The sequence below is a fragment of the Python bivittatus genome, unplaced genomic scaffold, assembly GCF_059951505.1.
Source record: "Python bivittatus isolate LINGU-HERP-01145 unplaced genomic scaffold, Pbiv_v1 ctg000320_np1212, whole genome shotgun sequence".
In the NCBI taxonomy this organism is placed as follows: Eukaryota; Metazoa; Chordata; class Lepidosauria; order Squamata; family Pythonidae; genus Python; species Python bivittatus.
Genome location: NW_028277052.1, coordinates 8234588 through 8306676, shown reverse-complemented (window position 1 = coordinate 8306676; position 72089 = coordinate 8234588). Strand labels below are relative to the sequence as shown.

The window sequence follows — 72089 nt, the reverse complement described above, 5'->3', positions numbered from 1 at the left end:
TTTAATCTTCTTTCCACCATCTTCTAGCAGAGTGTTGCTGCAATTGTCTACCTAGATTCTTAGTGTTATTTGACTGGGTTTAATCCACCAGTTCAGGTTTGGTATCTGTATCCCGTTGAATCTTTTTGAGGACACCAGCCAATGGGAAAGATCAACTAGAATTATAGCTTGAGTGAAGAGGAGACCCAAGCAGACCTGCAAAGATTTTGAGAGACACTTTCAGAGTGACACACCTTTCTGCTGAGTACTGCAAAGGCACCCAACATATTCTTGACTCTGTGCCAGGAAGGCAATTTCCTTTTGGCAAGTGCAAATTAGACTTTTTCTCACACTGTGGAGGTGAGGAGTTATAGCTAGAAAAACAAACAAGAAAGCAAATACTTTCATAGAGATTTAGGAATTAGGGTACATAAAAGGGATTTGTTGTTAGAGATAAACATAACCACCGCATCAGGCTGGATAGTTGCCTTCATATAAAATGTAAGACACTTTTGTGAGCAACCCAGTGCTAGAGGGATGCATTTTTGCTATCTGCCCCTGTATGTTAAGGTATGAGCTATTGGTTCTGCAGTACACATATGTAAACCCAGCAATGTCAACTTCACCTTTAGATTTTAATGGTGGAATAAGCAAGTCAAGGTTAAGGATGAGGATAGACAGGCAGATTCTACGTTTGAGGTATGAGTGTGGCTTTGTACGTTGTATTACACACAGATTTCAAAAATTGGATGCACAATTAATATTTGGGATAGCCCTCCCTCCCTTCCTCCCTCCCTCCCTCCCTCCCTCCCTCCCTCCCTTCCTTCCTTCCTTCCTTCCTTCCTTCCTTCCTTCCTTCCTTCCTTCCTTCCTTCCTTCCTTCCTTCCTTCCTCTTGAGTGGTGTAGATAGTGTTCTCACAAAATGTCCATCCTGGAACTGTCTTGAACCAGACATGCTTTGCCTCTATAAGGTTGCTGCTTCATATGCCTTCTTATCATAGACCAGGCTGAAATATGTTTATTTGTTGCACCAACAAGAACACAAATAAGCATAGCTCTTTTCAAAGAATTAAGCAGCTCCAAAAATCAGAAAGGGAGTGTGTTGGTGTGTTCTAGTCGATTTATGCCTTCTACAGCATGATCTTCCCTGGTTCTGGCTAATCAAGGAAAGTTGCATGACTGGTTTTTCAGAGCTTAGTTTTGAGAGAACCCATAGCACTGAAGGCAATGGAGCACTTTCACCATCCCTTGGAGATGTTATATCTGTCTTTGCTTTAAGATGTGACCAATCTGGATAGTTTGTATGCAGTTTACTGATACATTTTGAACCTGTCTATCTAAGTGCACAAGTGTTGCACATAAAAATGGGTGGAGATTCAATCTCACCGTCATGGCCGCCATCTTGATTCTTTTGACCATACTCTGTGGATATCCATGGCTTAAGGGTTGGCAACACTACAGCCTTTGACAATTTCCATGGATTCTTGATCCACCTGACTTTAATATTTTTTAAAGATGCTATTTTTAAAAAATGAAAAACCAGTATGCAGAATTCTGCTCACTAGCACCATTTTTATTTTAATTCAAGAGTATCTCTGACCCTGTCCTCCGTAGGACTGAAAGGTGTCCTTCAACAATTAAAAATGTTGGAGGGCTATAGCCCAGGACTTGTTTAGGAATATGTCCACCTGCCCATCAAAGACAATAGTAAGCTTGGGGTGATGGAGAACATGTTGAGACTGCTAGAAGGGTTGGTGGAAACAATCTTGCCAGTTTGTCTTCTGGAAAAAGACTGGCTGAGGTCAAATGTAGCTGCCAACCCAGAATGGTTGCTTATCCTTTGATGTGGTTTGCTCATTAGAATAGATTTCCATCCTGCCTTTCTTCCAGGAGTTCAAGGCACATAGCATTCCCTCTACCAATTTCTTCTACCTCAGCAATCTGGCACGTAGATGAGATGACTGACCCAAGGTCACCCAGGTAGTTTCCAGGGCTAAAGTGGTACTTGAACTTGGGTCTCCCCACTCCTCATGCAGCAAATTCTGGGGGACAATATAGTGCCTGTGAATTCTGCCTTTCTTTGGAAAACAAAGATGGATGTGCCACACACCTGAAGTAGCCTTACTTGTGGTAGGACTCCATCCCATGGTTATGAAGTAGGAGAAAATTTAGTGGTCTTATGCCATCTTATTCTTTGTCTCAGACAGCAGCTATCTGGAGTGGAGCCTGGGTTCACTGAAAGTTAAGCCCGTGTTTCACCTTCTTCCTTGCTAAGGACCTTCACTTCTTTGTTTTCCCCAGATTTTATGTTTCTGAATAAATGCAGGAATAGGGTTTTCTTTTTTTAACCAGACCCGGGGGGGTGGGCTTGGGTGATCCTGACAGCTGTAAGGGGGGTTGAGCCCACACAGCAGATGTTTGCTATTCAAGCCACTTCATTACTGTGTTAGAAACAAAACCCCTGATTCTTCCTGACCAAAGGGGGTGCCTTTGATTGACAGCTAGTGTGTGCTTCATGTGACAAAAACCATATCATGAAATGAGATTTCTCTCTCTCTTTTAAAGAATCCCACTCTTTAATGAAATGTTTCCTTGGAATTTTTTCATGGAATACTGAACATGCTTGTGTTCATGTGTGCAGCTGTGTATTTTATTCACCAATTTATCTCTCCCATTCTGGCATGCTAGAATAGACTTCAGACTATCTGTATGAAACACTAGGTTGAAAGGTTAACACTAGTCTTTGCTCCAAATCATTCTCTTTCTCTTGTTTAATTTCTAAAAAGTTCAGAATATCACACCCAATGGATGGATTAGATGCACACCCTATCCTTGATTCCAGATGTGCAAGGGTTCCTGACAGGAATGATAAGAAACACACTTCACAGTGCTTGAATTATGGAGGAAAAGAGTCAGGGAAGCTTTAATTAAATTTACAAGCCTTGTTCCTTGACAACTTTTGGTTTTGCTGACTGATTGATTGCCTCTTATACTGCCCAATAACTACAATTTTTGGTAGTGTACAAATCATTTAAATCACTTCACTTAAATATACAAGAATATAAGGGACAGATCATCATAGAGAAAACTGATCTATGTGATGGCTAAGAGTTGATAAAGACTTGATGGCACAGAATCAAACACTAATATTAAAGACAGCACAATAGGAAGACTTTTAAAGAGCAGCCACAGCAATAACAAAAACCATAAATATAACATAAAAATAGAAGTAGCTCTAGAACAGGGAGAGTCTAAAAACAAATTGTTTTTAAAGCACTTAGAAAACTAACCAGGTAGAGTAAGCCAACGGAGCATGGCTTCTGGAAATCTGTCCAGGCCCTTTACCAGCTGTGGCCATAGGAGGTGTCTGTATTTTCTTCTGGGTATGAAAATAACATGATGTATGTTTCTGTTCCTGTTTTCCCTTTGTGTTGTATCTGTGGGTGCTTATGTGTACGTTTGCACTCTGGAATTGCAGTGGAGGCCGCATAGGCTCCACCTGAGGTCGTGTGTCCAAGAAGGAGGAATGGGAGACTGGAGTAGAATGGAGTAGTTACTTGATTTGGCTGATATCAATACTCTTCCTTTCTTTTCATGGCTTCTCCCCCAACACCAGATTTGGTCCCGTTCTGTTGAGCTTTGGGAGACTTATTTGTACTGATGGACAGAGTCTCAAGCCCTTCACATAATTTCTTTCCAACCTCTGGGGTATGGGTGGAAAGCATAACACATCGAGAAGCCTCCAGAGCAGTGTTTCTCAACCTTGGCAGCTTGAAGATGTGTGGACTTCAACTCCCAGAATTCCCCAGCCAGCCATGCTGGCTGCGGAATTCTGGGAGTTGAAGTCCACACAGCTTCAAGCTGCCAAGATTGAGAAACACTGCTCCAGAGCATGGCTTCTGGAATTCTTTCCAACCACTTAATAGCAGATCTGCCCTGAGTCATGTCATCAGGAGGGAGGAAACAGGGGACTTAAGATGGAGCAGTCAGCAATATTCTGAGCTGTTGCCATATTGCCTCTCCCATCAGGATACCCTGAGGATTTTTTTTCCTGGGTTTTTGCCTCCACAGCCTGTGGCTGGAGCCAACTCATTTTCAGACTCAACGTTTATTATGCCTGTGCCTCCCCCCACACCAAATGTCATCCTGTTCGGTTTTGAAGAGTTATTGCAACGATTGGTAATCAGACTGGCTCCCAAGCTTCCTTCCAAAATTTTACTAGGTTGGAAAGCATGAAAAGATCCTCACCTGGTTCTTAAGGGATCCTAATGTAGAATCTTGGAAAGACATTTTGGGGAGGGAGCTGCACAGAGTCCAACTCTGAATTTCTCTTTTTTTTATGGCCAGTCATCTGCCCTCCTTTAGTGAGGGGGTCTGGAGAAGCTCTAAGTCTGGGAAGTCAAATACAGGAAGATATGCTTAGTTATTTGTTTGATTGATTGATATGGTCATGTATAAACTCCCTCCCCAAAATGTCTTTCCAAGATTCTACATTAGGATCCCTTAAGAACCAGGAGAGGATCTTTATATTTATACGTTGAATGTAACTGAAACAAAGTAGAATTCCATTTTTTGCCTGGGTCCTGTCCATTGCATTGTGGAGTGTGCCCCACCCAGCAACTGGAGGACTGGGTGTGGTTCTTGGCCTGGACAAGTTTGCCCCCCTCCCCTGGCTTCAGAGGTTAATGCCAGCAAATTAGGTCTGGAAACCACCTGGCAACCCCAGCAGATGACACAAAACTGACCGAATAGGTTTATACGTATATACGATCGAATGAGCAGGGTAAAAACTAGCTGACGTTTCCAGACCTTTTTGAAATGCTGCCCCTTGTCAAGCACAACACAACCGAGCGTGAATGGCTGTTTGCCAAGCTGGCGTGGCTCCTTATTTAAGGTTCTTAAGGGGGGGGGGGAGGGAGGGAGAAAACCTGAAGGGAGAAAATATCATCATAAAGTTTAGAAGTGCCACTTCATTGTTTCAAGCTCTTGGGCAATTCAGCCTTTCTCACATCTTTTAGACCTTTATAGGATAGGTGTATAATTCAGTTTAAAAGAAACCACAAAATTGTTAAACATACATATGATAAAGATAATACATCTTAAAATATGATTGCTCTCTTGATATTATTATTGGTTGCCCAGTCAGCCAGATATTTAGACTGGATTTGGCATTTTTATCCACCTATCGAGTCCTTCCCAAGGATGATATCATCATCATCATCATCATCATCATCATCATCATCATCATCATCATCATCATCATCATCTTTTAACAACACTATCAATGGAGTTGCATCTATTGCATATCTGTGACCGTAGAAATGGGCCATGCAGGATACTGGTGACTCCAATAATCCATCAATTCTCCGAAAAGAAGTTGAGTTAGATTGTCCAACCTAACTTTGTATAATATAAGAAAATGGCAAGTAGAATTTATGAATAGAAGAAGTAAAGGAGTCGGATTTATAACAGTTTTATACTGACTGCATGGTACAAAGTGTATTTTAGGTAGTGTAGAATGTTATGTTTGCTGTTAATTTTCATGAACTAAAAATTAAATTTAAAAATGCACACATGTCGTTGGATACTTTTTCTACCCTCAGGCTGAATTCCCAAGGGTTTTCCAGTAATAAAATATTTATGTTTGTTGTGCCAGTAAAATTGCACTGAGAACAGCTTCTTGGTTCACTTTTGATTGGGAAATACTCCATAATTAAAAAAAAAAATCTTAGCAGTTGCTGGGATACCTGCACACAAACACAAAAGTACACCAGAAGAAAAATAATCAACAAAGTCCTTACTCCAGTTGTTTTTATCGCACAGAAAGAAAATGTCATTGATAAATGGCTGTAATTTGGACTCCTTAAGCAGGCGATGGAATTCTGCAATGAACATTTTAACCTAGGAGAGGATTTTGGATAGAAAAAGAAATAAGCTTTATTAAAAACCTTCAAAAGGAAGGGGAGATTTATGCAGAAACCCTTCCAATTTCATTATCCTTCTGCCCGGTATTGCTGTTTTCCCCCCTCTCCTCTTTAGTTTGTTCAGCACTCAACGGCGTTATTGTATTTAGAGAAACGTAGTCAGAAAGAAGCATGTGCGCAGACAAGGAAAAAAAAGAAGATTGACGTGAAATAATCTCCAGCAAACTGTAGCCAAATTGAATGATGCCTTGGCGGTTTCTCCTGTAACTCCTTCCCAAGAAAACGGATTATATTCGTTGAACGTGCCTTCGGAGCGAACGCACATTCAGCCTTTTTCAAGTCCGAGAAAGCGTGGTTAAAGGGAGCTGGGAATCTGAGAAGTAGCACGCCCTATATTTGAGGAGCATGAAGTTGGGGAATGACCCCAATGAAAGCGAGAAGGGTTTGGCGCTGAGCTTTCCTCCTCCGGATCTTTGATCAATTGCCGCAGGGCGAAGACTTCCAGCACGACTCCAAGAAAAATTCGCTTGTTCAAACTTCCCGGAGCCTCGTTTCTCAGGTCTTCTTGCTCAGTTTCACGAAGGCTCGCTCCTTGGACCCCAGCTGTCCCTTGTGAAAATGCCAGCGCTTCTTTCATAACGACCTTTATATTCTTCTAAGTGTTATTCGTGAGGAAGTTCTAATGTTTGCAGATGTTTCCCGGCTCGATTATTTCAGTTAATGGGAGACCCTGTTGCGCTAAACTGACCTGAATCCCCGATTGGGCTCCTGAAGTCCACTCTCATTTTATTTCTCTTCTTCAGAAGAAGAAAGAAGGCCGTCGAGGTTTCACTGTCCTGGAGCGAGAACTGTATACTCTGCTCCGTTTCTTTTGAGATGGGGAGAGGAACAGAAGGAAAAACATTATTTTCTGGCGCGCTCTTTAATTGAAAAGTCCGTGATGGTTTATTTGAAAAGAAAGCATAAAGAGCTGGAAATAGGGGCTGAAAGGAAGAGAAGCTCATTATCGCTGGCCCCCGATCCTCAACCTACGTAGGATCTCATCCATTTCTCTCAAGCATCTACTTCGGTCGGCAGGAGAGCAAAACGGCTGTAAGGATCCTCTCTCCCCTCCATTTAATAGCGTTGATTTCAAAGAAGCTGCGGTTAAAAGAAGAACGGGAATTGTCTACACGCACAGTATAAATCCCGCTTTGCTACAGGTTTTTACGCAGATGTTCTTCTAAAAGCGAATCTGACTGTCTGAATCTCGGATTGACCAACCTGAAATAAAGAGGCCAACGGGGGGCGGAGCGGGGGAGGGGGATCCCCAGCGATGGCACTGAATCTAAAGCCAGGCTGCAGGGAACGCGCGCACTTCACTTTCCCAGGAGTAAATCCAGTTGGAGTCAATGGGACTTCCTCTCGAAGAAGGAGTTTTGTGATTCCCTTTCCCCTCCACGCTGGGCTTTTCTTGGTTGGGTTCGGTCTTTTGCGCCGGCTTTGCTGAATGAATGGCACACCCGCCCACACACAAACCCAGTGGCCACTGGGTCTCTGCTGGGTGGCTTTGGGTTGGTGCAGCCGGGTGGGTGTCTAGAAGGTTTGTGTCTTCGCCTCTCTTTCTGATATATAATGAGGAGGATCGTTTCGTTTGGTTCAAAACAGGCACCTGCCCCCCTCCCGCCACCCCCTTGGGAGTAACAGAATCCATCACTCTTTGGAGCTTCTTCCCAGTTTCTGAGTTGACTTCAGATGTCATTCCTCTCTGCCTTAAATTGCTATAATAGATTATCATTATTATGATTGGTCGCACAGCCAGCCAGATGTTTAGACTGGATTGGGCATTTTTATCCATCTATCGAGTCCTTCCCAAGGACATTATTATTATTATTATTATTATTATTATTATTATTATTATTATTATTATTTCATTTTTATATCTCTCGTCTTCTAGTTGAATAAACCACATCCTGTGACCTTAACGGTGAAATCATCCCCCCTCCTCCCCCTTGCTGGCTTTATTTCTTCACGCCAGGATTTCGAGCTAACTTGAGGGCAAGACTGGACTGGGAGGTGCAGTGGTACATAAGATTACTCCGCAGTACAATAAGATATGGACAGACAGATGTCCCTCTGGTTTTATTTATTTATTTAATTTATCATATTTATATAGCCACCCATCTCACACAAGGTTCAGCAGGAAGCTAAAAAGTCAGAGAGGTCCCAAGTGCAGAGTGAGGTCTATCGTAGTGACTCTATAGCAAATGATACGGAGTTGCTCCCTAAATGTGGGTTATTGGGGGAGAAGGAGTGTTTGGCTGCTTTATCCTGGGGAGATCAAATGAATTATATAGGTATAGGTATAGATGTCAATATAGAGGCATAGGTATAGGTACAGGTATATCTAGATATGTAGGTATATAGACATGCTGGAGATGCACATGCACATCTCCTATTTATGCTGGAGATAGAACAGCTTAATTTTTATCCAAACTTAATGACATACTATTCATCCAGCCAGCTATCCACGCTGAATGGAGGCATTTAAAAGAAACTTTTTCAGGCATTTGGGGATGACCTGGTGATAGTTTTGGAGGATCCGTTAGAGGGAGTAGAAACATTAATGGAAAAATTAAAGGGCTTTGGTGTGCTAGCAGGCTTTAAGATTAATAATCAGGTGACAAAGATGGTAACAAAAAATATGAAAACAGAAGATCAAATAGAACTGATGGAGAAAACAGGTTTTAGGATTGAGAAAAAAGTAAAATATTGGGGCATTATGATGATGAATATGAATCGTATGTTATTTCAAAATAATTATGTTAAGACATGGAACAAAATTAAGAAGGGCATGTTAAGATGCAAGAAATTAAAATCGTCACTGTTACATAGGATTTCTCTAATAAAAATGAATATTTTGCCTAGAATGATGCTTTTGTTTCAGACAATACCTGTTTTGACAACTGATGTCATCAACTATTTAAGCAATGGCAAAAAGATATATCTAAATGTGTATGGCCAGGGAGAGAACTATAAGTTAAATATAAAGTGTTAAAAGATGCAAAGGAAAGAGGAGGATTGAGTTTACCAGATTTGAAATGGCATTTTGCAGCTTGTTGTTTGGTCCGGATGAAAGAATGGGAGTTGCTGAGAAACAAAAGACTTTTAGAGCTAGAAGACCATGACCTGAGGTTTGGATGGCATGGATATTTATGGTACAATGAAGTAAACGTTAATGTGGATTTTAAAAACCATTTTATTAGACATGCCATATTGAGAATATGGAATAGATATAAACCCAGGCTATGCCCAAAAACACCTCTATGGATCTCAGCACTAGAAGCAATTTACAGAAGAGAAACAACAGGGAAAGACAAATGGTTAACGTACAAGGAATTATTGGAAAATCACCAAGGGGAATATAAAATTAAATCAAGAGAGCAACTAATGGCGGAAGGACATAGTTATCAATGGTTTTCCCATTTATAGTTATCAGAAAGATTTAAAATGGATAAAAAGACTTATGGTATGGAGCAAAGTAAGACAGAATTTGAAGTGCAATTGTGTACTGATGATGAATATGTAATTGCTAAAATGTATAAACTTTTGTTGAAATTTGAAATGGGGGAAGAACAGGTTAAAGAATGTATGATAAAGTGGGCTAAGAATTTTGGTTATAATATACAGATGGACCAATGGGAAAATACGTGGTTAAAAGGGTTGAGATTTACATTATGTTATGATCTTAAAGAGAATTTTTATAAAATGATGTATTGTTGGTACATGATGCCAGAGAAATTATCTAGAATGTATAAAGGTATTTCAAATGTATGTTGGAAATGTGAACAACATGAAGGGACATTCTATCGTGCTTGGTGGACATGTAAAAAAGCTAAAAAAAAATTAGATTCAGATACATACATTGAGGATTTTAAAGATGAATATTTAACTGAAGCCAGAACTTTTCCTTTTAGGACTGATGGATACACAGTTAGACAAGAGTCATGGAAGGTTATTTCAATATACGATTACTGCACCAAGACTATTATTTGCACAAAGATGGAAAGATTCTGCACTACCCACCATGGAAGAATGTCTGGTAAAATTGATAGAACTTGCAGTGATGGACAAACTGACTTCTTTGATTAGAATAAGGTCATTATCAACATTCATCTATGACTGGAAACCCCTTAGGGCCTTTTTGCATAAGAAACAAAATGATTTTGTTATGATTAGAAATAATAGGTTATAGAAAGAAGGGAATTATGATGACATCTTAGAGAGAGAGGTTTGATTAGAACTGTATGTATAACTGCTGAGAGAAAGATCAGGAGAAAGAGAGAATGTTTTCCGTTCTTTTTCTTTTTTCTATCTTCTTTTCTCTTTCTCTTTTTCACATTTACTTTATTATATATATTATGTATTTTCTTTCTTTGAATGTATTTCTTATTATCGATGTAAAATCTTTTAATAAAAACCATTTTTTAAAAAAGAACAAACTTTTTCGTTTGCTTTGTTTTTAGTCCTAGATAGCAGGTGGCTAGTTTTCTTGTTGCCAAGCGCTTGGGAAAGTTTTCGATGGAAAAATGGGACCGAAAGAAAGACCCGCCAAGCCTGGAGGCTGCTAAGCAGGAGAACAAGGAAGGACCGAGGAAGGAAGACCCTCTTCCTGAATGGGTGTGAAAGAGGGGGGGGGAGTTCATGAGGAGGAGGAGGATTGAAAAAGCCTCGTCCTCTTGTGCAGGATGTTTTTGGAAAATACTGTCACGAGTTACAGCAATGCATCAAATGGGGGCGTCGGGCGGTAGAGATCAGGGCGCGACAGATCTGGGTTTCAGGGTTTCTCTGCGGTGGTTTCTTCCGGCGGGTGCCCGGGAAGGTGGTGGGGTGCGAGTTGCGGGGAAGCTCGCCGGAATCCGCCCGGAGGAGGTGGCGGAGAGGCAGAGGAGGAAAAATTACGTGCTCTGTCCCTAAAAGTCGAGGGGGTTCTTGAAGAGGACGCGTGGGGAAATTGTGCCTGGCCCCATCTGGTGGGGGTCCCATCCAAAACGGAGTCGACGTACCCACTGGCGAGCCTTTTCATGCAAGCCAGTGCAATCTGACGGCTAAAGCAGCTCGGAATAACTTCAGGAGTAATTGGTTTTTCCTCCCAAGTTCGCAATTACCGGGCTAGGACCTTGCATATCCAAATAATATATGGAGGGGGGAGGGGACGGTTCCTGGTCCTGGGGCACTGCGAGAAGAAGCTGCGCTCCCAAAGAACATTCCGTCCGAGGCTTCGGGACGTTTGCAAAAGTCTCGGATCCGAAAGCCCCTGAAGGAGGGAGAGACGCTCCCCAAGACGCGCTTTCAAAACGCCATTCCGGCATCCAGCAGGAAGCCGAGGAAGAAAATGTCAACTAAAGCCTGTGGCGATCTAGCTTCACCTGCCTGTTGCCCCTGAAACAGCAGAGAAAGGTTTGATAGTGACTGATTTGGGTACAGGGGCTCTTTCCCCCAACGGACGGCGCTTTCTCGGCGCTGTGGGAGCGGTCTCCACGGAAGCGAGAGCGAGTGGGATTTATTCAGTTCTCACGCCGCTTTTGCACCTAGCAGCTCCCCCATGGAGTTTCGCAGATCCAGCAGAAGAGGACCGAAAATGTAGAAAAGCCGAAAACCAGTAAAGCCAGCGGACAGACAAATAGACAGATAGGTAGTTATGGAGAGGAAGGGAAGGGAAGGGAAGGGAAGGGAAGGGAAGGGAAGGGAAGGGAAGGGAAGGGAAGGGAAGGGAAGGGAAGGAAAGGAAAGGAAAGGAAAGGAAAGGAAAGGAAAGGAAAGGAAAGGAAAGGAAAGGAAAGGAAAGGAAAGGAAAGGAAAGGAAAGGAAAGGAAAGGAAAGGAAAGGAATTCAGGTTGAGATCCTCGCACTGGTAGCGGGAAGAACATCTTATGAAACCCAGTAGAATTCAGGCTGGGGTAGCAAATGTCCTGAATTTGACTCTCTCTCGATCGCGGCCGATCAGTTCATCCAAATTCCCTATCCTGAATCGGCGAAGACGTGGATGATTGGACAAGCAAGTGGATGGGAAAAGCTTTCTCTCCCTCCTTTAGACGTGCAAGTCCACGGAGCCAGCCCCACTGCGCTCAGAAAGACTTCGCAGACAGATGTGGGACTGCGCCGAGGCGCATCCCCGCCTCGCTGGGCGGCCTTGAGATTATTTCGCAGCGAAGCCTATTTCCCCGAGAGCCCACTGGGGCTAATGGGATTCCTTTAGAACCACAGGAGTGGGTGTACAATGCTCCCAAGTACTGTAAGGATTAGGTAGAATAATCTTAAGAGAAAGAATGGGATCTTTCCATTACAAACACAACTTTTATATGCTCAGAGACCATGTGATGCCCCGGCCAAGATGATCTTCCTTTTAGCCGTCTCAGCACGAAGTCCCCCGACAGAAGCCTTTCGCAGCTATTCCCGCAAGTCCTCCGTCCCTGGGTTTATAACGCTGCCCTGCGCACGTTAAGGTTAATGCACTGAAGTGGGGCCACGTATCATGCCCTGGGTTTACCTCGGGAAGGGCAGGACCCTGCGGTGGGCTTCACCTGAGGGCCGGGTCCCTCTGCGTTTTCGCTTGGTGGAGCGCCCTTGGTGGAGAAGGCAGGGCGGGATGTTATCAGCGCTATCAACTGCGGTCTATTTGCGGAGGTCCTGATAGCCCAGCGGCCTAGCATAATTCGGATTCCGCTCCCCTTTTGGAACCAACCACCGAAGTTCTCCAGGACTTCTTGAGGGAAAACTTTAGTCTCGAGCGGAGACTTAAAGGTTCGTTTCTGTTTCTTCCAACTTTTGCTGCAAAACGGGAGGGAGGATGCAAGAAGAGGCGGGGAAGTGAATTCTCTCTCTCACACACACGCACACACACACACGCCAGCCGAGCTAAGCCTAACCCCAACCCCTAGGCCTTCTTCCAGCTGGAGGAGGGAAGAGAAGCCAATCCGCACCTCGGGATTCTTAAAATAGAGAGATGACTCGCTCTCCCGCACAGCCCGCGGTCGAACAATGGGGTCGCTGCGGATGATAGGCGCGTTTGATTGACAGCTGGGGTGTTCTGAGCAGGGCTGGGTGCGCGGCTTTCTCCGCGGCTTATATAGAGGCTGGAGGTTGGGAAGGCAGAAGGAGAGCGCGGCGGCGGGCGGGCAGGCAGGCGAGCGAGCGAGCGAGCGAGCGAGCGAGCGAGCTCTACCAAAGAAGCGGGCAGGCGGGCAGAGTCGCCGGATCTCCACGGCCGCCTGTTGCTGCTCCCCGCGGCCAACCGCCCGGCCGCTCCGACTTTCCCTGGGGCTTTCTTCGCCCTCGCTCTCCTGCTAGGGCTCCGCGCTCGCCCCGGGCTCCCCCCCGCCATGCACTGCCAAGCCGGGCTCCGGCTGCCTTCTCCCGGGCAGCAGCTGAAAGCAGCCAGGCGGCGCTACAAGACTTTCATGATCGACGAGATCCTCTCCAAGGAGACGTGCGATTACTTCGAGAAGCTCTCGCTCTACTCCGTCTGCCCTTCTCTGGTCGTGAGACCCAAAGCTCTGCACTCCTGCACCGGTAAGAGAAGCCTCCGGTCCGGCGGGGTTGGGGCTCCTCTGCTTTCCCCTCCCGAGAAGAACGAAGCCTTTCCCTGGGGAGCGATCCCAGCTGACTGCCTTTGATCATGCCTTGCAGTCCAGGCAGAGGAAGTAGAGCTTGTCTCTTTCTTTCTTTCTTTCTTTCTTTCTTTCTCTTTCTTTCTTTCTTTCTTTCTTTCTCTTTCTTTCTTTCTTTCTTTCTTTCTTTCTTTCTTTCTTTCTTTCTTTCTTTCTCTTTTTCTTTCTCTTTTTCTTTCTTTCTTTCTCTTTCTTTCCCTTTCTTTCCCTTTCTTTCCCTTCCTTCCTTCCTTCCTTCTTTTCTTCTTTCTCCCCCCCCCGCCCCCGCTAATCATTTGCCAAAACAAACGAAGCAGTGAAAACTCTTCTCAGAAATATGTGCTTAGGGTAACTGTCACTGTTGAATGTCGTCGTTTGTGGTCTTTAAAACAACGGAGGCTTTTAATGGAAAGTGGCATAAACCTGTAATATGAATAGCCAAGCTCTAAACCTCTGAGAAGGACACTGGGTGCGAGGGACATAGATTTACCTGAAACAAATATTCAGCCCGTTCCAGGCATCCTGCTTTGAATTTTACCAAGGGGAAAAGAAGTTTCACACACATATACACAATATTAAGGATCATCTCTCTCAAAGAGGGATTTAAGACTGAGCCAAGTATTTGGGATTAGCAACTGGAGAGGCAATCTGTGTACTGGGGAAAGTTTCAGTTGCTCTCCACCTCCACCCCAACCCCAGTCCCAAAACTAAGATCCAAGTGCAAGGAGGAACTTTAGAAATTAACCATGGACGGGGTGGGGTGGGGGGGGGGCATTGTGAAGCAAATACTTCCAGATAATGCTGTTTCTCAAATGCTTGGCAAGCAGATGTTTCCCAAGTGTTGCTTACCCTGTTACACTTCGTATGACTTCAAAGAAACCAAGTGGCAATGTTGGTGCGTATGCCAACAGTAGAACCATGCCCCCTCCTCCTGCATCTGTCTTTTCTTTTGACAGGCACACAACTGTCCTCTGGATCTAAAGGGGACCCAGAAAGATGGGTGGGGGGTTCAGGGAGGGAAGGTGAATTGGGTAACCCCTTCCAAGTGCTGCGAGGAGAGCAGGTGCTCAGATCTTCAGACAGTGTGGCTTACAATGCATAGATACCTTTATATATACCACATATACCCTATACCCTTGTCTTCCAAAGTTGAGTGCCTATGATGAATGGGGGAACCTAAAAGTCAAAGATGAAGTCCCCTCCTCTGCCATTATATGCTGAACAGCAGCTATGGTTGATTGTAACTTGTGTGTGTGGTCTAGAAGAGGAACAATTGTTCTGCATTCATTTCCTTCCAATAAAGTAGTCCGCTCTCCCAGTATTTTTAACAGTTACAGACCTTGGCCAGAGCGATGAGACAGCCTTGGACCAGGGTGTGTATAGGGGGGAGCCAGGAATAAGTTGAAGTTTTTGCTTAGTTTTTGTAGTGATCTTCTTTCATCAAACTTACTCTTTTCCAGTCCTGAGCAAGAACTGGATTTCTTTATGTGTGATTCAGAACTATGGCCTCTAGTGAAACTGCAGTCAGAGGAGTTGGCAAAGAGCAGCTGATCTTTCTTCAAAAGTTAGTTCAATCCCATTCCTTGCCCTTGGATTAATATTGTATAGTGGCTGGACTTTGATCAGGATGAGCCACACTGAATGCTTGTTCAGCTTTGAAGCTTGTTGGAATGAGAAATCAATAAAACCTGAATTCAGGTATCCCACTAAGCCACTTTGCTAAATCAACCCCAAGTTGTTGGGTTTAAGACAAACTGTGGTTTACAAAACACAAGTATTGGGTTCACACACCCCTCTAAACCTAGATCATGTAAACCATTTCAAGGCTTAACAATAATGTGCGCGCTCAACCTTTTCTCCAGCTTAATTTAGTTTGCAGAGTTAATGTGACGATAAATAAAGAAATACTTTGTTGCTTTGAAAGAAGCATGGGATACCTATATAATAAATGAAATGTCCCATTGTTTTCTAGGTTCTAATACAACTCCAAGATGATTGCAACCTATTTTCTTGTTCGGAAATACAATTAACTGAAATAGAAACTGGTTAGTTACAATGTGAACCTCAGTTCACAGGTCTTGCAAGCATGGGGTAAAGACTGATCAATTGACATGCCTATGATTTAAACTCCTCCATATGAAGTAAACTCACTAATTCTTAATACAAGTAGTAAGCTGCTAGATTCAGCTTGCTTAAATCTTTGGTAGCAAATATATTTCTTTTATCATGGAGGCACCCAAACAAACTTCCTGCCCACTCTCCTGCAATTCTTCATTAGGAACTTTTCTGTCCCTGAAAATCTGTGCATGTGTAAAACAGAGAATTCGAAAATATTTTCATCCCTTTTTTTTTTTTTTTTTTTGAGCAACGAAACCAGAAATGAGAATGTCTGCAAAAAAGTGTACTAAATTTTAATTGAACTGAAAATCATAATAATGCACTTTGATCAAAGTAGAAATTGTTCACCCACTGAAGTTGTGTTTAGAAATAATTTAACATGACTGTGTTGCACTCAGAAGCTTTTCGTATAGAGTTCCCCTAAAAATTATAACCTTTTTACCTAGCAGCAAACATGGGTGTTGTGTAATATACATTTTAGGACGGGGGGCGGCGGGGGGGGGGGAGGTTGTGTAATGTTTTTCCCATTGAAGGGCAACACACTGGCACAGTGGCTGTGACTTTTTGAAATAGCCCTTGTTTGCTTTGAATATCCAAGAGTTGTCTTATGCTCCCCTGTACAGGAATTAATACTCCTGTACAATCAACGGGAGAACTCCCGTCAGTGTAACTTTAATAAGTAGGATGGATTTTTTTTTTAATCCCATTTTTATAGAACAGGTATTCTCCTGCCTCTAGGATAAAAAATATATAAAAAATACTACAGCTGAATGTAATGGTGTGTAAGCCGTTTTTTAAAATAACATTTAAAAGAAAGTTATGATGTTTTCAGATTTTATTCCTGGGAATCTTATTATGAGGTGCCATTGATTCAGACCACCGAAATCATAAAGAAGCTTTTCTCTAAAAAAGCCAATAACTTAGGAATCAGGTGTGGTTATATTGTACATAGATTATGTATGTTATCATAAATGCAGGTCATAAACTGCATTGATCATTGCATGATGAGTGGCAAAACATTTTCATAACAAATATTATTTAAAATAAAAGCAGAAAGTTATTAGATAGGGATTCTTTTCAAAGGCGTATCATTAGTATCTCTTTTGGCTTTAATTTAAATCCATCTACTCCCATCTGATAAGGAAGTTTTGTTTGTAAAAGACTCCTAGATTCCCATCTCATATATTAAGAAGATGCAAGTTTCACCAAATTCAGTGTGGCCTACGTCTAAGACAATTAGTGTAAAATTTGGCTAAAAGGTTTCCAACAGCTCTCTGCCAGATTCCTATCTTTTGGGAATCACCAATTTCATTCTCTAAAAATAATTGGATTCTCTATAACTCAGTCTGGCAAAACATGTCATGTAGAAACAGAATGTATAATTAATTAAATTGTTAGGGAAGTGCTTAGAGGCATTGACAGAATAGTTCCAGTTTACAATTGCCCTATTACAATATTATATTGTCATTCATATTTTAGATCAATTTTCTCCTAATTTTCTTTTTCATTGAAGCCAAGAATTTCCAATAACGAATTGCTTATTAAGAACCCACAGGCAAGACCTCATATTAATTTGCATTTGATCATATTCTGATCTTTGATAGATCCCGGAAAGTGAAAGAAAGTCAGATATAAAATAAATGTCCCATTACAATAGACAAGACATCTTTTGGAATTTACAGATTAAATTACACAAGTAAATCCCAAACTACCTTGCATGCAATTAATTAAAACAAAATCTGGGGGATTCAAACTTCTTTGAAAGTTGCAGTTCTTTATATGTTTTCTTGGGAATGGCCCACTGAACACAGAAAGATTTATTTTTGAATAAACTTGTACTATGGAAACATTTCTTGTTCTGTATTGTATGAAAGATCTGTTATGTATAAGTATTTTTTAAAAGGAAATAATAGTCTGCTCAGAGTCAGTTGGAAGAGCCTATAAATCCTGTAAATAAATTTAAAAAATGACAGTTACTGTCATTTACTGTTACCTTCCCCATAAACTTTCAGTGGATCAACATATTTACAGCAGAACAATAGGAGAATGTGAAATTAATTTAAAAATGTATTTTCATATTTCAAAGACTTGTCTTGATCATGATTAACTCCTGTCTTGGAAAAAAATATTAACAAATGGCTAGCGGCTGTTCACTTTAATTTTTCAAGTGGCTCATAATCAAATGTGGTGATTCAGTAGCTATTCATAGATCATTCAGTTGCAAAAACTTGTATACAATATTTACTCACAGCACTAAATCAGTACTCCTCGACAGTTGTTTCCGTAATCTCAATTATTTCATCCAGAAGGTAAATCTGGATTAGGATAATAGATTGACTCATGGTGGAATATAATTATTTATGCGAAGTATGTGTTCAGGAGTCTTTTTTTTTTTTTTTAATCAAAATAGGAACACAGATACAAAATTGCATTCTCTCATTGCCCTGGCCCTGACTTTAATAGCTGAAACTTCATCCACACAACTAATCAAGGGAAGAAATCCAGCTACTGATTAAGGACATGAAATGGATATATAAATATGGGTGAAATAAATACGACCTTTTGTAACTATAGCCAAACTGCTGATTTAAACATTGGCTCGTTTCAATTTTTCCAAACTCAATGCATTTTGGAAAGCAGGATGCATTGAGGAAATCAGCATGGTGGTAAATATTAATATGATTATGTCGTCAGAAATATTATTATGACATAAATAACAATATGCTCTTTTAACAAAAACAAATCATAATGTTCCCTACTTCCAGTTGAACCTACTTATTTTAAAACCTTTCATCCGTGAAAGGAGCAAGGAAAGGAAGACAGCGCTGTATTGCTTTCTTTAAGCATGACCGCTCTTAATTGAAACCATGTAAAATTTACCCAGATATTATACCCAAGGCAGTTTCTAAAATGCTTGGAATAATAATCTTCATGATGAATTGCTTCATCTTCACAGCTGTCCTAAAGGACAGACCTTTCTCATGTCGGGAGTCAAATCTCTTAGTATTTGTGTTGGCTGGAGGAGCGACAATCTTTGTTTCATCTCAGAGCCACATGGCTGGTAGAGCAAAATATGTCTTTCCAATATTCCTATAAGACATTTGCAGACTTACGTCTAAGATATGGAACAGTCCAGTAATGTCCCTTTCTGAGAGAGCTGATATCTGAAAAGCTCTGGAATACCAGATGACCAAGTCAGACAATTTCATCCCAAATTCGCCCAAATGATTGTTCCCATTTTCATGCTTTCTCTTCAACACTCATTGTTGATGAATGACTGCCACCAACCTTACAGTTAAATTTAAGTTCTACTCAAGCTTCTAGCCCAGAATAGAGTAAAATTGGACAAAGCAAGCACAGACTGTCAAAGTCAAAGGAGGAGGGGTGGGGAATCCCTGAACATGTCAAAAATAGGAGGAATTATGTTTTATTATTTAATTCAATAGCCCAATAGTTTAAATAAACATACAGAAATATATAAGTGTCGTAGATTTAAGTGCCCAAGTGCACATAAAGGATAGTGGGAACAAATTCTGGAGGTAATTTGTTGGTTTTTTGTGATTTTGAATTTATGAGTGGCAAAAATGGTTCTAAATTAGCCATTGAAAAGTTCTTTGAAATCTCTGAACGAGCCAATGTTTAGATCATTGAAAGTTGGTTAATCAAGAAAATGAACAAATTGACTGCTCTTGATTGAAGGAGAAATGTGCACATTACTATTATTAGCTAAGAGGTTACCATTTCAGATTATTCTCAAAATATATGCAAGAGAGAGATTACCACAAACTTTTTTCCTTGAAATCAATCTCTACAAGTCTTGAATTAAGTTACTGTAAGCAATTTACTTTTTAAAAATTAGTTACAAACCACTTTGAGATGGTCTTGAGGATGAAAAACCAGGGTAGGAAATTTATAAATGTCCAATGAATTATTCATAATGATATGCATGTTTACCTAAAACAATGTTCTATTCATTTTGAAGACGCTTGTCTTTATAAGTGTACAAGAAAGAGTGATAGTGGAATGACCTTACAGTAAGAGATTTCACATAATAAATTTCTCCCTCTGCCCCATTTGTAGAGTATTCTAGCTTTTCAAACAAATTAGTAGCACATTGTAATGTATAAACTGCACAGTTATGGCTAGCAGGAATTCGTTGCTCTATGAAATGCATTTTTAGAAAGCCAGGTGTTATGACAATCAACTTAAAATGTGGTTGATTGTGTAAGCTTTGCATGAGTTTTCTTGAGCCACATGATAGATAATCCTTGATCCAATCCAAAAGTTCTTTTTTGCAGGGGGGTGGGGGGAAGGGTATGGTTTTTTACCTAGAACAACATAGTGAAGTTACAGCTGCTGCGACAAGTTCCTTCAAAACAGTGGAATGCTCCTGTATGGATGGAATTTATGAGATCTGAAGATCAGTAGCGATTCCCAGATTTGCACTGATGGCTTCATTAGAACATCCTTCTAAAGAACATAGTGATGGTACTAACTAAATTCATCTCCAGGTTAAGTTTCAGTCTCTGAATATTACACTTGGAACCATATTGACTCGAATTGTTGTCAGCTTGTTAAAAGCCAACTGCTTTGACATCATGCTTTCATAATTTCAATCCCCTTTTGATGCTGATTCTGCGAAACATACTTGTCATGGATATATGCAAAATCTTTAAATAAAGAAGTGACACATCACTGAAAGGACAAGGCATTTTGGAGTTGTACTAGAGAATACAGATGCAGTTAATTATTTAAATGTCCAAGTATACTTTTTTAACTTTTAAAACCAGACATCAATGGGCTTAGATAAATCAATTTGGCCAGGAACAGCCCAAGACATTTCTCTAATTGAGACAATATTCTCTCTGTATAAACTGACCTGATAACAGGACAGCAACTCCCACTATTCTTGAGGTTAGCAGACTAGTTTGTGGACCACTCACAAACTTAGTGCAGTTCTCCAACACCTTACAACAGTGTTGTCCAAACCTGGCCACTTTAAGGTGAGTGGACTTCAACTCCCAGAATTCATGCTGGCTGGGGAATTCTGGGAGTTGAAGTCCACTCATCTTAAAGTGGCCAAGTTTGGACAACACTGCCTTACAATGAACTCACCAATCTGTCTGGTGTCCACTTGTACACACAGATGCTGCATTGTGGTGTCATTGTTACTAGCGTGTGCAACTGTTACAACAAAAACCCTCTACTGTGGATATGTTAGCAGAACTGAGAATGTCCCTTTGTTCTGCATAATCCAAAATCAACCATGCTGGACCTCAACCCATAGCAGCCCTGGCTTGCAATTGCCAATAGCAAGGGATGTTGGGAGATGTAGTTCACCCATTAAGAACCCATGATATAAATAAAGGACTAATTACCTCAGAACTGTAAGAAACTACAGATTCTATATGAGGAGTACAGAACCAGAAGTTTCTCAAAGCTACCTGTGGTCCCTGAAAGCATTGGAAGTGCCCCCCAAAGCTGCCCCCCAAATTGCCACACAACTGAGAATTTGAATAACTTGCAAGAATTTAATAAATGCATGGGAAGTAGTTATACTTCCTGTATTTTATTTATTGCCATTTTAATTACATGTCACTTAAACCATATAGAATTAAATTTCTTCCTGGCCATGCCTGCTTGTTGGCATGTTGGCTCTAAGATTATCTTAGGCCCTAAGAAAAATTGCACACTCCAGATCTAAAAATAAGATCAGCATTTTAATGCTATCTGTCCTATCAGCTACAAATTGCCATGTGATCTTGGATCTGAATATGAGGATGCATGAAATCACTGCATTTGGCAAGTCACCTGCAATCCTTGTTCCTGTGCAGGGAGAGCAAAATCCTTAGGTGACTGGAATCTCATATAAATTCATTAGGCATCATTTCCTATTAAACATGCAACAATCGGGAGTCACTTTGTCAAATGGAGTCTCATAATAAGAAGGGTCATTGTATTTTTTGTTAAGGCTATGCAAATACTGTAGTCAAGCTGGAGATTCCCCTTGAAGGCGATTCCACTGAATGGGGTTTTGCACTCGAAATGACCATTTGATTCCAGCTGGAGATCCAAACTAATCTGATTCTGACAGTATAATGCACACCACACACACACATGTGCATTTTTAGTGTTCTGTTGCCTCAAATCCATTTCCTGATTTCAAATGGCTCAGTTTGAAGAGAAGCAGAAGCACAACTGAATCAACAATTCAAACTGGGTTAGCAATCTGTTGAATGCTTGGAGGCCACCACATTCATATTTTAATGGATCGCTCTGTCACAGCTTGCAAGTTTTAAAGGACACTTTGGAATAGTCTTGGTGTGGTTAAAACTACTTTTATGTGCAAATCTGGATCTCTTCGGTCCCTTGGGAAAATAAGATCTGTCCGTCTAAATGTTATAGTTCAATTTATGTCTGTATAACCTACTTGCATTTTGTTTGTTTAAAGCAAAGTGACTTACAGTCATAGGTATCAAAATACATTAGATTTAAGGGCATAATTATAGGGATATGTATAAGACACATTGAGTTTTCCAAGTTTTTGTCACAGTCTATGAAAAATTCTAATAGCTGTGGAATGGAAGTGAGAACAATTATTGCTTTATGGGGGTTAAGAAGGAGAGGTCTGCCTAAAATCTCTAGCAGAAGTTAGGTCTGGAACCAGGAAATCAATTTCTGAGCCCCATTTTATTTAGTATAGTATAGGGTGGTTTATGGACTGTGAAGAAGCAGGATAGAAAGAGTATTGACGTTCTTGAACTTTGATGTTGGAGAAGACTCCTGAGAATACCATGGAGAGTCAAGAAAACAAACGAATGGATCATAGAACAAATTCATTCAGAGTTCTCACTCGAGACACAAATGGCCAGGCTCAAATGATCATATTTTTGAAACATTTTCAAAAGACCCAGATTCTTTAATAAATCCATAATGTGGAAAATGTGGAAGGAAAGGGAAAAAGGAGGTGATCAACACCAAGAGGGAAGGACTCAATTACAGTGGTGATGGGTGCACCATTGGAGGATCTGAGAGATGAGGCTGGGAACAGATCAACCTGGAGAAAATCTGTCTATGTGGTCTCTGAGAGTCAACACCGGCCTGATGGCACATTATCAACCAATGTTGCATCGCATAGGGTGATGTAATATAGTACTACAGTATGTGCTGTTCAGGCCTTTATGGGGCTCTTTGCTTCATTGCTTATGTGTGAGAAGTCCCACTTTGAAGCACCTTTGCAAAGTAGTGGTGCTCTACTTGCATAGCTTTCCCACTTTGCACGCTTGACAACAGGAGCTTCTGTGTATGCACAAACGCTGCTGTCTCTATGGCAAATCTGTTGATTGAAGTTCATGGGGCACTCCCATAATACCTGTCAGCCATTCCTGAAACTGAAGGTGTCTGTTACAGGAATTGTGCTACAGTTCAGAAGACAGCTGTGCGATGCTATCAAAAAAAAAAAAAAAAAAAGCAACAGCTTGAAGGGGTTGCTGACAGGTGCTATAAAACTACCCTGCACTTGCTGAAGTTTCTTTTCCTGCACATTTCCTGCACAAATTGAATCACTATATAGACTGGTCAGATGAAGCGCCACCGCAATTAATCTTAGGTGCATTTGTCCCTGAAATACAAGTAGTCCTCATTTAGTGACCACAATTGGGACCAGCAACTTGGACATTAAGCAAAGCAATTGCTAAGTGAAACTTAGCATAAGCAATTGTGCTTATGATCTTACTTCAGGTTTCCTTTGCTTTACAGACCTGAGAAGGTAGTAAATGCAAGGATCAGTCGCAAAGTTACTTTTTCATCACTGTTGTAATTGTGAAAGGTCACTAAATGAGGCAGTCACTAAACAAAGACTACTTGTAAGCATTCAAAGTGCCATTCTTCCTTTAACCAGAGCACAGGTGGGCAATATATGAGTCCCTATATGAGCTATTGTAAGGAAGCTACAGAGATGACCTTAGCAAAACTATTCAGAAACCATTACGAAAACAGAATATGTAGATGTTTGCCTTGAGCCCAGGGAGAAGTATTAGGAGGAGACTGGCTCCTCCCTGACTTCCTGTGGTATAAGAGGGAGGGAAGGAACAGCACAATCAGACATCCAAGATTCTCCTACTATAGCCTATCTCAGTAAAGTAGAATTCTAGTTTTCTTGTGGAGTCTGTTCCCTGGTATGGACAACCTTGAAGGGTTCACAGCTATTTTAATGCTCTTTGTCCTTCTAAATTCTAGCAGCAGTTTGTGATTTAGGTACTGTTAACAATGGTGATGGTGATGGTGATGATGTTATATTCATCAAGGAATAACACAGTACAAAAATCAAGCAAACAAATAATCACATCTTTGACGGGAATTCTTTGGGAATTCAGATTCCAGCCAGGAACCTAGGAATTACCTAAGTAGCCTTGTAAGATTAATAAGTGCCCAAAAAGGTTTTTGGGATTTTTAAAATATTTATTTATTTATTTGTAAATGCACAATTAATGCAGCTGAAATATATCATTTGTATAAAAATGTGCTTCATCTGTTTCTTATTCCATCTGATGCACCACTAACTATAGGGAGATCTTTTCCATAAGCCATCCCTACCATTAATTTTAACTCTACTTTGGGAAAAGACCTCTAGAGAATTTGCATTTTAATCTGTAAACATTTATTCTGCTGTCCTGCCCACTTCAGCATCCCTGGTTGTATACTTTTAGCTATAATTACTATGGCTGTTAGAGAGTCAAGAATGTCCATCTCCATATCTGAAGCTGTAGGTGCACCAATGTCATTTCCACCCATCCAATTTCCTACACAACAGAACGCCTGCACTTCACACGAAGCCAAGGAATTTCAGCTCTTCTGATCTGGGTTGGGAATAAACAGCCTATTTAAAAGATTTCTGATGACCAGGCCATCCAAGGATGCAATGTTTTAACTTTCCACGGGCAGAACCACACGGCCTTTGGAAAAAGCAGAACCCTTTCAGAAGTTATTAAGTTGTATCCCAAAAATGTGAAGGGTCTGTCTGAGCTTTGTAGCCAACTTTATCAACTCTGGAAGAAGCAGCAGATTTATGGCATATTATAAAACAATCCAGTTGTTATATGGGTGACCCCAGAAGCCCACGATGGCATTTTTTGGTGGAGAAGGTCAACAAAAGTCCCAGCGTGGAATTGTTTTAAATTTGATCTGGGACACACTTCCAAATCCGCATGGAAACTGTTTCTGCTGAGACCCACTTTCCCCTTTTAATTGAACGGATACTATTACGGCATTCCTGAGAGATAGTGCAGAGCTGTGGGAAAGGGAACACGTCATGAGCACAGTGCGCGCAGATCCTTTTTCAACCTAAACCTTATTATCGGCCATGTAACAGCTGTATTAATTCACTTAAATAAAACAAACACAGCATTGTAGGTAATACCGTTTATCAATCTCATTTACACCTAGCTGGAGGGAGCTTGCATTCTGGCAGTGATATACGCAACTGGAATGAGATGCAATTCCTTGCTGTCCTTATTTGCAGAAATCTCTCCATCTAGAAGGATTATAAGGTTGGCTGAGGCAACACACTCTGAACGCGCATAAATATTCTAACGTTCCTTTTGGCTGAGTGCAATGTCATTTCTGGTTTGCCACAGACCACCACAATCTGCACAATGGAACATGAAATGCAGCCAGAAATAATTACCAGATTCTCGGTAACAACTATAATGATGAACATAAAATAGGCCAGCCCAAAGTAATGACTGTTATGCAATTGTCATGACTCTTTACCACACAGAACTGGGGCAGCCGTAGAAAAGGTACGGGTGCATGACATAGGGCTCTCCAGATGTTGCTGAAGAATTCTCAGCATCCCAGCCTCCAGGACTGATAGCGAAGGCTGGCCTACTTCTTCAACATCTGGCAGGTTGTATTTTGTTCTCCTTGTGAATGCCAACGCATCCTTGGGTAACCTTTGGTAGCAGCTCTTGAGAAGAATTGCTAACTCAAACGAAGGTCAGACAAGATCATCTGTCTTGCCTGAGGATCTTTATGATAAGAACGGAGTGCAGAGTTTTCCTTGTTAACTGAGTTTTGCAGCGTTGTTTATTTCTTAAATGAGCTGCTCTGGAATCTGGTCTGGTTGAAAGGTAGCCTAGAAGAAAGAAATAGAAATAAAATATATAGTTGACCAAAAAAAAAAAAGAGGTGGAAAAGAGGTCTAATTATGGTGGGTGAGTCCCAGTTTGTGAAGCAGGCTGTTGTAGGCAGAGCTTCTTGCAAGAGCCAAACATCTCGCTATTACAATTATGCTACCCAATTTTTCACACCCTGTCTTGCAGTAAATGCCACAAACAGCTTCAGTCGCCTATTCTTTCTGTCCCATTTTTCAGTCTTGCTCTGAGTTTTCTGAGCTAAATTTAGCCCTTAATAATGACACACAAAACAGATTTTTGCAAGGTCCCTAAATAGATGCTAATCCAGAGCTGCTTGAATGGACGTATTATTCCATTTTTCTCCTTTCCCTCCTAGCAATTCTTCTGACCTTCCTCCTCCCTCTTTATCAGATTTTTCTCATCTTTTTTTTTCTCTTCTACGTTTTTTTGACATTAATCCACTGGTGCACAATGCCTGCCTTATTTCCCAATCTTCACAAAGTCAAGGAATTTATCCACTATGAGGATTACAGGATTTCTTACAAAAGAACTGAGAAGAATCAGTGCATTACCATTGTGGTTTAGGATGATTAAGCATTGTATTGTGGGGGCGGGGGGAGAGGTGAATAACAGTTGCTTCACCTGCCTTGTGAAAAATCAAGCATAAATGCTGAGTGATGAGGACTCCCCAACCATTAAAATCACTAAAAGGATCGCAGTGAAAATAAATGGCATGAATGAGTTGATTCATAATGCTGTCAAAAGGCGCTGATAGCTTGGTGCTGCTGTAAGATCACGTAGCGTGCCGTGTTTTAAACAATCATTAGATCCTAAATACACTTACAGCCAGCATGTGAAAAGAGAATAAAAACAACAAGGGAATGTCAATGCATTTGGAAAAAAAATATATAGTACGGGCACATGTCTCTGGTTATTTGTCTCGGGGGGTGGAATACTAACTTTCTTAAAATAGCTCTAATGTATGTCCTATGCAGAATCATGTGATTCCTCCGTTCCAGTTTGCTGTGAGAAGCTGGGCTCACATGCTGCGGTAAACCATAACTTTTTCCTTTGGTTCTGCTGAACATGAATCCAGTAACAGAGGTTTTTAAATCATGGCAAACCATTCAATGCTGGTTTATCTGATAAACCACAGTTGAACAAAGCCATAACACAGCGCAGCGTACGAACCTAGGTGATGCATAGAGGATTATAGCCTGCATGGTACAGACCTTAGCATTCTGTATCCTGACATTTGTTTTGCCAGACCGACCTAAATATTAAGTTCGAAATCACTGAAATTTCACCAGTCCTAGGGAAGCACTTTGATGTGATGTGATGGAGGTTTCTTTTGGACCTCAAACTTCCTGCGCGGGAAGCAAGCACAAGAGTGCATTCTTGACTTATCCAGAGAAATAGGGCATTTCATCTTCCCAAATGTGGATTTCATAGGGGTTCGTGATGGGATTTTTTTAGGTTGAAGTTTTCCTGCATTTTTTAAAGAGTAGTTCTGAGTGGTGTTCTGTTAATCATAGCAGTTGCAGGACCTGGCTGATCATGATGATCTTGACAAGCTAAACAGGTTTGGATCTGGTTAGTATTTGGATGGGAGACTACCAGGAAAATGGTTTAAGCTACACTGGAATGTACAGAGCAAAAAACCCCCCAAAAACAAAGCCAGTTCAGCATAGTTGTGCTATGTGCTACGGGGCATAGCCCCTAGTTATCTAATGGACTACTTGTCCTCCACAGTTTCTGCCAGCCTGTACGATTGGGCAGAGTTGACATGCTTCAGGTGCCTTCTATTTTATGTCACATGTACACTGATAAAGGGTGAGGCTTAGATTGCATGGTTGTGGTTAACATCTTAAACATGTTGACTCCCGGGACATCCAGATAGATGAGTTTCCCTTCTCTATCACACCGCCTTCCTTCTGGAATGCTATCTCTCCTGGATTTTTCTGTCCCACCCTGGCCGTATGTCAAAGAGCCTTGAAAATTTGGGTTGAAGTGGTGGCAAGTTCTATCTTTTTTATTCCTTAGAAAAGTTTCTTGTTCTGGATGTTTGGTGGTGGTGGTGGTGGGGGGTTTGCATTTTAATATTGATTTCGTTATATGCTGCCCAGAGTCACTATAGATGTGGGCAGACTTATCCGTTTAATTAAATAAATACATGCGTGCATGAGACATCGAGGAGGTCACTGGGACTTGAATTCAGCTGAAAGCAAACTTAATATACAGCTCAAGATAACAGGCATCTTTATAAAGGGGGCAGGGGTGGGAGGTATATGGTTGACAGTTGTATCAGAGCACCCTGGCTTCTAAATATTGTATCAACCAGTATTAAAATAGAAACATGGTGGTGATCAGCTTGATTTATGTGTCTGGAAAGCTACCGTGCAATTGGCCAAACAGTTACACGCTGACCTAGGTCCAGCATGCATTCCGCCTTCAATCGGGTATTGAAACCCTATGAAAATGACAGGCAAATTCCCAATGATTAATAGGAGAGGTGGTGGCCTTTCTCTTGCCTTTGTTAAGTGTTTGTCATTTAAGCCTCCCACATTTTTTCAAGTCAGACATATCTGACATCCATTTTGGGAATGGCATGTTTTTAATAGGAAACCTTATACAGGCAAGGCTAATTGTTTGTCTCATCCAGAAATGTGTAACCTAGGTCTCTGAGGCCATCTTCACCCCAACTGTTTTTTGCAGCCCCAGGGTCACCTTTGACCATGCTACAACAGTAATACCTCAGCAGAAACCTGGCAGGGGAGTTTCCTTCTCCCTCCTTTCTGAATTGGAACAAAGCTATTGTGTTTGATCTATTCCATGGCTTACACATTTAAAGAAACAAAGGAAGAAACTGGATCCCCCCGCCCCCCCGAAAAATAAGGGAAAAATAAAAGAGAAAACCCTGTATCAGGGTTTCTCAACCTGGGTGGCTTGAAGTCCACACATCTTCAAGCCACCCAGGTTGAGAAACCCTGCCCTATATGCATGATCCAGTTTGAACTGCAAATCTTATAATTCCTATCAGCTGGGCCATGAGATAAATGCAAGACTCAATTTTCAGTACCTAAAAGGTGGAGGGCCTGTTCTCATGCAGTATGGCTGCTAGCCCCAAACCACTGTTCTACATTGAAGAGAAAGTTGCAACCACACAGGAAGGTTGTGGTTTGGGAGATTGGCTTGGAATTCCAGGGATGGACCTTTTAAATGGCCAATATTGTAGATGGCCTGTCCTGTCACTGCTGCAGCATGGCTCCCCAGCCAGGGTTAAGTGCCCCATGAAGCATGTTTCATTGATAATATAAAAATCAGGCCACAATGATGATCACAATGAAGGATTATGGACAAGTTGCACCAGAGGTCTCCTGGTTCAGATTGGCTATCACAAATGAATGACCGAGGATGAAGCATTCTTTGGGAGTGCTTGACCCACTTGCTAATGAAGACTGGTGCATTCAGTGGAACATAGTAAAACATCTAATAAAAAAATGGATCACTTATTAGTGGTACCTTATCTGATCCTGAAAACAGGCTCCCACAATGTGTCTGTGTGCAGGCTTATGTGCATGCATGAGAATGGTGGCTAGCTATTTACCTACAGTCCCATCCTGTTAACCAAAGAGCACTTGCTCTCACTTATTCCAGAAAGCAGACACAGGAGGCTGTATTAAACAGACTGATTAGAAGGAAAGAAAGATTCCAGTTCTGTGCCATTTTAAAGATGGTAATATTATAATCTATGCCCAAAATCCTTGAGGGAGCACCTTCTCCCAAAGGTGTCTTCTACTTCCAGAGCAAACTCCCAGGGGATGGAACCCACTGAACTGAGATTTGCAGCTCTGATGGCTGAAATACTTCTCTATTCGGAAAGGCCTATTATTTTCTTCCCTATTTTTTTTTAAAGATGCATCTGTTATATTGGAAGACAATTAATGCATCCTATATTATTAAAATTCATTTGTAGCCTGGGCATGCATGACTGTTGGTAATTATGCTCAAGATAGCATAGATTAGATTTCTATCTCCAGGGAACCTATGTGGGTAAAATGGACTTTCACCTACTAAACCACTTTCAGTTTTTATAAATCATTACAAAAAGGGTTATGTTCTGTGGAGTCCTTGATATCAGCTACACATATTTGCCTCTAGGGCAGTGTTGTCCAAACTTGGCCATTTTAAGACGAGTGGACTTCAACTCCCAGAATTCCCCAGCCAGCATGGCTGGCTGGGGAATTCTGGGAGTTGAAGTCCACTCATCTTAAAGTGGCCAAGTTTGGACAACACTGCTCTAGGGTTATATTCCCTTTGGATGCATTCACAGTCCTGATGAAACTTTTAAACATCATTCTCTCTGTGATGTGGAAGTAGGGCTGATTTTGTAGGAGTGATTCTGTGTTACCCTACTTTTATTCTGATCTGCATCATCCCCAGAGATTCATGTGAAAGAAGTGTCTGTGTGAATACGAAATTCCTGCATGTAAGAGATTTCATCAGACAAAACAGATGCGATCTCAATAGCCTGTTTGAACTGTGAGAGGGTAGACAGAGATTTTTTAAAAAAAAATTGAGAGAGAAATTCTTTGTCATGGTTCTTTGTAGGAGGAAAGCTGTGTTAGTCTATGGTAGCAAAAAATCAGGAGTCTAGTGGCACCTTTTCCAACTAACTAATTTTATTAAATAGTGTAAGCTTTTCTGAGCTGCAATTGCAACATACATAAAAAGGGATGGAACTCGGCTTGCACCATCATGGCCACCATCTTGACTTTTTTGATCATACCCTGTGAATACCCCTGTCTTAACTTCGAACCCTGAGTAGCTTTTCAAGCTCAGCCAAGGTCAGTGAGGTGTTGCTATCTCATGGGACCTGCCAACATTACTTTAGCCCTGAAGTTGATCATGGAGGATTGATAAAAGGAAGGACTTCCTTATTTAATCTATAGTTAAACTGTAGAATTTTATCATCCTTTAGTCACATGCCTTGTTGGGGGAATAAGCACCGTTTTATTTCAGAATAGAATTGTGTAGGATGCTGTATCAAGCCAACTTTAAGAGTGCATTTGTTTGCAATGTCACAAATGCTCGCCGTTCTTCATTTGGGAACTCTTTTGGCTGTCGGCCACTCAGCTTCTGCCCCAGATGCAACTTTAAGCCAAAGAACCAGGAGAGAAAGAAGAAAATGGAGTTTGGTTTAGGAGAAATAAGAATTCCTAAATGGAATGCTCATAATATGTAAGCCATCTATAAGTTTATTGGTCCCAGTCTGTGACTTCCAGTATCTTCACTTGGTAAAGAAGAAAAATATAGTTGTGAGTTAACCTACAAATCTTTCAATCATCCACAAATTGGAAGTTTTGCTATTATTGGTGTGGATTTAGGTTGGGTCTGCAAATCTCAAATGGTTAGAGAGCATACTCATATACAAATTGAAGAGACAGCCAGCATGATGTAGCAGTTAAGATGTTGGAGTAGGGCTGGATTCAGATCTCATTTGACCATGGACCTCAGTCAGTCAGAAAAGAGCACTGAGGCTAGATTAAGCCAAGGGCCCATCTAGTTTAGCATCCCGTATCAGACAGTGAGCAACCAAATGCATTTGGTTCGGAGTATTACCCATTTCCACTGTTCCTCTCCAACAAATAGAAAGTAAACTCTGCAGACAATTATTCAGGAAATAGCAGGACTCAAGGCTCACCCCCATTAATAGCCTGATCCTTCATGAATTGGTCCAGTTCTCCTTTAAAACTAACTATATTGATAACCTCCTCTACAACTGGTAGCAGCAAACTCTACAGTTTAACTATAGATTAAGTAAGGCCTTCCTTTTATCAATCTATTCAGCAGTGATCATTGTGACAATACAAGGAAGATGTTTTGTTATATGCATGTCTTAGCAATTGCCTGTGCAGCTTTAAAGTAGTGTCATTGTTTGGCTTCCAGGCAACTGGGCAACAGTTAGCTGTTCCCCATGACTTCATTAATATAATTCACAACTCGAAACCAAAAACAACAGAGAACTTTCTTGTAAATGTCCCAGCACAGGAGATATTTACGCCATTTCATTCACTCTTGCTTTTTACTTGCCAGAGAAGTTATACCATGTCATCACTGTCTATTTCCTATGTAAGGAGAAACAAATTTAGAGGCAGTTCACTAAGCAGAGAATGTAAGTCATCCTGATCCACAAATCAGTTAAGCTCAGTTGTTTGCACTGGAACCAATTTAGTTACAGTTAAGTCCCCAGGCTTGCATTTAAGATACTCTTTGCCTTAACTTTAACTGCCTTAAACTGAGCTCTGCCATCACACTCGTTTATTATCATACTATCATTTCTCTCACTTGATTTATTTTTCTTTCTTTTTTTTTTCCTCAACAGATATTTGAATGATTATTTTCTAAAAGGGGCCCAGGACAAAATGTTGCAACATGGAGGGGTTTTGTTCACCATTCAACTCATTCAGCCATGCTCTTCTGTTTGATACTCCATTCCATCTCTGCTTTACCTACCATCTCCCTTTCTCCCCCTTCCCACAGGCATACTTTGAACTCACATTCCTTGTCCTTTGAGAACATTCAGTCCACATGATGCTATTTTTTTTAAAGCAGAAATCAGATATTTTGCCCCCCAAATGAAAGTTAGTACATGTAGAAGATGGTGGAGATAGCCTTGAAGAAAGTATTCAATGGCTGTTAGGTAAACACCAGCTTTGCCTTGGAAAGGAAGAGAGGGTAAGAAAGCAACTCAAGATAGCCCCATCTTGATTCTGTAGGATATAAGAAAGGGGAGAGAGAATCTCTCTCAGGCTTTCAAGATTCTGTTTTTAGACCCTGCAACAAGAAAGTAGAGTTTCAGTAGTCCTTTTGAAGACTGTTTGGTGTACCTGACAGACTTTCACAGACCTTCTTGCTCCTCCCTGCCTGTTGCTTCCCTCTTGTGCATGTAGAGTGATCATTTGACTATGTGAAGAATTGAAACCTGCCTCTATGATGGGCATTTGTTCCATTTATATATTTCCTACTGGCTCTTGAAGTAGGCCAGAGGCAGTGAGGAAGACTTACTAGAACATTTAGGGCACTTTAAATCCACTCTTGCGCTTCTTGCCAATGAAAGGTTCACTTTGAATTTGAATTTGGATTGTGTAACACAGATCAACGAGAGCATTAATGAGACTACTTTTCAATCACAGTATGTATAGAACTTGAAGAGGTCACCGGCTGAGGAGTTATATTTTTATGTGTGGAGTATAAAAAGACATCTGTTCTAAGATCATAGTTGTTACAATCTATATCTAAGACCACAGATGGGATTATTATATTTCAGAAAAGAAGTGGGTTGCAGTTAAAAAAAAAAAAAAAAGCCACCAGAAGTCACAATGGGAAGGCAATGATGTTCTGATGTAACCAGAAAGGATTAGGGTTAGGTGGAATTTTTGACCTATTTTTTCCTTTTTGGAGATGAATATTTTTCAATATGTTAGAGCTTTGCAGAGTGATTTCCATGCACAATTACTTCCACACACTGTCCCACCATTGTTTGGCAATTCATTACCAAATTTTGGTAGCCTAATCTTAGAGACAGAACTTCTTCAGGGCCATCAGAAAAGGGACTGAGGGTCACAGATTGCCCACCAATGCCTGGAACAATTGCTTTCCTCAAGTGGGAATATGCAATGACATTGCTAGTCACAGTTCACTAAACAGCAATGAAAGGAGCAGTTCGGGGGCGGTGGGGGGGCGGTGGGGGTGGGGGAGAGGAAGTACTGTGCCAGCTAAGGCTACCTGATCTGGGCTGCAAAACCCCAGAATGCCCACATGGACAAAATTCAAGATCCTTGCATCTTAATGTGAATGGGTAATATGTATTTGACGGAACTGCAATTTCTCTATGAGTATTTCTGTATCTTCTTCCAACCACAAAAGGATTTAAACAGCTGCCCCTGTGGCTGAATTATACAATACTGTCCATCTGTTGAGGACATTGCACTATTTTAGAAGATCAATATATCAAAAACGGTCAAGCCCACATACGCTCATTCCCAAACCATTTGGCCTGAGGTATAAAATTTAAATAGCCACCACACACTGCGATATAATTTGGGGCCAGAACGTTCTCACTTAAATCATCAGGACTAGGAAAACATGCTGATAATTTGGGTATCATGACCCATGTATGTGTCCTCCTATTCTGTTATTGATAAAGGTGCCCATTTCTTCATGGTGCAGCCAGTTCAGAGGACACCATGAAGCAATCTTATAATTCAAGGGTTATTTAAAAAGAAGAAGAAGTGTGTCAACTAAAATATGTGAGTTGTTGAATCCAAACTTAGGAGTTTGAGAATGTGCGTTGACAGGTAAAATGAGATTGTGAGTTTTCACTGGTTTAAGCAATAGATTAAGCAGTTAAGGCTTTAGTCAGTTGATGGGTGGAGGATTTCTTTGAATTGACAAATATGATATATGGCGTACTTATTTGTTTGTGGAGAAGATTTCCTTCCAACCTACTTCCATAATGGGGACACAAAAGATGCACTGAAAAAGTTCCTTCCTTCTTTAGAAAGAGGGGTTAGGCATCAATGTCTGACACAATGGAGCATTTTGTGGGTCCATACAACCACTTCACACCTCACTTGCTCCTCCAATTGCTCTTTGACACCATTCAACCTCTAACTGGTAATTTTTGTTTGATAAATTAACATCTCATAGGCTTATATTTTCTTTGGTTCTTTGCTACATTTATAGCCCAATTTGCATCTAGAAAATGCCACGATTCTGACATTTTAATCTCACTACAATCCTGGGAGGTAGGTTAGGCTGAGAAGTAGTGACTAGCTCCAGAACTATATGATTGGGCGGAAATATGAAACTGGGTCTTAGTCCAACACTCTATCTGTTAATAGAATTTTAGAGATTTCAAAGATGCCAATATATTTACAGTAATAAGTTATCTCTGTTAGTCTATTAAAAGCTGATAATAAATCAACTAACATTACTTGGACCTATCATAATCCCTGTTGGAAATGAAACGGTGGGATAAATAAAAAAGCAAGCACCAGCCAAGGGGGACACTTTCCTCTATTCCTGGCTTACCCATTACATCTCGGGGTCTTTTCAATTTTTCTTTTTTAGGAATCTCTTGGAAAAGAGAGCAGCCAACATTCTTAATTTGTCTCTGCCATTTCTCTGCTTGTTATCCACCCAGGAGAGCTTATCTGTCAGAGCTAATTGATGAAAAACAAAGGTTCAGCCGGCAGACAGAAAACTCTATCATGTGTCATGATGTATCCTTCTAAATGGCATTGTTTGCACAGCTGTTCTCTAGAGCTGGCTACATGGTTTATTTTTGGCCTATTTAGGAGGGGGAAAGGCAAGGGTGTTCTTTTGATTGTGACATGAATGATACCAAAGAATTAAAATAACAGTACAGGTAGTCCCTGGGTTAAGAACGGCTGGGTTACAGACAACCCAAAGTTAAGAACAGAGCCTATTGTAGCAAAATTCGACTTAAATACACAATGGTTGAAGTTCATTACCCAACACTACTTATGCAGTGTTATACTGTACAATAATACTGTTCCACCTTACATACAAATTCAACTTAAGGACAGACCTTGGGAATGGAACTCGTTCGTAAAGTGGGGACTACTTGTATTCAAGAGATCTAAGGAAGCTTCCTGCAGAAGTCTTCTTGCAATGAATGCAAGATGTGTGGAGAGATTTGGGACAATTCGAATAATGGGAGAACTGAACTGAAATGTGAGTCCATGGTTAGTAGATGTCAATGTACATCTGCCAGAGGAACATTTTACTTGTATCATTTAAAGAAAGAAAACGGGAACTACATTTTAAAAAAAAAATGCCATGCAGTATATGCATATTTGAGACAATAGATTTTAGCAGAGTAAAAGAAAAATTTACTTGTTCCACTGTTGGAATCAAATTGAAAAACTTTTTCAGAACTAAAGCACTAGTAGGTTGTTGGCATGTTTAGATAATCAATCAATCAATTAGAGCAACACAGATAGTTATCACAACATTGTAAGCCTTCTTTAGATTTTTCAAAAAGAGCATGTAATTGGACAACCAAATTGTGTGTTCTGCAGGTTTCCCTGCTCCATCCCACAATGTTGTTGTGGCCCACACTGGACCCAGGGTCCAATCACCCAGAAGGTCCCAAATTCAGCACCACATATCTGAAGCAAGTGATCAGAAGTGGAAATGCCAGAAACCCAAACTATGATTTCAAGCATTCATGGCTGTAAACAGGGCCCCTTTAGGTTTTTGTTTTCTGGATTTTGGCAGTTGGGGTAAGAAATAGAGCTTGCAGAATATTCTCTATATAATGAAATGTATTCCTCTTTTCACACAACCCACATCTGCTACGTGCATGACATGTCATTTACCTAAGAAATGTTATCTCTGTGAAAAATATATTTCCCAAAAGTTGGCACAACCCAGAATTAAAGCAGGTCTTATTTAGCAAATAATTAATTTCCCTCTTTCCCCTCATGTGTCATTCATCAAATTGTTTTACATGTTGGAAGCAGGAAAAGGCAGTGGCATTTACAGCAGGCGCTTTCTTGGCACCCAGCATAAGGATGGGCTTGTGAAACCCGAAGCATCTTTTGTGTAACATGTGAGTCAGCAGCCAGAATTCATGCTTGCTTATGGATATTGCAATAATTAACAAAGGAGGAAGCCAACCAGCAATTGATTTATATTTAGGTATGCCTTCATTCAAATGCCCATATGCTAAGTTAATAATGTGCCTTTTGAATACAGAGGTGGATTTGCAACCGGATCTCATGCACGTTTTAGTTCAATGGGACTAAGCATGTCTAAGTTTGCAGCCACCGCCTGAGCCCTTTGTAAGGCTGCTATTTAACCTGTCAAAATGGAATCCACTCTTCTTGATGAATCCATTTTTAATGTCACCTGGGGTGAGCCCGTGTGAGTGGGAAGTGATCAAGACCAATGAAGTAGACCTGAACCATTTCCTAGCTAGTGTGCTAGAAAACTCACCCAATAAACGCCGACAACTTGAGAGAACCCAACCATCATTTTACTTTCTAAAGCTAGCAGATTACAATGAGTAACTGGTCCTCTGCGCCTTGATGAGCCATCAGCAACAGCCCCAAGATTACATCAGTCTTAAATACAATGCTGATCAAAAATAGATTAAAACATGCACATTAGCAGAAGACCCCAAATACAGAAAGAACTGCTTTAGAATGGATAAGGATACAAGATAACAGAAAAGGAGGTACCAATATCCCTTCAAAGTATGAAGACACCACAGACACCTTCTTTGAAAGGCAACATAATGCTTGGATATGCAGGAGGTGCCAAGGCTCTAATTGTTACTCTAACACAGTGTTTCTCAACCTTGGCCGCTTTAAGCTGGGTGGACTTCAACTCCCAGAATTCCCCAGCCAGCATGGCTGGCTGGGGAATTCTAGGAGTTGAAGTCCACTCAGCTTAAAGCGGCCAAGGTTGAGAAACACTGCTCTAACAGGCTGACCCTGTATTGACTGCAGAAGGAAGAGATAGATAAAAAATCAGCATTACACATCCTTGAATCTACCACCTCTGCAAAGGGCATTCATTCTGTGAATATGTATATCATTGACAACACATTGGCACAGTTATAAAATTCCTTCCCTAAAAGAACTGTAAAAGAAATACAACCGAAGGCATATAAATCATCTTTTGGTTGTGTACAAGAACAATTACAGAGAACGATAATCAATGTAGCAGGTTGTACAAATCCGGCCAACTGTGGCTTATTCAGCAAACCAGCACTAAACAAACCCTGATTTAGCTTGAGGCTCTGCCTACATCACCCTTGAACCTGGCTGTCAGACAAGTGTGTGTTTATGGCTGATAAATGAATCTGACATCGTATGGGTGGGGGTGCTATAATACATGTTAAATTACGTTTAAAGTTTACTTTTCAGGACTGCCTTCATTAACTTCTTGCTCTTCCAAAAGTTGCAGATTGTCAAATATTTTAGAGCTAATTAATTACCTTCAGAGCATTTGCCTTGAAGATGTATATAGCAGTATTTTGAAATTGTCGTCTTACTGTGTTAATTATCTTCCCTGATTAGGGGTTGGGTTTTCTGTTTTTTTCCTCCAACCTCCAAAGACCTTAAGGCATGAGAGCTTTAAGTGCAGACTGCAGTCAGATTTGTTCATTACTATTATTATGCCCAATTAAACAGCAAAGTTGAGTTGATAGGTTGCTTTTAAAAAGTAAGAATGGGTTCTGGTAACACTTCTGTGGTAGAATTAAATCACGTGAGAAGGTTTCAAATGAATGGGAATCTGAGATTTGAAGAAGTAGGAATGGAATAGAGCTTGTATACTATATCTCCGAAATTTAAAACACACATTGAAGAACTCCCTGGTGCTCCCTTTTTCATCAGAAGTTTGGCTAATTAGACTTTGTTAATTAGTCAAATTTGAATTTAATTACAGTCATCACTGGAGCTGAATGGTCTGATTGAGGTTTTTCTTGAAGCTGACTGAAAGCCCAAAGCAGTGGTATAAAATACTTTTCCTCAAGACAGCATGATTGGATCATTTCCACACATTCAGTGAGGTTCAGTAGGTTTGGGGAACCACTCAACCATTGTCCTGTCATGTGTGAACTAAACCATCATATTAAACCAGAATATGATTGGTGGGCCATTGTATGTTTTGTGAATACCACATCTGTATTTTGTTAGCCTGGGTTTAGCATCTTGGGAGAAGAGTGCAGGGAGCCCTTGTGAAAGCATTCTGGGCCAAGGCAGGATCATTTGCTACAGCCTTTGAGAACTTGACCCCTTCTTAGATGGGATAACCTACCATTCTTATCACCCCTGGTTGGACTAAAGGGAATTGTAGGCTAGCAAATCTAAGATGACACTAAGTTACTGGCTTACCTTGCCAAATGACTCATATTATGCAGCATTACACACTATTAAGGAGGTTGTTGTAGTACTTTTTAATCATACTAAGGATCACTGCTCAAATCCACCAACTTTACACATTGGGAAGGAACTGGTCTTCAGGGCTGTTGTAACAGCTCTTCCATTCCTTTAAAAAGCTAAGAGGGTGATGATCTGTTGCTTCAAGATAGGGTTGAGAAATGCAATTATTTTACAAACTGTTTTCAACAAATGGTATCTCAGCAGTTGTACTATCTATAGTGAATCTGTGTTTTCAGCAGGTGCTGGAGACAAACTGCATACATGTGCAAATATAGACCTGCTTAGAGATTAAATATTGAGAGATCCTGGGAAAAAGATGACTTCACTAACCAGATTCACAAAAGTTGAATAAAACATCAGTTAAAAGCCCAAATAGGGGTCCAATAGGGACAGTTATTTTTCTGGTGAAAAAATTAGGACACCTGGAAGGTCAGAAGGCCACATCTGAAACATGGAGAAAGCTGCTTCCAGAACATGCATTTTAGCTCTAAACACTACAGTTTTGGCTCTACTTCAGTCAATGAAAAAATTTTAACGAAGCCAGAGGGAAGTTGCTGAGACCTAAGAAGACATCTCCTTCCCTGGAAACCACCCAAACAATGAAGACTAAGCATGCTCCATAGCCCTGTAATGTTGAGCGTCAGAGAAAAGGGAGTGGAACAGGTAAAATACAGTATCTAGTTGGCTGGAACCCGATGTTTGGATCACACGTTGTACCAAGCCACAGGACGCTTAACTCTGCATTATTGAATAAATTACAGTTGGTTTTGCTTGCAAAATACATTAAGCCATAAATTAAGGTTTATAAACCATAATGTCTGGGTTCACAAAACTCAGCAAGCCAAAATTAAATAAGCCCCATTTTGCTTAAGCATGACTTATGAACCACGTCTCTGCAAAGGCACGCTCTGTTGGAAGTTCGCATAAAAAGCCAATTTGAGATGCTATGCCTCCTTCCATTATTTCATGTGCTAAAATGAACTCTGTAAGTCAGGGCTGTAAAGTAGCAAATTCCACCCGCTTCCCTTAACAATGCGACATCAGTTCTGAATTGCAGATGAAGAAATGATGTATATTGTAACTAAGTAAATTTTAAAATGCAACCCAACCAAAGTATGTGCATAGCAAAACTTTCAGTGCTACTCCTAATCCTTAGAGCAGCTTTTAGGACAGGTACATTAATGGGAGGGATTAGATAAATTAAGTGTAAATCAGATCTCAAAGATCCTCTGATGAGAATGCAAAAACCCTATGGTTGAATTCATCAATATTCTTAACCTGGGGCTCAAATTAATCCATTTGGGAGTTAGCTCAATATACTAACTAATCAAAGAAGCTGGGTTTAAACAACATATAACAATTATACCAACATTAAACATTTTAAAAATTACAGCATTGCAGTACTAAGATATTATGTTTCCAGAAAATTAATTCAACATAATAATGACTTACCAAAGTTTGTCCAAGATTCTGAGGGTTTAGACCTTGTCTGTGTGGTATTAGTAAGTTTATTTTTTTCCATACTACCTGGGTGCTGACTCTGTGGAGCCCCAGATGTTCCATCACTGACCATGCTGGTTGGAGCCACTGGGAACTGCAGATGAATAACTTCCAGAGCCATGTATTCTCCATCCAATACTTATATGAGGTTACCTTCCCATCCCTTCCCAGAAATGCAGTGTGTGTGTGTGTGCATGCATGCAAACACAACTCTTTGATCATCTGGCCCTCATCAATGAAATCCAAGGAATTCTCATTCTCTTAGAACATCTGTAGCAGAAAGTAGGTAGCATTTCCGCAATGCTTTCGTGGGGAATGGCATACTTTTTCCAGTAGCTGCGTTATTTGTACTATGGCTTACAGGGCCAGGAAAAGAATAGAAAACATGAGTAGTTACTCTTTTGTGCTGGAGTAGCAAATGCATGAGTGGTGGACATGTATAATATGTACAGATTATATTTAATATTTACATTTCTTTCTCCCCATGGACTGGAGATTACCACTTATTCATTTCTCTTGGAAGCGTGTCTACAGAAGCAATTTGAATACACTGACTGTGGGTTGAGTTATGACTCAGAAATCCAAACCAGATTTAATCTCTCCTTTGACTTGTAACATAAGAGTGAACTGTTAGTAACAGTAAGCTATTCTCTCTCAGCACAACCTTTCAAACTGCGCTGGGATAATGCGATGAACAGGTGTTTGTTGTACAATACTCTCTCAGTCCAGCTTGCACGGCAGAGGTGAAAATCATGGATAAAAATGCAGAACATGTTTACACCACCCTTGTGCAGTAGCCATAAATCACACAGAACTGATTTGCAGCATTCGACAGTGTTCACAATGGATTTTGAATAGCAGTGTTAATTTAAAAAAAAAAAAAAAACTATTTCACACTAAATAAGGCAAAAGCACATAAAATCTGGCCATTACCTCTGGATTGGGGGAAGGATCTCTTTCCTGAATAAGAGGGGGGGGGGAGGCAGTGGCAATCAATTTCCTAGAGCTCTGAATTATGAATCTGTGCATACCTGAAGCCAGAAATGGAATTAGATGTTTGTAGCTTTCTGTTTTGTTTTGACAGTCTCCAGCTAGCCAGCGAAGAGCTCTTGCGTTGCCAGCTCATTTATTTTTTCTTCTTATTTATTTTTCTTCTTCCATCACCCCACATAGGGTTCACTCAGCAAAGATCTCATTTCTGCCTCCCAGCAGAGCTGGCGTGCTAGCATACCGCCAACCCATAAATCTTTCCTTCCCTTTACTTTTCTTCCAAAAAAGATTTAGCCAAGTGTTTTGCCTGAAAGAAAAAGATGTCCTGACGCTGCTAATGCTCAGACGAGCACAATTAATTAGTGCTTCCCAATAATTTGTTTCCCCGTCTGGTCTTTTCCCTCGTCACTTCGGCAGTGGAGAGCCAAAACAATAACAGGAGACTAAAAAGGGATTTTAAAAAATAGCTTTAATGAAAACTTTGAATTATGTTCTTGTACCTGCATGTGTTTATCTGTTGTGCAATGCGCATACAGTACATGCACTCTCACACAAATGTCAAGTTCAGTGATCTTGAGGAATGGAAGCAGACGTTCTGCCCAAGCATGAGTGACTTGAACTTAGTTTGTTGGCCCTTCAGTGCTTAATAAGGTATTTTGAACCCTTCACCTGTACCTTGTTGGTCAGCTGTCCATGAAGCCAAATAAATAAATTATTCTCTAACATTATAAAGTGTAAAATCTATGCTACAGAAAAACACATTGAGTCATTTTTGGATTAATAGATAACATTGTCTTTTCAACAACAGATGAGTCACATGTCTCTTGAATCCGATCCTTAATATTATTACTTCTCCACTTTCTCAAAATAATTATTTCTACTGTTCTGAACAAAACAGTTCTCAATGGAACTCATGCCAGTGTATGTGGTCCCACTCATATTCTTCTTCTCTAACGTGTTGTGATGTGTGTAGATGGCGTTTGGTAGACTATTATACCAGGGGGTCTACCCTTCACATCTCATCCTAGCCATGAACTCACTTAAGTGGGCTTTGGCAAATCATTATTCCTTTTGAGACGTTCAAGAAATCTACTCATGGAAGGAATCAGGGACCCTTGTTGCAAACCTTGTTCTTTCCACAACAATCTTGTCATACTGATGGAAAAGATCTGATTACTTTCAGCTCAGTGCCATACAGTGTGACTCACATGAGCTTCCTTTGCTTATGAAGAGCTTCTGATCCCATAAATATCTGTTAACAGAGTTCAAGAAAATGCAATTACACTTTTGTGCAAGGCCTCCCTATCCACTTACGGCAGTGTTTTTCAACTTTGGCAACTTTAAGATGTGTGGACTTCAACTCCCAGAATTCCCCAGCCAGCACCCTGGTTGGGGAATTCTGGGAGTTGAAGTCCACACATCTTAAAACTGCCAAGGCTGAGAAACACTGACCTAGGGAGATCTGAATGGAAGGAGTAAGACTGGAATGCACTGTCCCCATCTGCCTCTAGAAGTTTTTCCTTCCTTCCTTCCTTCCTTCCTTCCTTCCTTCCTTCCTTCCTTCCTTCCTTCCTTCCTTCCTTCCTTCCTTCCTTCCGTTGAAAGAGACAGCTAAAAGCTCCCCTGATAGGAAGACAGCATTGGCCTGCTTTATAGAATGATTGATGGGATTGCTGAGAACAGTGTAGATGAAGCACATCGATGAAAACAATGCCTTTCCAATCAATGGGATTTACTTGCAAGTCAGTATTTTGAGATTTGGGATGCCAGTGAATGAAATGGAGACGGGGAAGGAAAGTGACTTGTTAAAGGTCATACCATGAGTCAGAACTCAGAATAGAGCCTGGGTCATTTGAGTTTATGGGCAACATCTTATCTGCCCAGCTTGGTTAATTGTTTAGCTTTAAAAAACTGTTTTCCTTTTAACTTGAAAGGCAGCTTTTAGCCATAAAGTTTTTCCATTTTTCTGTTTGAGTTTAAAAACCCACTAAAGGGAAATGACTTTATATTGCTTAGGAATGTGGGTCCTTCGAACTCAGTGTTGGCAACAGCTTTCCAGATTTTCAGTCTGGAGGTTTCCCTGGAGATTCTGAGTGCTGCGTGCAGAACATGCGTTCGACTGCCGACCCCTGGTTTTCCACTAAACATGCTGGCTTTCAGGCTAGAACCAAACCAATGAATAGAAAAGTCCTTAACAATGCAATCCAAGCAGAAGTAGCTGCACTGAATAGAGTGTGAACTTCTCCTAAATAAGAAGAAATGTAGCTGAAGAAGAATCCTGTCACACATGGCTACCGATGCTGTGCTCCAGGGCCATGGCAGGGCAAGGATATGCCCTATGTACTGCTCTGCCAATGACCTCATCACTCATCATGCCACTGACAGCACATTATGCCATCTTCTTCTCGCTGCCATAGTTAAGTTGCCAGCATCTGCAGTAGTTTCTTCTCCACCCTCCACTGCCCTCCTGCGGTTTCAGTCACACTCCCCACCCTAAAGGATGAGACTCAGCAAATTCCTCCTTTCTACCAGCTGAGCTATCCAGATTTACAACCAAAGAAGAAGAATGCAATCATAAAACCATAATCCTTGAAGCCATGGGAGAAAATATCTCCAAGGTGGTACCCGAAACAGATTGATAAAACCATGACGTTGGGAGAGACTGGGGCAGGGAGACAGATGGTTCAGAGCTGAGTTCCAACATGGCAACTGGCAGCCAGTTGATTTGGGCAACCTTGCACCCCAAGTATGGGAACGTCAGCAAAATGTTCTTCTCTTTGGGAGGCCCAAAAAAAAAAAAATGCAGAAGCACTTCCTGTTTCATGAAATTGAAGGACAAAAGTTAGAAAAAATACAGATTATTTTTTGATCCAGCACAGCTTTTTACCTATGTCGGGTGTTAAATATGTCCATGCTATTTCTTATTTTGCATTTCCCAGTGAGCTGATGATGATGATTCCACCACCACCTGCCCATTTTTTAAGCTGTGCTGACTCTCCCAAACAGCAATCATTCATGCCATTCTCTTCCTGGAATCCCACCCAAATAGGACAAGAATCATTAGCCCAATGGATTTAATATGCTGAGAAGAGACATTTGTAAAAATGTTTCCCTGTAATGGTTTCAATCTCCCAGACTTCGTGTGTGTTTGTGTGTGTGTGTGTGTGTGTGTGTGTGTGAGAGAGAGAGTGAGTGGTTTCTGAGTGTCGTTGATTTATTACTTCTTAATGGCTTTTGTGGCTTCTTTGGTGCCTTGCTTGAAAAATACGGAGAAATCATGATAGGCAAAGAAGTTTTTAAGTAAACTTATGCTGTCTCTGTGATGTTGTTTGCAGAAAAATGATTTTGCTATAATGCTTTCTCCTTTAATAGCACTAAAAATAGCAAAGTTTTACTTATTTCTAAGCATTTGTGCTCGCATAAAGCATAACAAGGAAAGTGTGTCAGCACTCAGATGCACAAACACACACGTGTGAATTTATTTGGTCTGCATTTTTAAACACAGTGACTTACTTGGTTCACACTCATGGTTCTAAGTATCTGGGCCGAAACCCATCTGTCATGGGTTTTCACTCTCCTTTTGTTCAGAAAATGTACCAACATTCAGTAAAAGTATATATTCCAGAATAAAGTGCACTCCAAAATATAGAGGTGTTTCGAGTAACAAATGAATAAAATGTGACAAGTGTAAACAAAAATAATGCCCATATAATATCACGCTTTAGGAACGGGACAGAACTGAATTTTTCAGTGAACACATGCCAAACAGACCCAGACAAGGAATAAACTGATCTATCCAAACTTCTCATGGATGCATGCACACTTACACTCCTCTGAACAATTGTAGCTTTTTCTCTGGCACTGTCGGGTATATTGTGTTTATTTCATCATAGCCTCTAGTATGTTGATTTTTGAAGCTGGTTATGCTATCCAATAAATTGTAAGTTTCCTTAAAAAAATGAAGGAAATGAAATGGGGTTTATAATCTCTCAAACGAAACTCCTCTAACTTCAGTGCTACAGATGAATTTCTTGAAGCCCATAAATGCTTCTTTCCAGCTGGTAAGAAGGTGACTGCCAGCCAGGCATTGATGCTCTGCCCCTTGGACCTTACAGCGCTAATTCCCAGGGAGCTGAAGGATGAAAATCAGAGCAAGTGGCATGTCGGAGGGTAGAACAGCTGCATAGGTCTTAACTAGATCATATGCAAACTGCATGTCATCCTGTTCCAGTTTATGATTTTATGTACTTAACTGGAAACACATGGGGCCCTGTTCAGGACCAAGGGCACCGGACAGGGAGGGGGAATTCTAATACCTTAATCACCTTTATTTTTCTAATAAAACCCTCTCTTTCCAAAAAACCCCCCACTCTATTGGTGCCAGTAGGTAATTATTTAAAGCAGCAGTCCCCAACCTTTTCTATGCCCCATACCCCCTAGGAAATGTTTGATTAATGTTCGCACCCCGTATAAAAGTAATATCACATTTGAAGATGAAGAAGTCTCATTTCTAATGCGGGTGAAGAAATTGAACTTAAAAAAAGAAAAAAGCTTTTAACTCAGTGCCTAAAATTGTCGCACCCTCTGAAATTCCATCTTGCACCCCCGGGGGTATAGGCACCCCAGATTGGGAACCCCTGACTTAAGTCTTGCTGCTGCCTTTGGAACATGGTTTTTAAAACAAAAGGAGGCAAATGAAGGCACTAAAAAGAAGGGCCGGATTTCCTCTTCCCTGTCTTTGGTGGTTCCAACCTATGTGCTTACAATTAATCACATCTCCACCAAAGCAGAGCTGGAACCTTGAAGATGAAACAATCTGCCAAGCCATCCTCTCTTTGTAACACCTCTCCTTCTGATGCTTATTTCCCAGGGTCCTCTTCTCTTCGGGCTTATCCACTCATTTCTGTCATCACCAGACAGCCCTTCATTCCCACAGTGAGCACCTCTCGAGTTCTCTCACCGCTCCCACCTTCGGGAAGCACCTGTTCAGAGACCCAAGCCAACGAAACTCATGGAAGCAGTGAATCCGAGACAGAGCAGCCCACCCTCCCCTTGAAAAAGCCTCGCCGCAGCCGGACCATCTTCACAGAGTTGCAGCTTATGGGACTAGAGAAGAAATTCCAAAAGCAGAAATACCTATCCACACCAGACAGGTTGGTGAGGAGAGATGGGGAGGGGGGCAACCCAACTGGTTGGTGGTTAGGGAAGCCACTGATGCTTTGATGGGCAACTGGTGCTTTTAGAATGTCTTGGACTTCTATCAGCCTCAGCCAGCCTGAGCAATGGCAAGGGACCATGGGACGTAGAGTCTAAAGCATCTGGAGACCATTGATCTCTGCGCTAAAATGGTTCTAATAGCAAGATGTTATTGAGAATGATATGCCTGTGTCAAATTCCATGTTATGAATTCAGCACCAGTCACTTCTGCAATATTGGCATGGTAAAATTGTCTTCTGAATACTCCAGCTTTGGAGGATCTTTGAAAGTGGGTTGAACTCAAGGCTGAGTCAAACCTTGAGGTATGAGCAGGTATGGTTACATTGGACACCAATATTAGAAGAGGCCATATCAGTTTCTGTTTATGAAGTGAGACTCAGTGGCTATTAAGAAGGCAACAGAAATCCTGCATGAGCCAAGATGTGGCAAGTTGTCATTATAACATAGAACATTGATTACTACTCTATGTTAAATCATTCAAAATAATGGATGGGTGAGGACTAGATTGTGATTGTAGAAATGAAATATCCCTTAATGCCTCTACAAAATCTAAGGAAATTGGAGGAAAACAAAATGGGGGGACACAGGAGAGAACATTCTTAGGGATTTGTACCATTTCTCTCTAGAAGTAGGATTCCCTGTTGTCAGTCCTTGACTGAAGATTTTGAGTAAGTTACCGTGCAAAGTCCCACATAACCTGGAAGAGCTGGAGTTTGCAACATGAGAATTATCTCCGACATTCTTGGGGACTTGTATAATCCGCAAATCATGGGGCTGTTTGGAACAGTGGCCCACAATATCTTAAGTACTCCTAGGAACTGATTAGGATCCTTATTATATTATTATATCCTTATTATATCTTCCATATTCCTGTTGCATACATAGCTCTGTTCTCGAAGGCAAAAGGTTGGGTAGGGGGCTGATTAGTGTCCAATTTCTGTTATCTTTGATTATTGCCTCACACTGCCTAATGAGTAGGGCCACTTACTATACGTGACATGTGGACAAACAGCAGTAAACAAATAACATAGAAAGAAGAGTGTCTTTGGGGCTTTTATAATTTTAACAGTTTAAAGGGGGGAAAGTATCGTCTATATTTGCCCTTTGAAAATAAGATGTTCAGAAGTTCCAGTTTAATTTAGATTAATTTAAGCAGAACATCATATACCAATAGGAACACTGATTTACACTTGAAGGACAGAGCAAGTGACTTTACCATGCCATGGAGTGGAGAAAAGACTAACCAGGCAGATGCTTTAAAATGCAAAATACCCAGTTTTAATCTTCTAAGACCAGCCAACATTTTAGCTTCATCATATCATCATTTCAGAAAGGAAATCCCCTGCAGGTTTTAGTCTGTTTCTCTGAGCAAGAATTGAAGAGAGGGCTGTCTTTCCAGCCACAACAGAGCAGGTCCCTAGCCCTGCTCCTCTCAGCTGTTCAGGTGCTGAGTGGACCATGATGGCTTCTAAGCATGTGAAGATGACTCTGCTCTTGTCTGAGGGCTTGGACACATAATCAGATCAGATTTCAAAGCACCCTTCCCTTAGAATCAAAGGCTACATGAATAGATCATATCAGTGGAAAATACATACCAGGCTGTGAGTGTGCTTGATACATGCATGCTTGCCAGCATGGATTTATGGGCAGTGATACTTAGAAGCTTGTTTCCTTTGAAAGGGAGAATCAAATTATTTCCACTAGCTGAGAGCGAATAGGCAGTCAGTGGAGAGTGAATATGAGTTGGTAGAGAAGGAAACCAGCTATTGGTTTTCACTGGCATGACAACTATTACCGAATTAACGATGGTATGAATGGATTTAAAACATTAAATGAAAGGTGTGGGAGTTTCATTCTGGATTGGGTTCTGGGTCTTGATATTCAGAGCAGGAAGGGTTTAATCCATTGCCTTTGTGGCACTGGTGGAGGGGAGCCCTCTGAATGGAGCATAATTTTGATTAGTTTTAAGGAAGAATCAACTGTATCAGAGAAGGAAAACACACTCCCCCAGCTTGTGCGCGTAATGGTAAAGCCATAGTTTGACCTAATGTCCTAACTATCTCTGAATCTTTGCCTGGCCTTAAACATTAGAGGTGAAGAAGCATGTTCTTTCCAGATCCTGCTGAACTGTAACTCCCAAGATCCTGTAATTCCCAAGATCCTATCAGCCACACCATCTGAAGTTGTAGTTCATCAACATGTGGAGGGCCATACATTCTTCATCTGTGTTTCAAGTATTTCTGAAACCTCAGCTTCAAGATCTGTCATAGACCAAGATCTGTTACAAAGGTTGCTATATTTTAGATTGTCACAGATATTGCTGTGGCACACCCACTGAAGATCATGGAAGAACCTGTGAAACATGCTTCTCTACAGAACTTTTTTGCATAGCTGGCCCTAAGTTATTAATAAAGCTGGAACTTCACAAATATTTGGTTCCTTTATTTAAGTGTTGACACTATTTCTGGAGGGCTCTTAGCACTGAGTGTTGAGAAGGCAAAGAACAAGTTCACTGATAATGAGGGTTCAGGTTTGTGCCAACAATTGCTCCATTGTGAATTTGCCCCTACTCAGTGAAGTGGAGTGAATGCAAAGGAAGGCAAATTGGAATTTGGGAGAAAAGGAAGGACACCAGATGAACGTGATATTTTTTTTTCTTTTGTTCCTTAAAAAAACATAGTGCCCATAGTGATGGGGGGGGGGACCATTTCATCTTCTTACACAGATAATTTGACCGTATGAGATTAGGTGACCATGCAACGTTGCATGATCTAATAACCATGTTAAGAAGAAAGAAGATAGAAGTGATGAGTCTTTACCTACTATGAGTGCAGGATTTTTTAAGGGGAAGGGAGGAGACCATTGGCCAACCCCAACCCAGAAAAGGTGACCTTATCCAGCCATCCATCCCCAATTCTTCACAAAATCCATTTATTCCCTACAAAAGTGGCAGAAAAAAAGAACTCTAGCTAACATAACAGCTCCCACAGACAAAGGCTCCAGTTTATTTATTATTTACTTAAGGCATATATATGGCTGCCCAGCTGGACCCCTGAGACTCTAGGCAGCTTACCAAAAAACCTTCAGAAATAAGCAAACACAGACCAAAAGTTCCATTAAAATATCTGGAGGTTGAGTCATGGCAACTGGACTTCTTTTCTTTTGGTAAGAGACATTTCGCTGCTTGGACAACGTCTCTCACCAAAAGAAAAGAAGTCCACTTGCCATGACTCAACCTCTAGATAATTCCACCTGGATGACTGAGAATCTTCATCAACATAGTTCCATTAAAATAAAAGCAAACCCTTAATAGGCTTTCAGGAACTTGCCATTCTGTGGCTTTTTGCTCCTCTTTTTGTGTTTGTTGCTTCAGTTTCCTAGGCAGTGTGAGCAGTTGTCCACAGGCCAGCAAACAATCTGAAAGGGTTACCGGTAATCTAGCCATGACAGGTGCGTGTTGGCTGGCATGAGAAGATTGATCTGGCGCATTTCCCTTTGGCCAATGGGTTTGCCCCCAGTATGTGATACCTTGGGAACCATTTTTTTTTCCTAATTTAAACAGGAAGGAACGCATGTATTTTCTCAGTAGGCCTCTCCTTGCCACTGTAGAATGGCCCAGCTGGATAGTGCATTGTGGCATCCAATTTCTCAGAATATTTTCTGGGCAATGGTTATGGGTGGGAGATTCAGAAGATATCAACTTGATCGATCTCATTGCCCTAAGATGCATGCTTATGGTTGCTGGCCTAGGTGACTTTAAGCAAGGGTTGCATAAACATTCATGGATAAGGAGAAAATTATTGATTGTGGTCAGCCCTAGGAGACCCATAAAATCACGCCACTCAGTGACAGCACTAGGATTGTTCTGCTTTGTGGAAAGGTTAAAAATAAAGGCAGTAAGCCTTTGATAGTTGACACCACTGTTTCTCCTCCATGTCCCCTGCAGCCTTTGATAGCTGAAAAACAAAATAAATATGGTTTGTAGGTGCACTCTGAAAGTTTTGGACTACAGTACCACAATCTCTTGCTATTGATTGTAATGGCTTAGGTTAATAAAGCCCCAAAGAACTAAAAGGTTCCAGGTTTCTTGGCCAAAGTGGATCCATGTTCTAATTCAGTGTAGGTGACTTCCCATGATCCTATCTCTCACAAGACTTTTCAGTCGGGTTCATACAATATGTTAGGTTAGACCAAATGTGTTTAGGTAGTTTCTGCTTAATCAAGGTATGGGAGCCCATCATTGTCTGAGCATGTTATATGAAGGAGATCATCACATTAAGCTATAATATGATGCCTTTGTTTGGACATAGCATGCTATGTGAACACCACACTGTGTTTTGTTAACCCAGTAAGCTAAGTTGTATGAACTCAGCCTATATAAGTAGTCATTTGTTTTTGAACCAAGTACAAATGCCTCCATAACTCTTCCTACTGCAACCAAGGGAATGTATTGTTTACACTGGGAAGCCCATCTTAAGAGAAAATTAGTTGGGAAATTTTTGACTAATTCATTTATTATGCAACTGCTGGTGTGTGAAACAAGAAAATATGCATCATGTTTGTTTATGTTGCCTTCGCACTATTTGTGTTCCAGTTCAGTGATATTAATCATGGAAAAGGCATAAGTCATGGGCAGGTTTCATTCAGGTGTCTTTGTTCAGTGAGTTTCACGCACTTTGCTCTGACATTCTGGCTCTGAAGGCTGATTAGGTAAACACAGAACTGATGTTAGGGGAAAACCCTCTGTTATCTTTTTGTGTTAGAGAAGACCATGTTGTGCTTAAAAGCAGTCCAAAGCATGGAAAGGCAGAAAGTAGAACAGGATCTTCTTGCAGATCTTTATAAATATCAGTAGATCACCCAGAGTTTCCAACTCCAATAGTTTTACTTAAATAAATAAAATAAAATAAAATAAAATAAATAAAAATCTTCTGCCATAGCTATTCTTGCTTTTGTATTTCTCAGCTACATTGGCTTCTTACCTCTAAAAAAAAAAGGATTAATGGGTTGCCCTTAGCCAAATCTCTGCTTCTTTCCCCACTAAATAGGTTGAACTTTTTAATCCTCAATTTGTCACAACTGAGATGCAGATTTTTCCTGCGTAGTCAGCTCATCTGGCTTGTGGATATACAATGGAGAACTTGCTTTGCATACCATTTTACACTTAACTTGGTGGGCTCTGGCTAGGTTTTTTTTCCCCTTTAAATGGATCATGCAATACTGGAGTTTGCCCAGCAAACAAAATATTTTTCCTGTTTTTGTCTTAAAGGTTTTATAATGGAGAAAAACATGTTTAAAATGGCAAGCTCTCCAGCCATAATTATGTCTTCTTGAAGTGAAGAGTCAAAAAAATAATGCTCAAGGACCATGGATTGCCCACTAGCTCCCTTTTTTAGGGCCCTCAGAGTCCACTAGAACAGCTGGGGCCAAAAAGTGGGGCCCTCTTTGACAGCTTTGGAGGTTGAGAGTAATTAAGGGGCTAAAGAGGTGCTGTATACCTTTCAGTTGCTTGAGATGCCATTTCAAACTCCTGGAACCCCTCCCCAACACGGCCCTGGCCTCATCCAGTTCTGGAATGTGATTCTCAGCATGCCATATAACATCTAGTGCACCGTTTGAACTACAGGAAGCTGCAGATTCCTTTCTTACAGGGTTATCATTAATATAACCAAAATTTTAATTCTGACACAACTGACATTGTGAAACTTCATAGCAGAACTTACAGAAATGGTGCAGTATATCCCTGCTGAGAAGTAAATCCAACGCTTAGGACTGTTTAATGAACACAGTCCTAAGCAAATTAAAAAGTTTGCTTTTAAAAAGCAAATTAACAGCACAGGCCTTTGCTTGCTTTCTGAGACTAACTCCCAACTGAGTTCAGTGGAACTCAGGAAGCCCATCTTCTTTCTAAAAGTTTCTTTAGACAATACTGTGGTCATTGCTCTTGTCTGATCATTAGTCATTGGTCTTCTCTGGCCATTAGTCATGACCAGTTAAGCCATTGGTCCCCCAATCCACCCAATCCACTATGAACCATTTGCTCACTTTCAGTAAGATGCAGTGTAATCAGGTCTTGGTAATGGGTGATAATGTCTTGTTTTTCTTCTAGTTCATTAATCTGGATAGTTTCTCTTCTAGGCTGGATCTTGCCCAGTCATTGGGCCTAACTCAACTTCAAGTGAAAACTTGGTATCAAAATCGCAGGATGAAATGGAAAAAAATGGTAAGCATTTACTGGACTCAGAGAGAGAAATAGTTGTTAGAATCAGTTGAGTGACATTGCTAGGAATGAAGCTGACCCTGAGTAACATATCAGTTGATTTCAGGGAGTCTGTACCAAGCATAATTAAGTCTGATCCACCCCACAAAGTATATGTGATATCAGGGTTCCTTACAGGGTATGGTCAAAAAATCAAGTTGGTGGCCACAAGGGTGTGATCAAAGCTCTGTTAGTAAAACACATACAAAATTAGGTGAGTTTTGAATGCACCGTCTTAATTTTATTAACCATAATTTGCAGACATCCCTGAGTGCTGCAAATATTTGTGTGTATTGGTTCATCAGTTTTTAGTTTTGACAAGGACTCTTGTTACAGTTTTTATCTTGATGTTTAGCCTCTGACAAAGAAGTCTTTACTTTTTATTTATTTTTATTATTTATTATTAAATTTATATGCCGCCCATCTCCCCCAGAGGGTGACTCTGAGTGGCTTACAATTAAAAAACTTTACTTTGTTCACAGTATAAGTACCACAGTTAGTCCATGCTGGCTTACATATGAAGTTCTGCCTTGTGCACTGGTGTGATTTTGTTTCTAGTCTCCAGAATTCACACAATAATAAAATGAATACATAATAGGATGGGATGGAACATCATGGAAAACAGCTGGTTGCCTGGAGCACCAGTGAGTGGTGTTCATGGCATGGGAAGAATATTTTCTATTTGCATTTAATTGCAAATCTGATTCACCCTTCATCAAACAGTGCACGTATCAAAACTCTTCTCTGAATTTTGCCATGAGTTTCTCCTGCCCAAAAATAACTATAAAATATGTATTTTCGTGCATGAGAAGTATGTATCAGAGAAAATAACAGTTGAACATATAATAAATTAGGAGAAACAGCTTGCCAAATGTGTATATTACGCAAAAATGCACAAAAATGCTAATAATGAGGGGGGTTTCTTAATGCCAACCAGTGTAGAGCATAGAGAAAAATAAATTTAAGATGGGGAAATGGAGAAACACAGAGAAGCCAAAATCAGTCCATTCCCCTGGCTGTAACTTGGACTTAGAATCTCAGCAATAGCAGCTTTATTTATTTTTATTCCAGGTTCTGAAAGGAGGACAGGAAGCGCCCACAAAGCCCAAAGGCCGCCCAAAGAAAAATTCCATTCCCACCTCAGAGGAAATTGAAGCAGAAGAAAAGCTGAACAGCCAAACTCAGCCAGAGGTTTTGGAGGAAAGCCAAGCAGCAGAAGACTGCGGGTTGACCAAGGAGCAGTTAGGTCCCTCTTCAGAAACCGATGGATCTCCTAAACACATAGCAGAGGCATGTCCAGGGCTGACAATCTCAAGTTAAAAGCTACCTTAGCTCCAGTGGACAATGCATAAACTGGATTTCCCTGCACTTTGTGCCTTAAGAAATCAACCGGTGTGGTAGGTGAAGGTGGGATGAGGAGACTCAGTGTAAACAAGGATGATTTCTTTCCTCCCAGTGTCATGTGTACACCTTCCCCACAGATATCCTGGAGCCCCAGCTCTTCTCCAAAAAAACCTGCATGCTTAGAGATTGGAGTTTCCAAAACACACAAGCAACTCAACTCCTCATGATTCTGTGAGAAGAAGCTTTTTAGGGACTTCAGCATGCTGAAGATACTGTTTATCTTGCCATAATTGTTGTTGTTATTATTATTATTATTCAGAATGCTTTAAAATGGATCCTAAGCAGCAACTACCAAAGACAGGGGGAATAGGATTCCCACAGTTGTATTTTGTAAAAGTGCCAACACAAAGCATTTTTCATGGGTTGTTCAAAATATGGGGTTGTTGGTGGTCTACCATTACACTGACCAGAGAGTTATCTTGGTGGCAGTCAAGAGAAATACTAGTGATGCTTTTGGGATTGGTGAGCTAATTTCCCAAAAGATAATTTAAGCCACCAGGAAAGGGAGCAGAAGCAACTGTATGGGGAAGCGCTGCCCCAGTAGCAAATATATTGATTTGATCAGCAAGGATCGGGGCTGCTTTTAGACACACAGTAGGCTGAAGTTGCAATCCAGAACTCTGGCTGATATGCATAGCTCCAACCTGGCTCCCCTTTGTCCCCATCGTATCGTTAGTACCATTACTGTATATTGTTCCATACAGAACTGTATGGAAAGATATGTTTTGACAGAAATCAGCATCAGAGGTTGGAACTTTGAGGGGCATGTCAAGGCCCTCAGTTCTCTGGGGATGGCAAATCTGAATGGGCACTGATGACCCAACTTTACTACCTACTCAATTTGCTTTTCTGAGCAGAACAGCAGTGACAAGAGGGAGGTGACAAAATAGCATTCTCCCATCCCCTTGTACTTTCTATCTAGACTGTGGCCCAGATTTGACTCGGTAGAAGAGGGCTAGTGTGTGGGTATTGGAGACTGGGAAGGGATCCACTTGGGCATAAGTATGCCCTGAAAAGATCTTGCACTAGAGTCTCCCACAACTGGAAGCCATCGCTGCCAGGCTGCACAGATTTCTCCTTGTGAATCGTTGAGCCAATGTGTACAGGCGAATGCCAGCATGTGCAATTTAATGGCTTCTTTCAGTAGGCAGAAGGTTGTTGGGCCTCTATAGCAAGTCTACCCTTCAATCATCTGTAATATTACCCTGGAAATTATGTGGAAGTTAATAGGAGAGCAAGTTGGGCTCCAAACAAAGCAGCAATGTACCGTAGTTCCTCAAGGGTATCTGTGCAATAAGCTGTTAAGAATTTAAGCTACCCTAATCAAAAGCCAGTTTACCCTTTATATTTTCACCTCTGGCCAGTTTATATTAAGGATGAGCAACTAGGATTTTTCTGCAGCCCCTGTTGCCATCTCCTTTTTCCTTTGTAAGTTTCTTCCGTTTTTGAATGAAATTGCAATTTTAAATAATGCATCGAAGTGTGCATCAAAATGGTATTTGGAAGCTTGTGTTCAAGATATTATTTTCTCTTACACACAATTTGTATTTTTAAGTGTTTGTTCTCTCAAAGTAAGGGCTTAAAATATTTTTGATGCCTTTGTGCCAAGAATTATATTAAAGTTGTTTGGGGAGGGCAGAAGCTTGGGAGTAACTGAATTCTTATCTATGTGCAAATGGTTGAAACAAATATCGGGTCAGTTCATTGGATCTGACGTTTGTCTGTGCACTTCTTACTGGAAACAACCCTAAGCCACAAGCCTCTGTAAACTTTCTTTGCATGAGAATGAAGCGGTCATTGCTCATATGTTAGAAAATGTCATCCCTTATCCCATTAGCTATACCCTCCTCCATCATGAGCTCCAGCAAACAGTTATGCTAGCAATACAAGTGAGGCAATCCAGTTCTTGTGAACCAGGCAGGGGTGTCTTGGGGGGCGTCTGAAAAGTCAAGATGGCACCTATGATTATCTGATTGAAACCCTGCCCCTATTTTACATGTGTTGCACATCTGACACACACAAGGAAGAGGCAGGGCTTTGATCATGTCATTGGGGCTGCCATCTTGATGTTCTTGACCCCTCGGCGGATGTCCCTGGAGCCAACATTCAAACCCAAAAAGTGTAGGTTAGCTCAAGTCCTAAACTCCAGATCAGCTCAGGGAGAGTTTTGGTGCCCATCTCTTTCCATCAGCTTTGGGAGGTTCTATTCATTATTGCTGCTGTTTCCCACCTCGGAGCCCTTTCTCAAGCTTTGTAACGCACTTCAGTTGATGAGCACTGAACCGTCCTTGGCATCCGCAGGAAAACAAGTCAGGAACCTGGGAAGACAACTTTGCAGGAGTGGGATTGCATTCTATTTTCCAGTCCTGTGTGCCAAAGTTTAGATAACCATCTTGTTTCCTACAGTCTTGCCCAGTCTTTCTTTTGCCCAGATGCTGCAAAGAACTGTATCAAGATAACCTTTATTTTTTAATTAAAAAATAAAATATATAAATAAAGGAGTCAATGGAATCTTTTCTCTTTCTCTCTTGACATCCAAGCTTCCCTGGAACAGAAGTCCTCTTGCATATTACTATTATGATGATTGGTGGTGCTGGCTGCCAGCTGAGCTGGCTTCAAAAAGGGGCTGGAGCAATTCATGGAAGTTCTGGGAACCAAGGCTATTAGCCTTGAAGGCAGTGGGACTGCCTCGGAAGGCATCTTCTGGGAGACCTGTGGGCTTCCTCGGACAGTTGGTTGGCCACTATGAGAACAGACTGCAGGACTAGATGGGCCAGAGGTCTGATTCGGCAGAGCACTGCTTCTGTTCTTATGTACTACCACTAAGCTGGGCCCCAAACCTTGGGGAAAACAAAGACTCTGTTTGTCCTGATAACAATAAAAATCAAGGAGGCATTAAGCACCAATTCCTGGTTTAAACTAAACTCTTTAGTTTAAAAATGAATTTCAGAAGGTTTAGAGTCCAATTCTATGTGTGTTTTTGCTAACAGTTCTGCCTGGGATGGCCTATGCCTTCCCAGCTCACAAGCTGCTTTTCATTAATAAGTGACTATACTACAGAACATAATAAAACCACAGAATCCTGAAATGTATACAAACCTAGAAAACCTAGAAAAATGCTTGATGTCAAGTCAAACTATTGGTCCTTCTACTTCACTGCTGTTGACTCTGAATTCTTAAGAATACTTCTGGGGCAGAAACCTTTTCCAGCTCTACCTGGAAGTGTCAGAGCAACACGGGAGCTTCTTGCACGCAAACCATTCTGAACTACAGCTATAGTGAGACAGAAGGTAACTAATACCCAGCATTCCCAATGTACTTGATACCAGAGGGGGAAAATGTGTACATTGTGTGTGTGTGTATGTATGTGTGTATTTGGCTCCAATTTTTTTTTTTAATTTAATCATGTCCTCTGAAGCAAAAGAAGTTGAGCCTGTGAGTATGATGGATTTGAATTAACTCTCAGTTGCAACCCAGAGTGCAAACTATTCACCACTTAACTGAGTGACAGAAGTAATTACATTTCTGTTCATAGCACTCGGGGTGAATTCAGGCTTGCCTTGGCTGATGAAATCTGTCAATGCTGCCAAGAGAGAAAGGTGTGCTCTTCGGAGGCTGGCAGACAAACAAGGTGAGCTAACCCCTCCAGTCTGTTCTAACATGTCCATTATCTGGTGGAAACACTGAGGCTATTGTTTCCATGAACGGTCTCGGAGAAGAGGCGGCCCCCACGTTCCTTCATAGGCATTTGTAAGTCCCTCCCAGGCTCAAGGGGGCATTATGGTAGACTCAACTCCTTCGCCAGTTTTTGTAAAATAACTCATTAGGTAAAGACATTCCATCATAGGGAAGGTGTTCTCTTCAAGGGCAAGCTTGTAGCATGTATGCATGTATTTGCATAATTCCAAAGAAAACAACCTATAGCAGACAAAACAGGAGAACAGATCTGTAGGTATTTTGTACCTCAGTGGGTCTAGTCATTGCCTCAGCACACAGATGAACAACTTTATGGTGCCTTCACAGTGTAGGGGGGTATGCTAATGGCTTCAGCAGATGGGACGATAAGGCAAACATAGGTGGAGCTAACTCACAAATTGTGGTCGCCTCCACATCCCGGTGCAGCCAGAATGTTTGTAAAACTGGGTTAGGCTTTTTCTTCCTTGTTCCTGTGTTTCTTCCACTAACATGGAAGGATACCTCATCTCATTTACAGTAGTTGTGGCCTTCAGATGGGAAGCTGAAGACCATGAGAAAGGAAATGTGAAGCTATCTATGGCTCTGGAGGCACACTTGTTCACACTGGTTTAGCACAGTCTTGTGTGAACTCAGCCATTATGATTTATAACCCATGATTTATGGCTTGCTATTCTATGTGAATCAGGCTATTATGGTATGTCTAGCAAACCATAGTTAAGACAAATTATAATAGGTGTAACCCCAGTCACTGATTAGTAGCAGCCCTCCAGGATTTTGGACTAGAGTTTTTGTTAGCATTGCCTGAGAAAATCTGAACCATTCCATGCATGGCAAGAGTTTCTCACTAAACTATCCACTCCCAAATTTTCTCCAGGCCTTTTAGATTCCAGCAGGCTTAGTGAGGTGTCAAAAGGAAGGCTCTTGCCATCTTATTGTTCATTTTAACGATTTCAAAAATAATTAAAACTGAAGTAGAAGAACGACTGAATACTCGAAAGATTTTAGTGACCTTGTCCTCCTAATTAAGGTGGATTATTTATTCATTCTTCATTCATTCATTCCAGCAATTTATACATTGCCCTGTTCCAAGACTCCAGGTAGTTTACAGCAGCAACAATACAATAAAAATAAGGACATTATCTAAATTAGACAACAAGTGCAACAATCATTCTGACAATCATTCAACATGTTAACCCTTCAAAATAAGAAATACTGGGGTAGTTAATAATCATGACACACTAACACATCTTTTTGAAATTGTATTATTATAAAAAACACAACAAATCATAACAGCAATAAGAGAGGGTCTCGAACTTTGCAGTGCTATAACCCCTTGAAATTTCAAATGATAGATAAAGTTAGGATTTACATCACAACATTACTGCACATCTGCCATCATTCTTTGTGTTGTGGTGGCTTGCTGATAGGCATAGGAATCCATGGAGGATGCTAGGGAGGGAAATTGTGAAAGAAGTCTCACAAAGTTGCAATGCACACTCTGCCCCTTTTATACACATGTCATGCACGCACATATATAAGGACTAGACCTTGGGTTGCATTGCTCATTCTGTTTGTGATTGCTCCTGTTTTATAGAGAACAGCCTCTCATTTTAATATTTCCTCTATTTGAATGGCTTGTCCAATCCAAATCTGATTTTAAAAAGTCCACAAAAGAGAGAAAAAGAGGACTGAAAGCTGGAGAAAAGGCAGCAGGTACACCAATCACCTAGTCTCCACTATGATGAGATATTTGGGTTTCTGTTTTAAGGATATCAATTATTTCTAAACTTACATTTACACATATCCCATGGAAATTACGTGCATGCCTATGTCCTACTTAGGTTTTAGCCTGATGAGCCTTTTTTATTTTGCAATTACTAAGTAGCCATTTTGCAGATGAATTAAGATGTTTTATCAAAGCCGCAAAACAACAACAAACAGAGAAACAATGAGAGAACACAGGAAACTCATAGTATAGGCCACTATGGAAGTGAACAAAGGAGACAACACCGTTGTTCATATAGCTCTTTAAAAAAATTCTAATAGATTATCTCACTAGTTTAGCTAGTAATTATGAGGAATGAATTCCACATGTATGAAAAGCACCAAGATGGAAAAGGCTGAGATAGACCAATTTTGAGAATGACATGTCTGATGGTGGATCCATCCATCCATCCATCCATCCATCCATCCATCCATCCATCCAAAGCTATGGTTGGACAAGACCAAATGATATGAGATAAAGAGCCCTAAAATTTCTGTAAATGCCAGCACACAAACAAAAAATCTGATGTCTAACCTTTTTTAAACATTCTTTGAAGGGTCCAGTAGACATGAAGTAATATTTTCTGACAAATTATTTTTATTCTTAAATCATAAGAAGTATGCTTTACATTACGTTGATTTTCCAAGACTGGATAGTCCAATTCTTTGTTCCACAGTTCAGGCACAGAACTAATGCTCACCTTCACTCTATTTTTAATAATTCCATATATAATTAAATTGTTGGTTTGTCTTTAAGCACTGCATCTTCTAAGTATTCTTAGAATTCATTAATCCATTTCCCTTTACCCTTTTGAGCACTTTCCCTTCCTCTCCCCTGTCATTCACTCCTCCTCTCTTTCTCTGTTTGTTTTGCTTGCAGATTGATCAGGCTCACAATTAAGTCCCACTTCATTTTGCAAAACTGTCATCGCTGGCACTTTATTAACTGGATAATTTGCTGACAAACTATTTGAACAGCAAAAGGAAGAAGCTGAGGGTAGAGGGAGGAAGAATTTGCTGCCTCGGGTCAATGAGAAGGCCAAGATCAACCGAAACTCAATCATCTGTGCCTTAAATATAACAATAATGCCACTAGGAGCATCCCAGCTTTCTTTATAATGCACTCCCCATATCAGGGTTATTGTCAGCTTAACTGACAGAGTTTGGGCTCCAGATTGTTCCTTCTGTTTCTGGCCTCAAGCAACTGAGAGAAAAAATAACAATAACCTAAAGCTGAGAATAAAAAGGTAATCATGCACCTGCTAATGAGGAATGTGATTTATCTAGGATCTGCCTTGGAAAGACATTTGATGGATATTGTAATGTTCATCCCAGAGAGAAGAAAAGGTTCTTTCTGTAATGCTTGGCTAAAACGACATGAATTAGCAGTGGAAAACATCTGAATTTAAGGGAGAATGACATGACACTTTGAAAAAAAAAAAATCAGAAGAAAAAATTGTGCTCACAAAAGTAGGATTCCTGTGTTGAGTAATATCACTCAGCTGGGTTTCATTTAACTCACAACCAGATGATACTCCAGTGGGTATTTTCTTGTCCCTCATCAGAGGTTGTTGTCTCTGCTTGGGACAAAGAAATTCACATCACACAACCTCAGGAAAAGGTGGTACAAAGTCCCATGATTCCTTGGCCAAACACACCAAGTGTGGTGACTTTCAGCACTCACCTTACAAACAAGGCAAGTCTTCTCCCAATGTTCTTCTTTGCCTTGGGTTTCATTTTCAATTGTCATCTATTCTGATGGTCCAGCCCTGGGACTGCAAGTAATGGCTCAGGATTCTGGGGACCATAAGTAAACAACAAACAAGGGGGTGAAGGAGCCATTTTCATCAGGATGACTGTGGGAAAAGGAAAAAACTAGCTCATCTCCCTCCCTGCCAGGGTTATGATGAAAATCCCATTCTCCCCAGCTACTGTGAGCTGAAGGCGTGCCTCTTGTCTAAAGCTAATATAGAAGTGGGAAAGCTTTGGGTGGTTGGAATCACACTTAACAGTTCTGGAAGGGGAAAAATTATAGGGGGCAAGCAATAATACAGAATGGGCATCTGTGTCCATATCTGTGTTTATATCTTAAAAGGGAAATGGATAATTATTTTGAAAGTAATTTGACAAAACAGTTTGAAATGAACAGCTTAATCCCACCTTGATAGAACTGGCCACCTCTCCCTTTCTCACCCCATCTCCTAAGAGATTGAACCCTGGCCCAATGGACAGCATCACCACTTTTTCCCTAGTGAAAGCTTTCTTTTCACCTGATCCTGGAGTTATTGCCCAGCTTACAGCTCATTACATGTGGAGGATCAAATTGTACTATAAAGTTGACCAAATTGACAATTTCGTATCAGTTTTCCTCCCTTGAAATTCCAAATCACTGTGCAAAGCTCCTTGGCTAATGCAGTCAGAGTTTGCCTGCATGGTATATTTGCACAAAGGTATTTGAGATATTTATAAGGAAACTATTAACCTTAATAAGGCCTTGGTTCTTCATATATTTTCAAAACAAGCATGGAAGTGGGAAGTGAAAAATAAGGTTTCTTTTCCAGAAAGATCATATTCTATTCTGTGTCTAAACTGCATAAAATGTGCTGGAAAAACAGTGGTTCAAGTCCACCCTTAGCTGTGAAAATAGATGGCTTTGGGCCAGCGACTCACTCAACAAACAGTGCTGCAGATGGATCTTGTAATGTTGTAGGGGGAGAATGAAGAGAAATCCCACATAAGCCTGCTTGAGTTCCTACAGAAAAGGCTGGGTATAAATCTAATAACAGATAAACAACTTTTTAAAAAATCCTTTCTTAGTTTGAAGTGTGAACCCAATCCATTCTGTCTCTGTTAGAGAATGATTGCATACGTGAACTATGGTTGCTCCTTGGTGCTTGGGAAGTTATATTGCTATTCGGTTTATGCTGTTACATTGTTCTGTTTTGTTTTTAACCTTATGTTTATCTTAGGGACTTATAAACTGCTCACAGACATTATGGCAGCTGTATGTAAGCCTAGCAAAATAAATATATTTTTTTAAAAATCGAGAAGTTATAGATTTGGCCCTATTTTCATCGGTGAGATATTGGAGGAAAGGAATGTACTACCATAATGGTTTCACATTGACCATTCAGTATTAGGCAGCCTACCTTTCACCTGACATTTCTGATTCTCGCTCAATACACATTTCTGGAGCATCCATAGAGCTGGCCAGATGACTGTCTGAAGCCCACCGGCCTTATAAAACTTTAATATTTATTTCTCTGGTGGAGCAAAAGTGTGAGGTTAAGAGATTCATTCTGCAATCTCTACCACCACTGCCCCAGACTTCAACAAAACGTTCCAGAAAGCACCATGTGAACTCTTCTCATCCATTTCCTAATTCTGCTCATTCTATTTATAAAAACAAAATTGCTCCACAAGGCATGCTGGGTAGAACAGTTGCCACACTCTTGCCAGTGCAGGATTACTACTTAATTGCATTGCAGTAATGCCAAGTGTGGCCAGCTGAGAACGTTTGCTCATGCTGTATGCCAACGATTGAAAGAAAAGCAAAAGTTGGCAAACTCTGACCCAGCAACACTCACAGTGCAGTTAACGATATTCTGAGTGAGGTCCAGATCCAGGCTAAATAGTATAAGAGACATGCAAATTGTGTAGTCCAGCTATAGCTATACAAAGTTGGACTTTTGAAAGTCACAGAGCCAATGGTCATAAAGTATGAATGGGGCTGAAGTAGATGGAGCCAGACCTCACATCACGTTGGAGAAAAGGTCTGCATATTTAATAACTTCGTTCACAAACCACGTTTTGTGTAATAAGTCATAAATGGCTTTTTTGCATCTGGGGCTGGACTTTCAAAGCTATTACTGTATTATTTTGCCTTTCCAAAGACCTCAGAAATGACTATGATGTCATTCTAGGGGATGAAGTGGAGACAATGGTGTCCCCAGGAGGCGGGGGTGGGGTTATTAGATTGATGAAAGCAGCATCACAACCCAAGCCCCACCCCTTTTCTATGATGTGGCATGCTTGCCTAAAATGGGCTGGACTTACAGCGGGACACTGCAACTCTGTTGTCATTTTGACAAAATCAGCAAGATCTTCTGGATTCTACTGGGTGAGCGGACCTGTTGTTGTCGTTGTTACAAAAACAAAAACTGTTGTACAGCTTCTCAACATTGATGAAAAATCTTCTTTCCTTTATCTGAATCTTGCATATCCTTCTACCTATAATTCTGTGGCTTGTGCAGTAGCTCTAGAAAGATCTTGCCTAATTTTATTCTTATCCAACTATTTGAATGGGTTAGCAACTATCTCTCTGCGTGTCTTTCTCTCTCTTTCTCGTTTGCAAAAAGAGAAAGGTTGTAGTTAATATAATGGTAATCCTGAACATAAACAGCCTGCACGAATAAAGCACAGATTGTACTGATGTCAAGCTACCCTTTGTTTTGACAAAAGCCAAGCTTAAAATAGAGCTTGTGATCATAAACATGACCAGATCAAGCAGGCTGAACTTAAGGGAGTTACATACAATTCTATATCAGCAGCAACAACAAAAGCTTTGTAATCCCTTCAAATTAAACAACTTTATACAATAGACAAATCCAGATTAAAAATGAGTACAGGAAGCACTTCTTAGCCATGTAGATTGTGTTTGGTACAGTAATCATTCTTACTGCCTTGAGCAACCTTCTTCATCCCAGGTGTCTTCCAGATGTTGGTCTTCAACAACTCAAATTCCTAGCTTAGCACAGCCTTTGGTAAGGGATGAAATCTGCACAGCTTTGAGAACATGCATGGTAGGTAAGGCTGATCCTCAGCAATTCCCTATAGCTTTAATCTCAGGTTCAGGTGATTCTTTTCAGTATTCAGTAATTTTATCATTGTGGTATGGTCAGTTAGCAGCTGACGGAGAAGTCTAGCGAAGGATAGGGTTTATTTATTATTTTTCCAATAATATATTCAGGAAATATATAGGAAATATATTCAGAGGGTGATCAACATCATAATTTGAGAACAAGAATGTACCCAAAATATTGATATAAGATATAGGAAGATCTTAGAAAAGTCCTTAGATATAAGGTTGGTATAAGTAGAAAGTATTTTTTCAATGAACTTTTCCTCTCTTTTCCCCCTCTCCCCCAAGCCAATAATAATTGAAACTGAAATAGTTTGTGCTTATGTGTGTTTGTCCCCTTCATGGATCACTGCCTTGTCGTGGCGAAGGGGCTTGCGTAACTCAGTGAAGCCATGAGCTATACCGTGCAGGGCCACCCAAGACGGACAGGTCATGACAGAGAGTTCTGACAAAATGTGGTCCACTGGAGAAGGAAATGGCAACTCACTCCAGTATCCTTGCCAAGAAAACCCCATGGACAATGTTAAAAGGCTAAAAGATATGACGCCGGAAGATGAGCCCCTCAGGTCGGAAGGTGTCCAATATGCTACTGGGGAAGAGCGGAGGGCATTTCCAAGTAGCTCCAGAAAGAGTGAAGCGGCTGGGCCAAAGCCGAAAGGACGTTCAGCTGTGGATGTATCTGGAAGCGAAAAGAAGGTCCGATGCTGTAAAGAACAATATTGTATAGGTACCTGGAATGTAAGATCTATGAACCAAGGCAAGCTGGATGTGGTCAAACATGAGATGACAAGATTGAACATCGACATCTTGGGAATCAGTGAACTGAAATGGACGGGAATGGGTGAATTTAATTCGGGTGACCATTATATCTACTACTGTGGGCAAGAAACCCTTAGAAGAAATGGAGTTGCACTCATAGTCAATAAAAGAGTGGGAAAGGCAGTAATGGGGTACAACCTCAAAAACGACAGAATGATCTCAGTGCGTATCCAAGGCAAACCATTCAATATCACAGTCATCCAAGTCTATGCCCCAACCACTGATGCTGAAGAAGCTGAGGTTGACCGCTTCTATGAAGACCTACAACATCTTCTAGAACTAGCACCAAAAAGATGTCCTTTTCATCATAGGGGATTGGAATGCTAAAGTAGGAAGTCAAGGAGTAATCGGAATAACAGGCAAGTTTGGCCTTGGAGTACAAAATGAAGCAGGGCAAAGGCTAATAGAGTTCTGTCAAGAGAACAAGCTAGTCATAGCAAACACTCTTTTCCAACAACACAAGAGACGACTCTACACATGGACATCACCAGATGGTCAATACCGAAACCAGATTGATTATATACTTTGCAGCCAAAGATGGAGAAGCTCTATACAGACAGCAAAAACAAGACCAGGAGCTGACTGTGGCTCAGATCATGAGCTTCTTACTGCAAAATTTAGGCTTAAATTGAAGAATGTAGGGAAAACCACTAGACCACTCAGGTATGACTTAGATCATATTCCTTGTGAGTACACAGTGAAGGTGATGAATAGATTTAGAGGATTAGATTTGGTAGACAGAGTGCCTGAAGAACTATGGACGGAGGTCCGTAACATTGTACAGGAGGCAGCAACTAAAACCATCCCAAAGAAAAAGAAATGCAAGAAAGCAAAATGGCTGTCTGATGAGGCTTTACAAATAGCTGTGGAAAGAAGGAATGCGAAAAGCAAGGGTGAAAGGGAAAGATATAAGCAACTGAATGCAGATTTCCAGAGAATAGCCAGGAGAGATAAGAAGGCCTTCTTAAATGAACAATGCAAAGAAATCGAGGAAAACAATAGAATGGGGAAGACTAGAGATCTCTACAAGAAAATTGGAGATATGAAAGGAACGTTTAGTGCAAAGATGGGCATGATAAAGGACAAAAAAGGCAGGGACCTAACAGAAGCAGAAGTGATTAAGAAGAGGTGGCAAGAATACACAGAAGAACTATACAAGAAAGATCTTAATGTCCCTGATGTCCACGCTGGTGTGATCACTGACCTTGAGCCAGATATCCTAGAGAGTGAAGTCAAGTGGGCCTTAGGAAGCATTGCTAACAACAAAGCTAGTGGAGATGACAGTATTCCAGCTGAATTATTTAAAATACTAAAAGATGATGGTGTTAAAGTGCTGCACTCAATATGCCAGCAAGTTTGGAAAACGCAACAGTGGCCACGGGATTGGAAAAGGTCAGTTTACGTTCCAATTCCAAAGAAGGGCAACGCCAAAGAATGCTCAAACTATCGCACAATTGCACTCATTTCACATGCTAGCAAGGTTATGCTCAAAATCCTACAAGCTAGGCTTCAGCAATACATGAACCGAGAACTACCGGATGTACAAGCTGGGTTTCGAAGAGGCAGAGGAACTAGAGATCAAATCGCCAACATTCGCTGGATCATGGAGAAAGCACGAGAGTTCCAGAAAAATATCTACTTCTGCTTCATTGACTATGCAAAAGCCTTTGATTGTGTGGATCACAACAAACTGTGGCAAATTCTTAAAGAGATGGGAATACCAGACCACCTTACCTGTCTCCTGAGAAATCTGTATGCGGGCCAAGAAGCAACAGTTAGAACCGGTCATGGAACAACCGATTGGTTCAAAATAGGGAAAGGTGTACGACAAGGCTGTATACTGTCACCCTGCTTATTTAACCTATATGCAGAGTACATCATGAGAAATGCCAGGCTGGAAGAATCACAAGCCGGAATTAAGATTGCAGGGAGAATCATCAACAACCTCAGATATGCGGACGATACCACCCTAATGGCAGAAAGTGAAGAAGAACTAAAGAGCCTCTTGATGAGGGTGAAAGAGGAGAGTGCAAAAGCTGGCTTGAAACTCAACATTAAAAAAACTAAGATCATGGCATCTGGACCCATCAATTCCTGGCAAATAGAAGGGGTAGAAATGGAAGCAGTAACAGACTTCATTTATTTGGGCTCCAAGATCACCGCAGATGGAGACTGCAGCCATGAAATTAAAAGACGCTTGCTCCTTGGGAGGAAAGCTATGGCAAGCCTAGATAGCATATTAAAAAGCAGAGACGTCACCTTGCCGACAAAGATCCGCATAGTCAAAGCTATGGTTTTTCCAGTAGTAATGTATGGCTGTGAGAGCTGGACCATAAAAAAGGCCGAGCGCCGAAGAATTGATGCCTTTGAACTGTGGTGCTGGAGAAGACTCTTGAGAGTCCCCTGGACTGCTAGGAGGTCAAACTAGTCAATCTTAAAGGAAATCAACCCTGATTGCTCATTGGAAGGATCGATAATGAAGCTCAAGCTCAGATATTTTGGTCACCTAATGCGAAGAGAGATCTCTTTGGAGAAGACCCTGATGCTGGGAAAGATTGAAGGCAAAAGGAGAAGAGGACGGCAGAGGATGAGATGGTTAGATAGCATCACTGAAGCAATGAGCATGAAACTGAGCAAACTCAGGGAGGCAGTGAAGGACAGGAAGGCCTGGCGCAATATGGTTCATGGGGTCACGAAGAGTCGGACACGACTTAACGACTAAACAACAACAACAATGTGTGTTTGTGGAATAAATGCAGAAATCCTATATACTGTACTTAACACGTCCCATATAGACTCACATAGAGCTATCAGATCTGAGCTCCAAAACTCCAGATGACTACCAGATAGCTAGAGCTAGAGTTTGCTCTATTTAGTGGCCATCTGGGTTCTTGTACCCCATATCTGGTATTCCTAGAGTCACACAACGGGTTAAAATCTAGGTTAACAAAACGTAATAGCATTATTCATATAACATGCTATGTCTAAATAAACAAACTATATTACAGATTGATGTGATCACCTAGTTCACACAACTTCCTGCCACAATGGCTGGATTCCTACAACACGCTGATCCACAAACAACCCAACCCTATTTTAGCCTAACCTAGTATATTGTGAAAATGTGGCCAGTGACTGACTCTACCCACTGTACTAAGCCATAATAGCTTCAGTCACCCAATAGGCTGAGCCATATTTTGGCTAAGTATGTTGTATTAATGTTTATAATCCAATATCTATTTACTTGTGAGCCTCTCTGAGTTCAGAGGAGTTTCTTTATGAGTAACACTGTACCGTAAATTACTAATTTATGTTATATGCAACGTAAGTAATTCCTTGGTAATATAAGTTCATAGAATATTTTCCATACTTTTATGGGTAATGTTCTTACATGTCTCCAAACGAGGAGATTCATATGTTTAGAAGGACATGAAATCTGAAAAGTAACAGCAACTTATTCAGGGTGTCTGATGCAAGAAGGGGCTTCTAATTTTGTAGAAAAGGGAATGTTGATTGGCATAGTTTGCATGATCAACTGCACTTGCTGAAATTCTCTCTTTTACAACAATTTCAGATACAGAAACCCTGCCCTCACACATACAGCCTCAAGTGGGCACTCCCCCAGATTGCACTTCTGTCCTTAAGAGAGAAGTAGAGAGGCCTCTTAAATGGGAAAGGGAGAGAAATTTAAAAAATTAAAATTCAATAAGTTCTACATTCTGTAGCCAAAGAATGCAGAATGCCTATCAGAATAGAGGGAGAGAAACAGGAGGAGATGCTGAGAATTATCCAGGAAAGGGTAGCAATAGATGACCACTTCACTAGTTCACCATTTCCTTGAATTCCCCATGAATTCAAGGAAATGAACTCAAATGTTTCTTCCCCCCCCCCCCCGAGATTGTTTTCAGGTAGTAGATTGTTCCAAGGTAGCCTCTGTTGCTCTTAACATTTTCTGTTTCTCCCTCTATGTCTCAACCATCAGGTATTCTCTCTTTCTCTGGCACACTATCCTAGGCACATTACTGGATTAACCCTTCACTCCTCTGCTTTTTAATGAGTTAGTGAATAGCTATTCCTGCCAATTCCCAGACTGGAGTTCTGTTTTACTAAGAGTGATCTATCACATGGGCTGAATGGTCCATTTGAGGAAGCAGATGTTTGCTTGAACTCTTGATTCGCCAGCAACTGCCCAGGCTGGAGTCACGTTTTGTAAGACAGGCGGCTATATAAATATGATAAAATAAATACTTAAGTAAATGGGTTTTTTTTTTACAAAGTCAACACCTTCCAAATAAAACCCAAGGAGGAAGAGGAGGAGGGGGAGGAAAATATGCCAGGACCTCTTCTACTTTTGATATATTCCCCCAACGCTTTCTTAACTGTTAAAGAATTTGCAGTGCAATGACACTTGGACTGTGTTTCTTTTGGAAGAAAGAGACTGAAAGAGCATTGATCATGAGGTTCTGCAATTCACCTTTTTGCAATGTCTCCCAAACACCTGGGGACATCCACTGGGAAACCCTGGTTGGCCACAGCTCATTATTACATGTCTAGACCGTTTACATATTTTCTGCAGGAAACAGCTGTATATCACTACAGTAGTGTAGTCACAGCAGGGTGGTAAGGCAGGAATGGAGAGGGGAGCGATTCCAAGGCCAGCTGGACATTTAGTGTTTTTTGAAAGAATGGGATACATTGCAATTATGGAAAAACTTTCCCGTCTGTGCAAAGTTTCAGCTTTCAAACAGCCTGGCAAATGTCTCACTTAAAAAAAAAAACAAAAAAACCAGGATGGCATTTCCATGCTATGTAGAGTTCAGAGAAGAATTTGTGTGGATTACCCCACTATTATTAAATACGGGTTTATTCATTAGGCAAACAGGGAGAGTGCAAGGAATAATATTAGTACCGTAGACACAGAGAATGGGAATATTAGCAAAAATATATAGCAATAACAGAACTTTGCAGGTTCATTTGCAGCCCGTGCTAAGGGACAGAATCTCCGCTCATATAAATGCCATTGATCAATGGCAAGCAGAATGCTTGAACAGACATGCTGATAGACCTGCAGTGATTCTGCACATTTTCTGAAGTCATTAACATTATAAACAAGCATTTCTCAGTTTACAGATACACTCACAAGATACTTGCATACACTCACATGATGGTACTTGCTCATCAACACAGAGACGTATTGTTTATTAATTTGGAATAGTAATATAAACACTGGGGAAAAGTTTAAAATTTGAAAACCAGGAGGAACATAGAGCCCAATATTGAAATGTTGTTACTGTTTACTAGAACAGATTAGACTGTTTACTACTATAATTTGGATCTGTAATGCCAGTCAGCTCTACTATGTCTTCTTTCATTCCATTTCTCAGTTCCTCAAAGACATTCAGTGTTCTCGAGCCAGTTTATTTATTTATACATCACATTGATAAGCAATCAACATGCTTAGACCGTAGTAGGTTGTGGTGTGGGTTTGTTGGTTTGTTTTTGCCATCTTAGGTTAAATAAGATTTTCCTCTGCTGAAAACCTTGTTGAAACTTCTCTCACGGAGGGAGGAGCCCATTGGCAGGGTTTATATCACAATATGAAGCTAAGATCAGGTTGACCGATTTGGGACCTAGCTCAAAACTAGCCAGCATGGTTATTTTATGTTATGTTAGCCCAAGTTGCTAAGTTAATTCAGCAGAGCATGGTTCATTTGATTAACATGTCCGGCAATCAAAACCATTAGCTACAGAGCTCTCATACCTAAAGTCTCATTGGAGTTGAACTCCACTACTGGTAATATCATGGATATGTCTGTATAGTTTTTTTGGCAATCATACAGAAGTGTTTTACCCATGCTTTACTAAGATAAATGCAGGAACCTTGCAACATACATACTATAATAACCAGGAATCAAGTTCAATTCAAGAGTCCTCATCTTAAAATATGTACTGAAGGCCCTTAACTAAAGCTTTGGGACATTGGTACACTTCACATCTTACAATATCTGCTTCCTTTCACCACTAATTCTATTCTCCTATCACTTTATGGCTACTAGTTCACCCCTGACTTTTTTGTATCCCTATATTAAGTTCTACATTCCATATCCACGCTGATCAAATTTCAAGTCGGATTCAAGCCAGGGCTTCTCTCCCTTAGGCATGGAAACCCTGATTAAAAAGGCTGGTCCTGGCTGATCTTGGATGCTTCATGAAAATACAACTCTTTTTTAATCAAAGTTCTGTCAGTCAAACTTTTCAGGATCATTAAGGAAAGAAGCATTTAAAAAGACGAGAAAAGAGTCATTAATCTCTCTTTGAGCCAAAAAAGATGATGTAAAAAACAATTAAAGAGAATGAAAGACCCCTTAATTTCTGATGAGCCCTCAAAGCATTTGGGAGAAAGTAAATCTGTAAAAGTGTTTGTGATTCTATGATTCAGATTGCCAACTCTGTGAGTCACTGACCAACCCCCTCCTTTTAAGCAACAGAGCAGAAATCATAGGCCATTTAATACCAATTAAAATGTACTCCAAGATTTTGCTCCACATTATTCCCTTATTGAACACTTACAGATCAGAGATGGGCTGATCATGGATGAAAACTCCTGGCCAGTTTCACATCCAAAGTTAGTAGTTGTGCTCTCTTATAATTTCAAGAATATAGATTCTTTATAATATTTTTAAAATGGCCATTGCATACATGACCAGAAAGACTCAAAACAATTGTGTATTTTCCTCTATTCAATGCTGCAGTTCAACCTTTGACATTTGGTTGTGCCAGATGATGCTTTTCCTATATCATATATTCAAA

General features: G+C 40.7%; 1 protein-coding gene across 1 annotated transcript; it reads left to right on the top strand.

The window, feature by feature from the left end:
- Positions 1–13265: 13265 nt before the first annotated feature.
- On the top strand, positions 13266–54238 carry BARX2 (BARX homeobox 2). The gene is made up of 4 exons (XM_088139162.1): positions 13266–13455; positions 46130–46412; positions 52615–52699; positions 53807–54238. The coding sequence occupies exons 1-4, from the start codon at positions 13266–13268 to the stop codon at positions 54053–54055; spliced, it is 807 nt and encodes a 268-aa protein (XP_087995288.1). The 3' UTR covers positions 54056–54238.
- The last annotated feature ends 17851 nt before the right edge of the window (positions 54239–72089 follow it).

What these genes read in the sequence shown, in the direction of transcription:
- BARX2 (XM_088139162.1), top strand. Translation starts at nt 13,266, where the DNA reads ATGCACTGCCAAGCCGGGCTCCGGCTGCCTTCTCCCGGGCAGCAGCTG. An exon ending in TACCTATCCACACCAGACAG is followed by an intron (nt 46,413 to 52,614) that starts GTTGGTGAGGAG and finishes TTTCTCTTCTAG; the next exon opens with GCTGGATCTTGCCCAGTCAT. An exon ending in GGATGAAATGGAAAAAAATG is followed by an intron (nt 52,700 to 53,806) that starts GTAAGCATTTAC and finishes TTTTTATTCCAG; the next exon opens with GTTCTGAAAGGAGGACAGGA.